The following is a 72,089-nucleotide window of genomic DNA, read 5'->3' as shown; positions in this document are numbered from 1 at the left end:
CAAAGACTGGGAAAAAGTCTGGAACATTATATATAAATGTCCACCCCTTAAGTAGTGCTGCAATTCAGAAACTTAAACGGACTGCAGTGGGTACAAGAATATATACGGAATGTTAGGTTAAACTGGCTTCGACTGGCTTGTGTTTGCACGGTGAGCACCACATGCTGTCAAAAATGGCTTTTGGATGTGAAAAATACATGTATTAAAATTGGGGCTTAGGTGCAAACACTTATTCTGCTATGAACCGCCATTTACTTATCTGGTCAAGTGGATAATATTATTATGCTTTGTTTTAATATAGGTATCTAAAAATATGGACCTTTTTGACCTCACTTGTGTATTTAATTTTTTATGATTTTTTTATACTAGGTCGCTGATTGCGGCATTAAATTTGTACATTAAAACTAGCCCCTGACCCCTTAATGCTGAGCGCCAAGCGAGGCAGCTGTTAGTACCATTTTTATAAGTCTTTGGTATGACTTGGCCGGTGAACTGGGACTTTTGATGAGACTAAAAGTAGTAGAAAAATTACAAAAACTGTTCCAAACGTTTGCGGAGACTGTGTATATTCCTAAAATAAACTTTAAAATGTTGCCTGGGCAAAAAGGATAGCAAAATTGCAAACGTGTAACGGACCTACGCAAAGACTGGGAAAAAGTCTGGAACATTATATATAAATATCCACCCCTTAAGTAGTGCTGCAATTCAGAAACTTAAACGGACTGCAGTGGGTACGAGCATATATACGGAATGTTAGGTTAAACTGGCTTCGACTAAACGTGATAGAATAATTAGGATGCTGTCTCAGAATTTAGAGGATACTGAAATAAACTAATTTGCCTCTGTTAAAGGAGACAAAATAATCCGAAAACAACGTTAACACTATGGCGAATTCTAATGATAATGCTCACATCCTTCAAATAATACGGAATTGGGTGGCGATTAAGCATACATACATTTAGCAATAACTGAAAAACGTCCTGACAACTTTGAAAATTGCATTTTGTTTTCAAATTGTAAATTATAAAAAAATGTGTTACAGTTTGTTTACACAACTTGTGAAACCTCTATACAAAAGGTAAACATTTATGCCGTTTCGAGTGATAAAAAACCCATTTAAGTATCCGATGTCAAGGCTAGGAACACACACACACACACACACACACACACAATGAGTCTCTCTCTCTCTCACTCTCTCTCTCGCTATCTCTCTCTCTCTCTCTCTCTCTCTCTCTCTCTCTCATGCACAGGCTATTTTCATTGACAAACTCATACACACTAATCAACAAATCGTGTTAAAATATTCACACACTACACGACGAGCACGCCATTTATAGTGACCAATACACACACTTCCCAACATACAGAAAATGTAGGAATACGCACATTTGATTGTAACAGTTTTGGTTAGAGACTTACAGCGATTCGTTTGAAAAATACACTCTCGAGAAGACTTTTAGGGAAATTCAATTCTATACGTTTTGAAATAAACGCAAAAATGCTGGTGATGTTTGTCAATAGAAAGGATATTGAACTCCAGACTATGCAGAACGTCAAATAAAATGAGTCTCAAAGACAGTTGGAAATAGAGACAAACGTAAAATTATCCGATATCATTGTCAAGAACAAAAAACATTGTTATACAAGTGTCACAAGGAAAAAGGAAAAGTAGGAAAAGTAGATTAAAATGAATATTCTGAAGAAGAAGAAGAAGAAGACGAAGAAGAACAAGAAGAAGAACAAGATGAAGATGAAGAAGAAGAAGATTGGTTGGCAAAAGCACTGTACGGCTCTATCGGGTTACCATAAAGATTATATGAAGAAGAAAAACATGTATGTATCAAAATGGGTCATTACCAAGGGTCGATAATAGTCCATAAACACAATATTAAGATACTTTGGATACTACATGCTGTTGTTGTTTTTGTTGTTGTTGTAGGGTTTAACGCCATTTTTCAGCACACGATAGGCTATACATGGCAGCCAATATTGATGGTGGAGGAAGAAATCGGGAAAACTCCGGAAAGAACCACCGACCCACGAGAAGTTACTGGCAAGCTTTCTCATATACCCACATTAGCCGAATTCGAGACTCCAACCCACGCAGACAGAGGTGAGATGGCAGTAATCCATAACGGAGAGTGCTTTAGACCACTAGGCCACTGGATACTATATGAAGGTACCCGATCATGGAGAGATGAATATGGTAAGCATAAATGGTGAATGTATAATATAAGCTAAATTAAGTGATTAACAGTACAGATGTTGGTTAATAATACTCCAAGTAAATATGGTTGTACAAAGGCTATAGTTTAGAATAAATGTTAACTTTATTCAAGAAACTAAAAATACAAAACGTTCCTTCATATTTTGAACATTGTAATAAGAATCGCATAGTCGTTGGAGATGGAAACAATTTATGATAAAGTGCTCCACGGTGAAAGGTTCATTGCAAGAATTTACATTCGGATGTTCCTTGATATGTAGGAGTGGATTATATAAGTACGGCCAATTCTAATTCTTGCAATGAATACCACTAGTGGTTCTGTAGGAACGAGACCATTAGCCGCATGGCGTTTGATACTTACAACACCATTCCAGGATGCCTGCTATTTACTGAACAAAATCAGTCTTTGCCATCTAAAATCAGATGGTTGTATATATATGGCTATTTGTAGATATACGGCTTTTTTAGCACCGGGATCCGCTTTTCAATACCTTTCATACCAACATGGCCATCTAACAAACACTATGTTATATTATGAAAATTGCAAATCACGGCATGTTTGTTGAGAATATTGGCTACTAATGCTTTTTTCTTCCCAATTTCCTATCGTGTAATGACTAAATTACTGGTAATGAATCGGAGAAGATGGTAGAGTTTAAAATATGTTTGGTTTTTATATATTACAGGGCAAAGGACAATTGGCTTGATTTCGTAGCACATATATACCACAAATTTTCCAGATGTGTCTCGTTATTTCATTAATACCTTTAGGCCAAAAAAAAACTTCCGGGATATTTTCAGTCTCCGCTAAAGTTCGTGACAGTTTCTTAAATATAATACTGCATGTAGTCTTAAAACTTATTTCTAATCATTTTTCTGGAATGTTATCAGTGTCCGCTAAAGTCTTGGAGAGTTATGAAATTCTTTTTCTACTACCTATCGTAAAATGTAAATTTAATCCAATGTTCCGGGTATTAGCTAGTCGCCGCTAAAGTCCGTAAAAAATTCGGATTTTTTTTTTTTGCTTGTATTCTCGGCCACCTTTTTTGAACGTTTAATCTGCGATTGTTTTAGCTTCCAAAAGTCTGATAAATTTCCGTAATTTCTCTACTACATTTAGCCTATGCCAATCGAATCTACTATTCCGCATATTTTCTACTCTCCGCTGAGTACGTTACAACTTCGGCATTTTAGGTCTACTTTTAATCTCTGGTCTTGCATTCGAAAAAGAAAAAAAAAGTGAATCAAATTCTTCTTATTCCTGAGTTTACTTAGCTTGCCTTCCTATATTTTCTGCATCACATGGGTTCATTTCATAAGCTAACTATAATATTACCCGTTCACTGTCGTATTAGTTTCCCATACGAGTATTTAGTTTCCTAGATAAAATATAATCGTATCTTTCCTGAAAATACCTGTATAAATTGCCATTTAACATCGGGATCAGATGCGTTGTTTATGATAATGGCTGCCTTCACTTTATCTCGCATTGAGCACATGGAAGACTACTATCTAACTGAAAATATCCTGGTGCCGAGTGATCCAAAGAAATAGGTGTATCATTTTACTGATTTAAAATATCATGATGCCGAGCGATCTAAACAAATAGGTGTTTCATTTTACTATCTGATTTAAAATATACTGGTGCCGAATGACGCAAACAAATAGGTGCATCATTTTACTTTCAAAAACACTGTTTATTAGCCGGTTGGAAGTGCAGAAAATTGTCAAGTCTGCATAATATGGGTGGGAAATTATTGGAGCGCCATATAAATTGTTTCTCCTCCGGATTTAGATTACGCCATATGTAAAAAAAATAAAAAAATAAAAAAATATTTTCTTGCCAATTTACATATAATATTCGTGGTCTTTGACTTTAAATTCACGGTACACCCTCACAACCCTAGTAGGATTGATAACTGTGTCATAATCCTAAAATTCCTTGTAAGTATTTCATCAGTAGTCTCCCTTATCTTTTCCAATCACTTAGGCATTCTATACTAGTTGTTCCACTTAACATGAACTGTTTATTATGAGTTCAAATTTAGAATCAAAGAGAATAGATTCCCAATACTACCTTTACTATTAACGTTGAGAATGTGTCCCTTTTCTATAGACAAGAAACATCTTTAATAGAGTACGTTTCATGCTGAATGCTTATACCTTTAAATCATCAATCCATATGAAAATCTTCCGCTTCCCTGTTATACCCTGTCCTTTAAAATGCAATATTCATATATTAATTATAGTTTGACCAGTTATGTTTGACAACCTATTAATTATGTGAAAAGAGCAGAAACCAGGCCAAAGGAGGTGAATGGAAGGAAAAAAAGGAACATTTTCAGTACAAGTAGAGGAAATAATATACACGTTACGCAAAAGCGAAGCATCGTCCTTTAGAGGGTATTAATTTAAGCATGGAAATCAAATTAATGTTGAAATTTGGTATTCATTCACCTGGATGATGGCTAGGTAGCTACCAATATAAGATGCGAAGACAGAGTTGTCAGAAAGACGTACCTATAAAGAGACTAGCAACGATGGCTATGGGAATATCATGGGCTTAACTAAAACGTTCCTGTCGATATAACCACGTAACTTTAAGGTGACAATTCACTGACCAATCATCACCAGCGAGAACCTCGGCAAGTCTCCATTGTGTCATTATGACCCCATTTTTCACACAGTAACGAACAGATGCTTGTCTTCTTTAGCTTCGCGGGGCCCCGAGTAGCCGAGTGGTCTGACGCGTTCTCCGTTACGGATCACTGCCATCTCACCTCTGTCTGCGTGGGTTCGAGTCTAGGATTCAGCCAATGTGGGTATGTGAGAAAGCTTGCCAGTAGCTTCTCGTGGGTCGGTGGTTCTTTCCGGGGTTTTCCCGGGTTCTTCCTCCACCATTAATACTGGCCGCCATGTATAGCCTATCGTGTGCTGAAAAATGGCGTTAAACCCTACAACAACAACAACAAAATCCTTTAAGCTTCGCTAATTGGCATCTGACACAGTAGGAGATCTCAGGATCTTATTCGCATTTCTCATAACCATGATTCATTGTATTGATCATTTTATTAGAATTTTGTGTCTTTTATTGTAACAATGGATTAGTTATGCAAATATTATAGTATTTTTGAGTACTAAATTCTTGACTAAGTTTTTTTCTAAAGATATTATACGCCAAAAATTGCAATTTGAGACTCACATTTATAGATATGGCAAATAGATCTCGCACGTTATGACACCATATTAGCATAACACCATTTTGTTTTAGTCTTAGCATCGTCTGAAGTTCTTGGTAAATTAATTTAGATGAATAAATTACTAATTAAAGTCCGGGTTTATTGAAATACTATATTACTTTAATATTGAATATATTACTTTCTCCATAATATGTGTTCAGGCAATTCAGAAGTAAAGCATTTTGTTGTAAGCATATCTTATCGTGGAATGTCACAAATAAGTAGGTTTTGACGCGCTATGAAATAGTGACGCCGAGAAACAGGTTACGGACATAGACCGCCTGATTTTTAGTTATATCCTGGTCTACTTTGTATTAGGCCTGACTTAAGCTGTAAAGCTATCCCAAAAATAAAACAAAACGGATAAAGAAACTCAAGTCAGATGTTATGTAATAATCAAAAGCAGACTAAAAGAAGGTACAGAACATATATAATATTCCTCCTAATACAATATAGTAATCACACTAGAATGAATATCTATTATAAATTAATATACCATGAAGAATACCATTAATACCTACAAGGTATAAGGAAAAAAAAAACACTTATTGGATTTCACCTAAGATGCAAAGGTATTTGAAGCTGATATTATTTAAATGAAATATATTTATCTAAGTTAGCTATCAGACATACATTGTTTCCAGTCCTAATATAGGCTCGAAATCATAATATTGATAACTGAGTTATATGGGCAAATCGCTCTAATCAGCATACATGTGAACCAAAGATTTAGGTTCAAATTAGTTTTCCGCCTAAACTTTTGTGCTTATACATAAATACTACCACACTGACCAATCATATCGACATAATAAAGCAGATAAGAAAACACTAAACGGCAAGCTTAAACAATTAAAAATAAATTGTAATGTTAAACGAAATAAACCGGATAAAGTATCAAAGTGCTGGTATTGAGCAAAGCACAAGAAACCAGAGCCTTGCAACACCATACAGATAAAAACAACTATATATGATTATTATCTTAAGATGGGTCTACGACAAGACCCGTGAAGTGTTTCCAGCGGCTCCCTCACTTCTTCTCATATACTATTTGAGATTAGACAATGATCATTTAGATCCCATGAGGTGATCTTCACCATAACAACAGGTCGATAGACGAATTTAGTCTCGATAACCATGTTATCGGGAAAAAACTGGTGAGAGGTCTTGGAAAACCTACGGATATGGTAAAAATTCCATAACCCACATTAGGATTTCGAATGTATTTTATCCTCGTTTAGACAACAATGATCGCGGATGATGGCAGATGATGTTACACAATACGTTTACGTAAATATGATGACAGATGATGGAAGATGACGCTACACAATAATTTTACACAATATGATGACATATGATGGCAGATGACGCTACACAATAATTTTACACAATATGATGGCATATGATGGCAGATGACGCTACACAGTAATTTTACACAAATATAATGACAGATGATGGCAGATAATACTAGCTTAGCTTATATAATTATTTTAAGCAAAAATGATAGCTAGCGTATAACAGTTACCTCCCTTGCCTTCATTTTATTGTGGGATAATAACGTGAAGTATTTCCCTCTCTATCATATTATTTTAATTAAATCCATTGCTTGCGTCCAACTTTTAGGCGTTCAAGCGTAACTTCCCTGGCCGCAATCGGCTTTTAGCAGAACAAAATATTGCTTATGCATATCTATAACTTTTGTAATATTTATTCATGACTAATTTTGAGTGATTATCTATAGCTTAATTTGGTGTACGCATAACTTCCTTTTTAAAGCAGAATTAATAAATATATGCTTACTTTACATGTTTAAGGTTAATACTAATTATAACAGCTGTAGTATGCATGTTGACAAAGTGTTATGCTGTTTAACATTTGACAGGTTTGTCAGCTAGGTTCATTAAATAGGTTAGTGCATGTGGATTCGTTTACGATATTGAAGATTTTGCCGTGCACGTTTACGTGCAAAATTAATGATTTACAAAATACACCTGTATATAAATGGCTATGCTTGGAGTATTCTTCTGCCTTATTTCGTATGTTCTTATTGTAACATTGGTCTTCGAACGTATTTAATGTTGTGTTTAGATATTTTTGAAGAGGAAACATATGTTTCGATAATTCATTGGAAGTATAAAGTCATATTTGGAATAAAATATTATTCTGTGACTATTATACATTATTTAGTGGAGTTTTTGACAGAGTTATATTGATACACCAGGACAGTTGGCAGACCAGTGCATTAGAGGATCTGAAATTCATTCGGAACATTCGATTCCTTTTGGACTTGAATATAATTGTTAGGATTATTTTGGTTTCACTTCATAATACTGTAAGTTCCTCTTACATTTTCATTGTCTAACATTGGTCATGAAATGATTTGCAAAGTTTACACAACCTGTTGGTTTGGCTTCTTTATGTTCCTTAGCATATGACAATAGAGTCGTACACATACATACATACATACATACATACATGCATACATACATACATGAATACATACATACATGCAACTTAATCTGGTTAAATCGCGTTAATTGTATTATTCCAAACAAATAAACGAAGACACAACATATATCATGTAAACAACAAGCTCAAATTAAAACAAAAATAAAGAATAAAATAACGCTTAATTTTAACAAATCAGATCGCTGTCTAGATCATGCAGGGTCTTGTGATAAATCACGTGACACATCTTAAATTCAGTTTTCCAGAGCCAGCTAAATCAGCACCCACTCACAGCACGATTTTGGGGTGATGGTGAAGCCAATTTCTATTTTATAAAGTTAATTGACGGTACACTTGTGCACGGGATCACATGATTGCTAGAAAAGGAAAGAGAGCGTTTCTTACAGAAGTCGATTCCTTTAAGAATGAAAGTTGTTTCCGTAGTGCATCTAACTATATTTACTGATGCATCTTGTATCGTAATTTTAAAGGGCTAGACGACAAAAAGTGTAACAATTTAGGCTTTGAAAAGGTCATTTCGAAATGTTCGTATTTCTGCAAAGAACATATCTTTGAAGATGGCACTTAGAGTGACATTTGTTTAGCTTAACCATAAAGACCATGCCGCTTTACGTTTATTCTACCGTCTATGAAGATTAAAAATAGGTATGCTGACATGTACGTCCTAAGCTTCGATGAGTCAAGCCAATATAAAAAGATACATGAAGAATCGAAGAATGCATAGCAACTGACAGCTGTTTTATCTGATGTAGGCTTAAATAAATATCCTGGCGAAGATCATTATGGTTGACCTATATTTAAAGTTAGCCAGCATGAGCCAATTTAATTAAAGTAGGATTCTTAACTGGGCGTCACGATTGACGTTACTAACATAAGGGTAACACATTAATCACGCACATATTCATCATTGAGAACTGGTGGTCCATGTCAAACGCTGAATCAGGTACAATATAAACATTTGATTATATTTATTAGTGTCTGTGGTTTTTGTCACATTAATCGTGACAGTCTATCCTTGATTAATGCGAATGCTTTACTAGGAACATAACCAATACCTTTATCACGAACAACGTCACTAACTTTCATTGATAATTGTTTTGCGATCGATATTACTTTTGGGTCTATCCTTCTGAATGGACCCTGAACAACATCACCGAGTACATCACTGTAGATTGCTTTGTATGTTGGTAATGGTGAATTTATCGCCCTGACTATTACACGTTGAGCATTATGTATGATCATTTTATTTTCTTGTCACTGATCTAATTGTATGCCTCAATCACTGTGATAATTTCCATCGATGAGGGACCAATAAATATTAATGTCTATGATACCGCCCTGTACAAAATGGTCGACAAATATCAGCTGCTTCATTAATAATTTCTGTGGAATTATTACCGGCGCGTTTTCTTCCAATGAGGATTTCTAATCTATAAACATCAGCAATAACGTTATTGGGATATGGAGTAATAAGACCACGCCCCCATGTATCTATACCATTGCCACTTCCAGTGGCATTGGGGGCAAAACTAGCATCTTCTTAAATTGTTATCTGGGCTGGTTGTTGTGGTCATTGTTGTTGTAACTGTAGTTGTCGTTATTGTAACAGTGTAAAATATTTATATATTCCATGGATAAATTCAATATATTTTGTATCATTTTTTCGGGCCTGATCAACTCCGTAGTGTAAGCGAAATATCCATTCGTACCAGTTATCACGACCGACAGTATCATTGACGTACTGGGGTTTCAAGACATTTTTTCTTTGATCAAAACTACGCACGGCATACGCAGATAATATTTCCACGCCGTCATTTTTTAATGTGGGTAATACTCTCTTCGGTAAATGTATAATTTATATCGATTTCGGCTTGTGCTTGTTCTGGTTCTGTTTCCGGTTCTGATTCTGGTATCGATACTTTATATCAGCTACTTCAGGACGAAGCTGGTCAATACCCTCAAGTATTTCTTGTGTTTTTGGTTGATAAGTTGCACCAGCTATTTCATCTGGAAGTTCTCTTAGAATCTTTTATGTTTTTTAGTTCTTTCTTTTATTTTTCCAATTGCTTTAGCGGTTTACTCATTTGCTTTAGCGGTTTGCTCCAACATGGGAATTAGACCCACGGAAGCTTTCGCAATCAGTTTGAAAACACCAGGACAAAGATAAAGTAACAAAATGAGCTAACCCAATTAGAGAAAATCTCGGTCGGTTAGAGGCTTCGGTTTGATGTTATTGACCTTATATTTTCATTTTTTCGGAGGAAGCTTCATTTTTAATGAAGACTTGCTCCAAACTTGGTATGTTCGCCCTGTCTGCTGCTGTTTCCAGTCATCAAAATAGGTTAAAAATAATATTATCGATTAGTAATCGATATATGTAAACCGCTCGAAGTGTAATATTATCGATAACTAATCGATATATGTAAACCGCTCGAAGTGTCATTATTGTAAACTAAACATTTAGGTTCGAAATGGTTTTCCACCTAGATTTTGTGTATATGCAATAAGTGCCTCCACGCTGGCTAACGACAGCCACATAAAAAGCAGATAAGCAAGCACTACACTTGAAGCCAACACAGTACAACATATATTGCCAGGTTATCGCTAAACGACATACAAATGCGCTGGAACTGTCCTGATTTTGAGCAAAGTACAATATATCATAACCTGGCAACAATATATATATATATATATATATATATATATATATATATATATATATATATATATATATATATATATATATATATATATATATATACATATATATATGAGGTAAGCGTCGCCATAATCAAAGGTCCAGAAACGAATTAGTCTGCATAACAATCTTGGCGGAAAATGGTCTTACGCAAATATCATCAGCGTTAGTATAAGTGTGCAATTAAACAGAGAGGCTCAACCCGGGATGAGTCCCGGGTTGTACAATAGGACCATAGCGTCCTCAATTTCTCTTTACGTATTTCTTTGTTCCTTGTATAACCCGAGTTGCACCTACAATCTAATTTTTTGCTATCCTTTTTCAATCTCTGAAGACCTTTTTTTTTTAGAAGGCTTTGGCTTCAAGGGGAAAACCAGGAGGTATCTTTATCTTTGTTTGCAGGTTATGCTATCAGTTTCTCCGTGCTACTTATAATGTGTCCCCTTTTAGGGATCCGTGGTGGGCGAGTGAGCACAGGTGATGAATATATAACAAAACACGATGAAAAATGAAAATAAAATCAGGTAAAGAAAACAAATCTTTCTCTTACGATGAATCGCGCAGCATGTAATCATTCTCACGCTTCATGGTCATTCCGGTGAAAAATGCTTCACTACCACTTGCCGTACTTTCCCCATTTCAAGTAAAAAGACAATAAATGGGTTTAAGGGTTAACACACCATACAAGCGTGGGAAAGTTAAAATCGGGTTGTTAGCTTGTGTGGTCTCAGCGACCAGGGACATTCGGAAAACGTCAAAGAAAATAATAAGACCTTTTTTGATATTTCAGATTCCATACCCACTGCGCTCACCTGATTCATATATGGGTGTGATTTGCTGTTGCAAATTGGCAAGATCAGCAACACTAACATCATTAAAGGACTGAAGAACCAATGGATCCTTACAATTCGTCAAATTCGTATCAAACTTGGAGTACATTTGCAGGACAGCAATACCATCATATTTTCCTTCAACAAACCAATATTACCTAAAGTATCAAATTTCGATTTTTACAGGTGAAAGTTGAGGAGTATATGCCAAATCCACTGCGATGTTTCAAGTGTCAAATATACGGTCTTCACGACGACAGATGATCATGGGGCCCAATGCATTGCCGATTCGACGACTCTTCTCATCTGACAGTAGAGTGCAAAGCCATTCCACATTGAGAAAACTGTGGCAAGAATCACAATGCTAACTTGAAAGATTGCAAAACCTGGGGACTAGAAAACGGAAATCAAAGCATCAACTAAACCTCAAGCATCCCATTTTTAGAGGCCAGAAAGATAGCAGAATCTAGGACCCATCGTCATTACCCAGCCTTCTCAACCGTATCAAAGATCAGCAACATTAGCAAGTGTTCCAAACTCTACACCTAAAATATAACAATCTACACACGTACAACATTCAATAAAGAATCAACACCAAAAGTAATTCAAACAAAGAAACAGAAACATATCAGGCAGCACAAGGGGTCTGATGATCCTATAAACCTGCATAATTGGTTTGCGAACACGGATGCAGGAGAAACTGCTCCATGCGCTCAAGATGGCTCCAGACTGAAGAACAAAACATTCAAGCTCTTACTTCTGTCGAATCAATGAGAGTATAGAAGATTTCCAGCGCTAACCTAATTTGTGCACCATCTCCACCTTTAATTCCTAAAGAACATCATGGTACAGTGGAACTGTTATTTGTCTTCTTTTACGTGAACAGTATCCTGCCGTGCTACGTCTGCAGGAGATCTCTATTAAAATACGGAAAACGATACTGTTAATCGTTACTCATTTTTTATCACACAGTCGACAAATATTAACAAGGCCATAGGAGGAACTGCCATTGTTGTGAACAATAAGGCTGATCATAGTTCAATTCCTTTAAATAGAAATGTAAAGCCTTTGCTGTAACTATCATTCTCCATCGATTCTTTTTGTATACCACCAACCAACAAATGACTATCAAATCAATTAGAGAATCTCGTTCAACTTTCTGCCAGCTCAATTTGTTCTACATAGGGGTTTAAATTCCAATAATATTGTATGACTAGTCCAAAGTACATAAATAACAGAGGCACAGAAGATTTCATTTTTAGACACGACTTGTGTCTATATATACATATCTCGGAACGGGTATATGTATGTGCATGGACCTGCATTTGTTCTCTTTCGTTGCTTTTGGATTATAATTGGAAGGTCGCTTATGACATTGACAGCAGTGATCACTTCCCAAGCTCTATAAAATAGGATCAACATCATCAAACAATGACCAAATTCCAGTCTGGTATTTAAAAAAAGTTTACTTGGCCAAGTGTGGAACATTTTAGTAAGCTAGACTTAACAGAGTTAGATTTTATTACCACAAATCGATGATGTTGATTATATTACCACCAATGATCATGTTGATTATATTACCACAAATGATCATGTTGATTATATTACCACCAATGATCATGTTGATCACATTACCACCAATGATCACGTTGATTATATTACCACAAATGATCATGTTGATCACATTACAACCAATGATCATGTTGATCACATTACCAAAAATGATCATGTTGATTACATTACAAGCAATGATCATGTCGATCACATTACCACCAATGACCCTGTTGATCACATTACCACCAATGATCCTGTTGATCACATTACTACCAATGATCCTGTTGATCACATTACCACCAATGCTCCTGTTGATCACATTACTACCAATGATCCTGTTGATCACACTACTACCAATGATCCTGTTGATCACATTACTACCAATGATCCTGTTGATCACATTACTACCAAGGATCCTGTTGATCACATTACTACCAATGATCCTGTTGATCACATTACCACCAAAGACCCTGCTGATCACATTACTACCAATGATCATGTTGATCACATTGCCAACAATGACCCTGTTGATCACATTACTACCAATGATCCTGTTGATCACATTACTACCGATGATCATGTTGATCAGATTGCCAACAATGACCCTGTTGATCACATTACTCCCAATGATCCTGTTGATCACATTGCCAACAATGATCATGTTGATCACATTACCACCAATGACCCTGTTGATCACATTGCCAACAATGACCCTGTTGATCACATTACTACCAATGATCCTGTTGATCACATTACATCTATTTCACTCCATAATGTAGACGTATCCATCATAAGTCCTCACTTAACCGCCAAATGAACCCCAAAGCCATGAAAGACCACAAGACTAGCATTGTAAAAAACCGTCCGACGACAGAAATATTAAGTAGGTACGGCATATTCAGGGCTTCCCGATATATCCAATGCATAAAGAGCCGCATAAAGCTGAGCAACACAAAAAGTCTTGAGTAAAAGTTATCATTGTGCAGAAACACGATCACCCAAATAGATGCAGTCTCTCTCCTGTGGGTAGGCTGTTTCTTTAAAATGATAATCCACATAGGGCAGGCTTAAATTGGTCAATTTCTAATAGGCATTTAATACTTATCTGCATTAATCGTATAGTTAATATGATTCATAAAGTGCTGAAATAATAAAACGGGGACATGACTGAGGGTGAGTGGGGATAGTTTCTTACCTATTTTCTCGGCTTTTATCCATTGCCATGTTGAAGACCAGTGGCATTGGGCTAACTAAACAAAAAGTTGAGAACTAGGGTATACTTTCCAAGTTAGATTCTTGGGTCAAATTTGTGCGAAAATATTTTGAATTTTACTTTTTAGTCAACGTTGTGCAAAATTAAAATAAAATTATTAAATAAATCCACTGAAAGGTAAACGAAATGCTTAAGGGAATTAATTGTTGGCCGGGGATTGGGTCAATAGTGTTTCAGAATTAAAATTGTTAGTTGTTTTGCCCAGGACGTAACGGTATTATATTACCTTTGTTATACACATTCCTGTCTGTAAACTGGAAGAAAACATTTCGAATCATTGAAGAGTGGAGGCAAAAAAGCAGGCACGGCCTTATGTAAACGGTCCTGTGCACGAGATAAACAGCCGGTAATACAGACACTTACAGAAGCAAGCATAACTGCTAACGTTGTCATATTTCATGGGTCTTGTCATTTGTTTTCATCCAGCAATGAACGAAAACACTAATATTCCATTTCGAATTATGCTCCCTCAAATCATTCAACTCCTCTCATTATTATTCTTCTCAATACAACAGGCGTCATTATTTCTATGTCAGGAAGGCTGTATCGTCAGCATTATTTAACTAATCCCGTTCGCAATTAATCAGCGTTCGCCACGTCTATTATCAGTTCTCTTAAGTGAGAAAGCTACTTATTGTATCTGTACTGAGAAAAATTTCGGACAATTGAATGATGAAGAAGAACCGATGTCTCTACGTGAAGCTGAAGACGAGATTAAAACAGAGTTCATGATATTACCGAGAAGGCTGATGTTTCGGGTGATAAATGTCAGTCTTGTGATAGAGAGTTGAAGGAATGAGAATTAATTCGGACTTTGGTATAATTTGATTTCTATCTTAATATAATCAAAGACAAATAGACAAAGAGGTATTGATGGCTATAATGAATTTCACTGTTATGGTCAACGCATTCCAAACTATATGAACAACGATTTAGATGTAGATAGATAGATAGATAGATAGATAGATAGATATTGGAAATAATTATTTTCATGGTATTGTTTGGTTAAAGTTTGTTAAGTTCCTTGGTTCTCGTAGAAAGATCTGTTTCTTGCTTATTTTGGCTCCATTGGTGACATGTGAATTATATACTTGATTATGATACTTCTTAGTTTTATACCTCGATGAAAATATTCAATTTATTTAGCAGGGCGATGTCTTAGTTACAGGCGATCTTCATAATCGAATAAGTCAGTGGGCCAGGCTTTATAGAAACGCATACTGGCGCTAATAATGAAGAAACAGACAATGAAGTTAATGTGACCATAAGAGCAATCACATAGGTCACAGCTCGTTTATTATGGGGTTGTTACAAGATAGATGAGAATGTAACCATGTTATATAGAGATTCTTTTATGACAATATGGATGATTTTATTATTTATGCCGCTTGTTACTTTGTTCCACCATACAGATACTTTTGAAATCTATCAGTGACTTTTCGGATCCTAACTAATTATCCTTTCATTAGTACTTGGTTCAGTTTTGTATCGCTGCAGCGTTATAATATGAACAGTATACTGTTGAAGCTAAGTCATTAATTAAGATTGTTTTAATTAAATTGACTTTCGTATTGATAAATTACTTTGGTTTATGCTAAAACTTTGATCGAAATAAGTTACATCAAAAATGCTTTTGCTTTAATTATTTGTTGGTAACGATCTGATATATTTAATACAGCATGACATCAATATTCAACAAGTTAGCAAGTTGTCAATATGAAATGGATTTAAACAGCATCATGCTAACGACATTTGCTAAATTTATTTTAGAATCGGAGGCCTGTTTCTGATTATATTAAAATCCTTTTTTAACAATTTCTTTCGTTTAGCTTTAACAATATTTCCGACCCAATGTCATTGAGAACTCGTCTTGTATCGGTCTCAGCCATAAAGACACACGAAAGAGGAAATTAATGTACTTATTTTATTATTCCTTTCTTTACGAGACGGTTATATTTTTTCTGACACAAAAATATGAAAAAGAAATTAGAAATTATTTGAAATTTGCAGCATTACACAGAAAAGTCGTATTACTTTCCAATAAAGATTTAATATATTTTCCAAACAAATGTCTTATCACGTTCAGTAAGGATTTAATATAATTTTAAGTTCATTAAAATCCTGCCTAATGGAGAATTAAGACTAATCAACGTTAAATCTTGGTTTAAATTCGTAGTGTTTATGGGATAGCAGGAATGCAATTTTCCATGACCAGATAAAGATTGGTAAGGACAGCTATTAGAACATATCAGAACGTGCTTTTACTGGACAAATTAAAGCCAAAGACGCGAGAGAAAATTTAAGCTCTAATGTTAAAACTATAATTACCTTTATTAATATCTCTTTGTGCTATGGTAAGTTTAGTTCATACATTACTGACATGGGGTATCAGCATTTAAAATGTCTATGATGGAGTGGGATGGGTGGGTTAAAATTTTGCTTAGAAGTGGGTAATTGTCGATAATTTCCACCTGAAGCTCTCTTCCTTTTTATCAACACGAGTTCTCACGAGGATAGTAAACGGAGCTTTGCCGTTGATGAACATATGCACTATAATCTTCATACTAAAAACAAAAGCTCAGTGGGGAAGGGTCTTCTATACTTGTGCCGGGGGACGTGCATTTCTTTTTAAAGACATACGGTGCATCATTATGCATCTCTTCCTATGAACTTATATTTACTGCGGTGTATATTGGGCTATCTTTTAAGGACCCTATGCTGCTGTACAAAAATGATATTGTTTAGGTAATTAGAGCAATGGTATATGACAGGATATATTGTATGCAGCCTGGGATGGGGGTGCTGTTCTTAACATCATAATGTTTAGGAAACCTCATATATTATTCATAACATGATTAAAACCTTGGACTGTGGTACATGACTGGATATATTTCAGGGACCCTTGGGAGTTGTATATGTTACGATCTATTTTAACGAACCTTTGCTGCTGTACATAACATTGTAGTGACCAAATGCAGTGGTAAATGTTAACCTTGTTTAGGGTGGTTGGATTGTTGCATGATACAGAATGTATGTATTTTAAGGAACCTGAGCTATTAGACATGGAAGGATATTTGTTGCAGACCATGGGTGCGGTACATATTACTATGTCATATACATCGCTATTGACCCTGGAATAAGCACCACTATCAAAATTACTACGGAATCTGGAATCATCAGACACAAGAAGATGACGGATACTGCAATTCTGTTACAAAAACATGCAGCGTGTCTCATTTAGAACGGTCACATTCATTAAACTATTTTAATCACTGAACGGTTTATTCAGCACGAAGACCACGGATTTTTTTTTGGTCCGTCAATTGTCACGAGGCGTTTGAGAAATTAAAGGACATATTTAAAAGTGCACCATTTCTTTCAGCTTCAGATTTGAACAATGGTTTATGACGAATGTTGATATAAGTGACGTAAGGGTTGGTAGCGCATTAATTCAAGAAGATAAAAATGGCGCGGATCTTCCAGTGTGCTACTATCAGACTATTTGAATAAGCACAAGAGAAATTATTCCACTATTGAGAAGTAGTGCTTGGGAATTATTTTTGGCCTTACACCATATTGAAGTGTGTTTTAAATCAGCTCCTCTGATTATTGTATTCAGTCATCACAATCGCCTTATTTTCATCCAAAAATTGAAAATTTTCAATCAAACTTTGCTGAGATAGAGTTGATGTTGGAAGAATTCAACAGTGACATTCAGCATATCGAGGAAAAATAAAATTTAACCGCAGATGCACTTACGTGTGTATTGGAGTTTCGTATTGCTTTGACTTTTTTAATACATTTTTGTACATTCATTATACGTCTTCCAGATTTGTTTCATGATGATTATCATTTGTGTGTTTTATTAATATGGTAATTAACAAAGTTTTATTACATATGTATTTCTTTTCCAGCAGAGCTGTTTATGTATATCTATATTTTTGTAACTCCTGGAACATGATTTTTTTCTAGGTTTTGCAAGTTTAAGTAATGACTGCATATTTTAGTATTATCCACGCAAGATTTGGCCTAGGTCATTGGGTCTATTATAATATATTAAAGAAAGTAGAATTGTATAGGATCTATAAATAAATGCTTTTGTACATCTTGACAGTTACTAATAATTAAACTATTAGTAAATATGTTTACTACATTCGCTTTTTTCAAATTGAACAGATCGATAGTTTGTATTTTAGAAGAATTGAGTTAATTTCCATTGGATGGGTTAGGTCAAGTAAAGAGGTATTTTGAAATATTAGTTTGAGTAGTAGGGTATGTCAAGCGGAGGATTTTAAAAGATTTAGTGCTAAAAGACTCTTGAATGTGTATATAAAGAGACAGCTGTTCAATCAGATTGATTTCTATGTTGGCGTAATTCTTATTTTTGTGTTCTTGTTGTAACATCAAGTCTGCAGACGTATTTTATGTTGTACTTATATATTTTTCAGAAGAAACAAACATTTGCTCTGATTGTTCAGTGGAAATAGAAACTGACGATACTATTATTCGGAACATTAGTAAATTATTCAAAGGAGTTCTGGACAACGCATTTTGACAAAGTCACGTTTCTTGGAGGACCAGTTAATTACGGTATTAAAGTTTATACAGAGCGTTTCTTTTGTTTGGTCCTTAATGGAACTTTTTCAGGATTTTACTGGATTCGCTTCTACAAGTTTCTCTTCCATTTTATAACTTGAAACATACAGTATTTGTTAAGTTCTACAAAATTAGTTGATTTTGCTCTTCCTTTTGCTTAAATTGTGACCATAGAGTCGTAACAATACATACATACATACAGATATACATGCATGTATGCATACATACATATGTATATACGTACATACATACAACCATACAACAATACATACCTATATAAATACGTGCAAGTCTGCTTACTTGTTAACTTACATAGAATATATATGGGCAGATGGAGAAAGAAAGAAATAGACACATGGAAAAAGAAGAAATAGATAAAAACAACGCCTTGTGAAAACATGGTTTGTTAAAACTGATTTTGTTATATTTTTATATATTAAGGGTCAAACCGTTACATAGAGTTGTTATGAAAAGATATAAAACAAAACTATTAGAGGATCACTTCCTATCTCTTTGGATGATTTATAATCAAACTCTCTTCCATTCTTTAATAACAGATATGTCAGATATTACATATAACACACCATGTGGTACTCTAAAACATCGTGATATCGATTTTAATAATCGACCTTAATATCAGCAGAATTCGAATACATTGGTCTTGTAAATACATTTGAACTTTGGACGAACACAAAGCAAGAAAAAAGCGTGGGGATGCAAAATAAAGTCCGCTCTCGACGCTTTTTTCACGCAGGTCATTGTGAGTAGAATTGGTGTGATGCTATTTTTCACTGGTTCACACCTCAAACTTAAAGAAATTGTTTTTCAAATTATTTCGTAAACCCATGTTTCCATGGCGACAGATATGGTCAATATACGCCTAAATATGGGCAATTATCATGTTCATGCGAGTAGAAATGTCGAAACCGAAAGTAGTTCCTCAAAATATACCTCAAAGTTTTGGGTGTGATAAAATGGACATCACCTACATAACAAACTCAAATGAGAACAGAAAGAAAGCAATACTGATATTTTCCTATGAATGGAGAAAAATTATCTTAAGACCACCTTGAGAGTCGTTACAAATCAGGCGATAACGTTACATGTACAATCCGCGTGATACATTCAGAAATTATATGACACATTTTACTCCTTGTCTTTCGAGGCTAGCTTAATCAATTCTTGCAAAATTTCAGACAGTGATGATTGACCGTCCATGTTGCTTTGTCCAGTTTGGAGGTTTCGCTGCTGGTTTTCACGCCTGTAACCACCGTTTGGAGGTCGTTTGCCAGGTGTCGGTGTCCATTTTGTAAAGTCTATGGATGGCACATTAGTGCAACGCACCAAGGGATTGCTTTAAAAAGAAAGAAAGTATTTATTAAAAAAGACGATTCCTTAAAGACTGAAAGTTGTTGTTTCTTTAGTGCATCGTACTGTCATTTATGTCATATATTATATGCATATTTAAATAAGCTAGTCCAAGGAACGACCAACAATTTCGACATCATTAGTGTCGCTGAAATGTTTATAGTTCCATAAAGATCGTATCTTTCAGGAAACGTACCTAGTTTGGCATTAGTTTAGATACCCATGAAGACCTTACAGTTTGACCTTTCATTAGAATCGTTTAAGGTTCTGTCTAGATGACAAATAGGTGCACTGGCATGCATGGCTTTAGCATGATTGTTATGGATAAGTTATGCATATGTTAATAACCGATCATGCAAAACGAAAATATATCCAATGATCCATATGTTATCTGTCATAAGTTCAAATGAATATTCTGGTGAAAGGACTAAATGTCAGATAATTATGGCTAACCTATACTCAGAATGAAATGAACAAGGATAAAATTAATTATCGTGGTTTGATGAACTGGCTGCCATGAATGGTATCTTACCTACATGTTTAAATTATATATGATATTATTGCAATTGATGATCTACATTCATCGTCTGATTTCTGCCAGAGCAAAGTTTTATAATTCAAAGTGGTTATCCCAGAACATAATTAAATACGTAAACATATACACTAGTTCATCAGAACAAATGTTTCTAGTGTTCGAAATGTAACTGTTTCAATCGCGAGTATAAATACACCGCAACAGCACTCAAACGTATTTTTCAAGAGTAAAAACCTAATGGCAAACAACATTGTTTCTCTTGCCTTCGCGCTGAAATGTATATCTCAGAGATATATAGGTAGGCAGGCGAGGAGGTAGGTAAGGTAAAATCACTAATGAACTAACCTGATTCCTGGTAGTCGGAAGGCATCACTTTGTATACGTGTCAAATCAAGGTTGGCACAAAGTACGGCTGATAGCGATGTTTTCCTAATCTCATTCAACTGCACTGTAATAAACAAACATTAGAAACCAAAACTAACTATAAACGAGGGCAATTTTCAATACTGTTAAGTCCAAAAAAAAATCTGCCATCGACGGACACCGTATATGGTTATATCCCGCTCCTTAACGTAGGTTCCTACCTCAAAGTATGATTGAAATGTGAAGTTTTACACCATATTTATTGTCCTTCAATTTCAACTGATTTTTAGAAACAACCAGAGTAACACTTTATATAGCGCTAGATCTATACGATATACGAACACATTTAAAACATTTCACCTTTTTATACATGTAGAAACCAATACTCCACCTGCTTGACCAATTTTTGTACTATAACTTACCTTCCAGGCCAACTAGTTTGTAATCCAAAGTAAACACAGCATAAAGAAAACAAAAGGGACGTTACATCATATGAGCATTACTATATTTTATTGTCTGACGAAGACTGACTATAGGATCAGGTTTGTTTGACTGATTAAAGCATTTTCATTAGGAAGTGAATCAAAGTCTGTCTCATTTTTTGTAGGTGAGTGGAGAGGTTAAACATTCTAAATTTGGACTTAGACAATGGGTAAGTTGATTTTATATAACGCTATTACAGCAGGTTAAAACAAAGAGTCTTTAAACGGGTTTCCTTGTAAAACTAAAGTAATTTAGGCAAACATCGGCAGGTCTAACAAAGATGCACGCATACAGTGTGTTACGAATCTAGTTCATAAAATACAAACAGAAAGAAGTGAAACCAACAATTTAAATAAAATCAACACGTTATTTATGTATCTAAAACAAAATTAAAACTCGATTTATCTTACAGCAGTGTGAATTAAATTCAGAATAAGCTTAAATGCTTTTGACAAGTCCTATAATAGATTGTTCCGAAAATATAGAACGTTTCCGAATAATTTCCAGTAGTCTTAAATGTCTCATAAACATAATGATGCTATCCAAAATGTTTTGGAATGAATTCACTATAACTCCCAAATAGTGTATACCAAATCTAAAAGGTGAATGAACGCTTTAGTAATTCGAGTTATTTTAAATAAATAATTCCTCTCGAGTTATACCTGACTGGTACAAATCAACTAGGATTCCCAGTCTGTTTTAAACCAGGAATGAATTATTTGTTTATCAAGAACCTTTGTATATTCAGTTTCACTTTACCTATAACGTAATAGAATGTGAAGCTTTGAAACGGAAAAGTCTAGTCTAACTGTAAACAAGATAGACAACTCTTGCTACCTAAACATGTTGTTTACAACTTATCGGCAGGGACAAACGTTAGCCATATAACATTTCTCTTAACTACTTACAAACATTGAGAAAAGTTCAGCACACAGTATATACATATACATAACAAATGGTGGCAAAATGTAGTATCAAAAGACGGTAGATTTTGTTCTGTTCCTTAACTTAAAGAGTAATGTCTTTCGCAACTTCATACAAGAAAGGTTTGCCATAACATCAGAATGTATCACATATTTTAAACTGGGAAAGGCCAAACGATCGCTGATCAAGTCGTATAGAATTATCGCTGAACAGGATGTTCACCACGAAGTGGACAACTATTGGCAAATGGTCAGGGGAGCACGTATACTTTTGTATATGCAGTCAACAAAATTTGTTGGGTGAATGAACAAAAGTAGGTCACAGGGACCAACTTCTCGAAGTGAAGTGAACACATGCACTCTTTGTGCATGGTCATTGGAGTTGTTGGGTGTGTTAACGTTTGACATCATCATAGGCAAAAAGATTATCTGTAAACAAAGGTGAATTATCAAGTTCATTGCATATTGACATATTTGCCAGGTGAAAATGAGGCAGAAGGTAAATTTATATATAAAGAACACAAGTGAACTTTCATACCTCGATTGAATGTGTGCATTATTTTTTTCTTCATATTCTCTATATTCTTATAACTAAGGCCATTTTGCATCATTAGGCATGAAACTTGGTGTGTACATTTACTTTGACCAATTTCGTTAGCACCCATGAAAAGTAAGTTTTTAAAGGGCACAATGTTCTTGCTAAACTGACTATGCTAAGTTTGTGGATTATGCACTGTACCAGAAAAGTTGGCCAGACAAAGCACAACATTTCCTGCAGGCACATTCTGGTTACATACGGTCAGATTTGCATCAACTTATAAGTTCAACGAAAAGAAATATCTTTCATGCTGCATTAATGGTAAAACACGATATAAATGGTCTTCCATGTTGTAATAGTGGAATAACACGATATAAATTGTCTTTCACGCAATTATTAACACGCATGTTCTCTTAGTACTTTCCCCGAAAGGCAATTTTATTCTTGTAACTACACTATCCTAAATTTACCTAGTGGAAATCCCTGAGGTTTTGGTCGTTCGTACCAATAGGAGTCCCCCTCCTTGAGATTCTGGAATTCCCTTCCCAGAATGCAACTTAGAGTAGGCCCAAGATTTGATCCGGGAATCGCTCTTTCCGTAAGCAGCCCCGTGAAAAGGTCAATGTCGCGAGGGTCACTAATAAAAATGTTTATCCATTAATCATGCTGTCTCAAATCACTTGCATACAAACTTATATCAAATAAAACCTGTTATTTGTTATTAAAAACACGTGCTACATATTTGACACATTTTACAGATTTTACAGATTATATACTCACACTTGTAAGAAATTTGGATGAAATCAGGTAACGGGAATATAAACTTGTACATGTTGGATAAAAGACGACAAAGGTACAGAAATGTGAAATTGCATATGATAAATAATAAATCTACAAAGACATCTGAGTAAATATATTTAAGACCTTTAAAAAGCTTAAAGATTAATGGGTAATGATTTATACATGGTCGGTAGTACATGTACTATATAGCTAGGCAACATTGCTATAATTTATACATGGTTAGAAGCACATGTGCTATTTACCTAGCTAATATAGCTATAATTATTACATAGCTAGCAGTACATGTATTATTTAGCTGGCCAACATCGCTATAATTATTACATCGTCAGCATTACATATACTATTTAGCAAGATAACATCGCTATAGTTATTTTATTGTTAGCAATACGTGTATTATTTAGCTAGCTAGCATCTCTAAAACTATTACATTGTTAGCAGTATATTTACTGTTTAGCTATATTACATCGCTTTAATTATTAAATTGTTAGCAACAAATGTACCATTTGCTATATAACATGGATATAATTTATAATGTAGACTTTCAAGACCTTGAATAAACCATTTTTACACTATTAACGAGAGCACGATAGAATGGTACATCTCGTTCACCTAATAAGAGATAAGGAAATTCAAATATGTAATAATTGTTTGACACAAAATCATGTAGATGTAAAATAACAATAATATGAAATGCATATGCAAATTTAAATATTCGATGTGCGAAATGTACCGCCCTCAGCGAAGTGTTCAAGTACGAACAAGAAACCGATGAATCGAAGCCTCTCATGACAATAAGATTAATATATATATATATATATATATATATATATATATATATATATATATATATATATATATATATATATATATATATTATAACAACTCTTTGAAAAATCAAGATACAAGAAGAAAAGAAGAAGAACAACAGTTACAACAACTATTGGTTGTCATCAGAATGCATTGTCAAAACAATATCCATATCATAATGTTACTGCTTATCATATTCATTAGTTTAAGAAGCCAATTAAAATTATACTGCAAACTTTGTATTTGGGTCCATCAAAATCAACGTGTTGGCGTGTATGAGTGTGGAGGATGAGGCTAAGGTAAGCGAAATTACGTAGACACCAATTCTCGAATAAGCATGATAACATAAAGTTCCGTGATATTTCTTTTTTTTCGAAATATCTAGCTATCAAGTCGACACACATGTATCGATCGTCCAGATGTGATTTTATTGTTGTGGTCGTTACCATGCTGTTTAAATTCAGCTTCATTTCTCAAACTGTTGCATGAATCTATTCTAGAGGAATCGTACTTAATGCTTAAGTAGGTCACTGTGTAATTTTATTTGAGCTCTATCTCCTTTCGTTATTTCATGTATAATCGATACTAACTGCTAAAGTCACGGTGACGTACATTTCACGCTCAGTGATAATTTAAGTATTTTTTATTTAAATATTTTTCTCTGACAATGTTGACTGGTTGTCACACCGAATGACTATATTTATTTCCCCGCCTTATGTTCACTCATTGAATAAGTTATTTTAACATACCTTCTCTAGTCCAAACCGCAATATTGTGGGGTTTTGAAGAATGCAGCACCGAGGCAGAAAAGACAGAATTATATATATATATATATATATATATATATATATATATATATATATATATATATATATATATATATATATATATATATATATATGTATATATATATATATATCTTACTCAAACATCTACTGTATAAATTAAATCTATAAAGTCGTCAACGGACCATAGTTCGAAAGATACTAACTCGTAAACTTGACGGAGCAGATTCACTTCTGCTGTTTTGTGATCAACAAGACTGTTCCAGTTACTAGTAAGAGCGGACAACCTACAGCTGACTCGATAGTCACCATATGGCGGCACACCGTGATCTCGTCCCCTGTTGATGTTTAATGCGACAAGGTCAAAGCTCGCCCTTGTAGAAGAATTCTCAAAAAGTCTATTTCTGACCGAATCTTCTACTAATCTGCAATGGAGTTATTATTGTTATTATTATTATTATTATTACGGCAAACCATTTAAGCAAGATAAGCACAACTGGCATTTTTGATTTTATCATGCATCTAATCTGAAGCATTTTTAATGTTATTTTGAGTCTTTCTAAACAAAACTTTATCGCGACACATTTAAAATATTAATTGTCCACGTGCTATTGGCGAGATATATTTATCCTGTTACGTGTTTAGGCTCTTTCAAACATTATCAAGAAAAGTGTGACGACAACAAGCTTTGTAAAATTTAACAAATAATTTATTTCCCAAGTAAAACAAGGTAAAAATGAGACAAATCTTACGGTTTTACGAATCAAATCCAAAAATAATTCAAGAATTATCCAAGAATTAAGAAATAGAAGTCCTAATAATAAAAAAGTCCTAATGAAACTGAGTTCGAATCCTGATGGAAGCCAAAATGGAAGGCGATGACGTATGCTGTGGTCAGTGTTGTACTGACGTGTCAACATTTCTCTGTTGAATCACAGAAAATAACATTCCAATTTGAATTCTTTATAAATTTCGATAACTGTCATTGTCCAAGAATTAATTTAGAACACAAGTATTTTCAGGGAAAACAATCTTGAAATCCAAATAATTTGAAGAAAATAAAATACATAGCCCTAAAACTGGTCACAACATAAAACACTTTAACTTCCCAAGGCTTAAAGCACTAACGACTATCCCATCCTATCTCAAAACATCAATACGGCAAGCTAAAACGCAAAACAGATGCCAGGATGTGGGTCGATACCCCGGGAAAAAACAGAGTTTGAAACAACTGCTACATGTTATTTGTAACGTACTCCAAGTATGGCATATAGTCCACTTCATGAATCTTACTCTGATAAAGAATTTTAAAAAAATTAAAAAATTGTTTACCACAACTCTTGCGCAAGAAGCTCATATCTGCTACTTTCAATGCTCATTTTACGTCGTTTGCATGGACTGTGCAAAACAGTAATGAAAATTATATTAATGATAAATTCTTAACCAGCAATCATAGCAAGATAATTACCTACATTTCATCTTTTTCACCACGAATGTTAAGCGTAAAGGGCAGAAATAACAACGCCAAAACTAGGCTGTCCGAGTCGTAGTACATTCTGATCTGTGTTTGCGCTACTCTGGCCATGGTTGCGGTCATGTAACGTTTGCTGTTGCAATCATATATTAATCTGGGTTACTCTCGATGTTGAACAAGTACACAAATCGTGGATAGGGAAACTCGCCATCACATAATCAATGTCATGAAAAAAAAGTTAACCGTTCAATAAATTAATACTTTTAATGAAATATTATTTTCTGGATAGAACAGAAACATACGAGTTTCAGGTAGAAATTAATTTGTGAAAATTGTATTCCTAAATACGTCGACCAAAGTTGTGTCCGCTCACCAAGAGGCTTACACTTCGGGTTATAAAAGTTCGGTCACATGAGATTCATTTTGAAAATACCGGCTATATGCAATGCTATTCAGGCAGTGCCGTTTGTTACCTACGTCACTGTGTTGCGGTTGATGTGAATTTAGACAGCACCTACCTGTCTGTTTCTGGGGAAGCTTCGCTTGTCATCCATTTTAGAAGTGCCGGACATCCCTTGTTCCCATTAAGAAATGTGAGATGTGGGTTAAAGAACGTCTTCACCAAATCAAAGGGACCCTTCTCAGGACCTGACAGTCTGGAATTGAGATCACTGTAGAGATCTTGATATGTTGGTATCCATGTATGTCCCATCCTGCGAAAAAAAAAAGAAAGATGAGTGCGACCTTATTTCTCGCCAAAAAAACAAACTTACTCTCAGAAAATTAACATCGCACAGTGAGAAATTCTCATTCCTTCTCTCTCTCTCTCTCGAGATCAGGGGAGTGCACGTGTAGTGAATAGAAAATGATAAGTAAGATATAAGATACTACGTGCAGTCGTAGGTTAAGCTGGGACCAAACGGTCAACTTTTATCCCGTTTTTGCTTGATGTTTCAGCGTTAGACTGACGCGCGTGCTTAGTTTGTCATCTGCTCGAACTTTACTTAATCAAAACCTAACTTCCCGTATTAGCTGCTATTGTTCGGAGTGCTAACGTTGTTGTAATGTCGCCTCCCTTTGATACCGTAGCAATGTTGCCAGCAGGTTTATAATAGTAAAAAAAAAAATTCCTTCTATTTTGTAGTAATTTCCTACCAACAAAGAGTGTGCTTAATTTATGTGAAAATCTTATTATATGTTCTCCGAATTCGACAACTGGTTCTTTCTTATTGTGTTTCAGAGCCAAAACTTTCGTTGAAATAAAACTGAATTTTTCGTTTGTTTTGTAAAGATGAAAGTTATAAAAGAAGTCAGCTCGATGAGTTTATATATATATATATATATATATATATATATATATATATATATATATATATATATATATCAACAAACCCAAATAAAAAAGCTATTTTGTAAAAACGGATGGAATGTGGTCAAAGTAAGCAAGCATTAGTAGCTGGAAATCTAAGTCTTGGAATGCCATGTAACCGAAAACACGGACAGGATTAATGTTAACATTGAGACCAGTTACCATTAGATTGGAATAGATTATTCAGATGAATGGTTGTACCAATAGCTAGGCAATTTAAAACACCAGCCTTTATTGTAAGACACGAACCGTCTTCAGTGAGTAGCGCATACAGTGATGTCCTATTGCCACAACAACAATTGACCATTATAAATAATTTGATGGACCGTCAAAATACAATCTACATGTTTATGACATGTGACATATTATTTTTCTTTACATATCCAGTATATAATTAGCGTCTTGTGACTTTCTCTTGGAGCATTTCTTTTGAGGATAAAGAGCCATCCGTTTTCTAAGACAAATCAAACTGCCTCTTTAGTAAACGATAAATCTCACGTCTAGTCCATCCAATCCCAAATACCAAACTTTTTTCGATCGTTGTACCATCGATTCGTAATTCTTTCCTACTTAGATGCATCTAAAACCAGTCTTATCGCTACTATTAAACTCCCTATTCCCAAATTACTACCTTAGTTGTTAAACCACATCCATTTATTATTATTTGCTCGTTGACATTATAAAAATCCAAGAGATTTCAGAATAGGGTCCCTAAAATCATACAGCCCTATCTCGAAGACCGCTCCGGTGGCCTATTGGTTCGAGGGTACGCGGCAGATGCGGGAGGTCGTGGATTCGTACCACGGCTTGTAAAAATGGCACTAACAAGTGCCTCGCTAGGCGCTCAGCATTAGGAGGTTTGCGTTAGGACTAGTCGGCCTGGTGTCAGGGTAATGTGACTGGGTAGGACATCATGCTACATGTCTGCGGCGTAACACCCAGTGCTAGACATCGCTATAAACTATCACACTGCAGAGATCTTAGCGATTTGAGTGCAAAATTGTTAAGCTACGTTAAAATCCAAATCACACATATACAGTCCTATCGTGCCTGTTTATTCCATTTTACAGACAGTTCCAAGGATCAAAACAAAGGTTGTTGCTATCTTTTAACACCCCACAGCAACATTTCTATCCGGTTGCATGATCAATTCTCCAGTTTCACGGCAGACATTATACCCATGCTCGTGTTATTTAACTACATTCAAGCTTCTCAAAAAGCACATGTTAATTTCACCGACCTTAAGAGCGATGATTACTCATAAATCACGGAAAGGTAATATGTACCGTTATCTGCCTTATCTAACGGTACTAAGGACAATGAAATGGAATAAAGTAGCCAAAGCTGCTCTACCGACACCAGTTTCCGAATGGATTCCAGATAGAGAGGGGTCCCGAGTGGCCGAGTGGTCTAAACCGCTTTCCGTCACGGATCACTGCCATCTCACCTCTGTCTGCGTAGGTTCGAGTCTCGGGCTCGGTCAATGTGGATATGTGAGAAAGCTTGCCGGTAGCTTCTTGTGGATCGGTGGTTCTTTCCGGGTGTTTTCCGGGTTCTTCCTCCACCATTAATACTGGCCGCCATGTATAGCCTATCTTGTGCTGAAAAATGGCGTTAAACCCTACAACAACAACAACAACCAGATAGAGACTTCACATTTTACACAAATCGACACGTACACTTGACATAGTAAAATAAGGTAACGAAAAATAGTCAAGCTTTGGACCCTCAAAACCAATATCGGAAAATGCCATCAGGCAAACAAAACATATTGCAAATGTGAGATGGGATAATACAGTCTAACCTGTGACGCAGATGTTAGTTTGCGTGAAGTCGCATAAGACGCTATCCAAAGATGTCCCACCAAAGAATTTTTCAACGAAGGTGGTTTATGTATTAACTTTTTAACGGACACTGTAGGGATTTATTTTTTCCCTTTATTCTTAGTTTTGTGCCTTTTAATCAAATATAAAGTGGTAATTGGTACCTTTTATTATTTTATGTCGATGTGGTACATATATATATATATATATATATATATATATATATATATATATATATATATATATATATATATATATATGTGTGTGTGTGTGTGTGTGTGTGTGTGTGCGTGTGTGTGAGGAAAGATTTGCCTTCCTAATTTATTTTGCAACTTATTACCCTCCTGGGAACTTAACTTTAACTCGGGACCGTATATTTTTATTTGTGCTGACGTGCCGTTACACTACATGCACACCCATATATGTGCACTTCTGACAATAAACAATTAGTTGGTGCCGTTTAGCCTCAACCCACTTCTGGCCGCACACTGCTAAATATAACGCAAACACCTGCTTCGTATATCAAGATATGTTCTCTTTGATACCATGGTGCTCAAGATTATCATTCAATTATACTTTGTTCTGATATTTTAAATATTTACAACAGTTCAGAGTTCCTATTCCTAATATCTATGTTTTGATGATACTTAATCATTTGCATCTACTTCTGACACCAAATTGTTCTACACATCAACTTCTGACACCAACGTTTCAAAGACAATGTCTTATACATACTTATTTGTAAAACCAAAGTGCTTGAATTATAGTCAGACGTAACTAGTATTTTCACTCCAATATGTCCGCATGATAAGTGAAATATCACTTAAGTCAGTAATAGTTTAAAAACGATTTTCCACTTTTAAATACTGAAGTCTTTCATTTAAAAGAGACTAAGTTTAACAAAACAATAAATGGCATATAGTAACCATTTTAGAGCGATCCAGCCCTAAAAAGTAATCTCTTCCAACACGAAAAGTTTCAAGAGCAGTAGCAACTCTGGGCATCAATTTTTTTTAAAACTTGATCACCATTTCACGGCAATAGTTGACAAATAAGAAAGAAACCGAAGTTGTACTAATTACTTTCTCCACATGCCGGGAATGGATAGCGAATCCGCTGCTGCAGAGATAGGAGACATGAACAAACCTGTAGGCTATTCCAAATTCATTTGAGACAGTGGCATCTCGCTTCTGGTCATAACTGAAACTGTAACCATTGTTGAGGCTAAGCAGGTTGTAGGTTGTCATAGTGTCCTGAGACAGAAAGGCGTTTAGGAATCCATTGTACACGATGTGTTGTATCTCAGCGATGTTGATCTTTCTCGCCTCCTGGAACAGCTTTTCCACAGTCCAGCCGAGATTTAAGGCCTTAAGTGCGTTCACGATTCGGTTGTGTTCCATCACGAATAGTGTATGGTAAGAAGCGAGCGAGGGCAATGCATCCACTCTCGCTTCACCTGTGGAAAGAAATCAAACTTCACTGTTTGCTAACTTTATTTAAAGATCGGATATCCTTTGTGCATTACCCAAACGTCTTTATCCTCAGATCTGATATACTTGACTCAGCTGGTGTGTGTGTGAGTATGAGTGTGTGTGTGTCTGTCTGTCTGTCTTGAGAGGGGTGAGTGTTATGATGCATTCACGTGGAAAAAATCACAATGGGGTTCCACAAGGGATGTTGGACCTTTGCTGCGTTCCAGTCAGGTTTTGACACCCCATTACAGATTGACACATTCAGTTAAAATGCCAATAACTCGTGAAAAGATTGTTAAAACAGCAGTCAAATCTATAGGAATGATAACAGAGAAATTAATGTTTTCGCCTTAATTGTCTTACCTCGTATTGTCTCATCTCTTTCATCTCCGGTTCCAATATATCGTGTGAAAAGATGTTCTTCTATTAATTTTTGCACAGATACAGAGAAAGGAATTCTTATCCAACATCTTTTTTTGTGGGTAAAATAAAGCAATGTTGCAGACAGATCTTGAACTTCTAGTCCTGACTGTCTGAACATACATACGACCACTGATATCGTTATATCAGTGAGTGATCCACCCCATCAACAGCAGAATGGTTTGAAAGCGGCAGCAAAGGCAGGCTATTTCTAGATATGATTCCGGAAAAGATAGTTGGCCCATCTGCTGCGGCTGGAATCTGACAGTCAGACACTCTATAACAAATTTATATTGGACCTCCAACAACTTTAATCACGAGCTGAATGTGAATAATTTCCTATTTGCATTTTTATGGTAATATTTTAGTGGCTAAGAGAAGAAGGCAAATACAGGATTTACAATAAAACGTACACAATTTCAAATTTGAACAATATGGTCAGAACATACCTATTAATGTCAAACAATGAACATTTTTTTCAAAAATGAAACAAGAAAACACCACTATGTTTACAGGAAAAGATATGATAACGAGAAGGTACAGTATTGTACTTTTCTTAATGCGGAAGGTCTATTTAGCAGTGAAGTTGGCCATCAGAGCAAGGCACGATACATAGGTTTTTGGGTGTCCATTTCCACAAAACAAATAATAGTTGTTAACAATGTAAGTGTGTTTGCGCTCATTTGCAGGTAAATTACTATTTTCTGCATGTGTACTATTTGAATCACGGTATTATAACACAATAAGTATACAAGGTAATATATATATATATATATATATATATATATATATATATATATATATATATATATATATATATAAGGCATTTTTTCCTTTGCAAGGATAGACATGTAGTTAGATTGATGGATGGATAAAATACACGCATATCTACATACGTGCACACGGTAAGTATTATATATAGTTCTGAATACTAGCGCGCTGTACAATAAAGTTCTTTATAAGTGAACAGTACGTCAGAAAATCCCCTCAAAGTACCATCCATGCCCCTCTACACACTTAACCATTTCTTAAAGGCCAGTTTGTGTTCGCTTACTGGTATGCTGTTCATACGCTGAAAAAATTAATATCCAACCACATGGCGGCGTTTAACCTTTCTCCACTACCACGTCTTTGATAAAGTGATGCGGCCAAAAATCACTTAGAGCTACATCAGGACAATATGGGAGATGTGAAAACGTTTTGATGCTGTGCTTCTTCAGGCAGTCCGTCAAGACGGCTTTCGTTATTGAGCGTTATTTTGTCTATTGATCGGCGTTCAGTTAATTCATAGGTTCAGTGAACCCAAAAGGGCATAATAAAATACTCAGAACATCTCAAATACCACCCATAAATAGATATAAACTTGCACATACATACATATATACAGACAAACATAAATACGTACAAACATACATACATTCGTCGTCTGATAAACACATACGATTCTGAAAGTCCGCAAAGGGCAAATTTAGGACGACTTTTCCAATAATCCGATAAACCCCGAGTACGTCATCTTGTTAATCTAAAACTTTGTTTATCTGTGTTATCGGTTACCGTGAACAATATGGTTTCACACACATCGCATTGACTTTGTACAAGTCAAACTGGTTCATCAGTTTTTTGCGAAAGGCTTTTAGTATGTCCACTGAGGTAATCAATATTAACGAGATTCCACTTTTACAATACAACAACTGTACCTGCAAGATGACAGAATTCTCCATCGTGATCAATGTTACAGCGACCGTTGGGATTTGGGGGCAAGTTGTTTCCACGGCTCGTCTTCATGTACTCTAAAATGTTAGAATAATAGATAAAACACATACATATTTAGAGAGACAAATTAAGAGCGACAGGGCGGAAAACTATCCATATACATGTAAGCGAATATATATATACAAATCATTTGACGAGTTACAGTCCTTTGAAGTGCACTGGATTCAGCATTGGGTCACGTGTGTCAGTGAATAAATGCAATAAACTGACAACGAACAGTGCAAAAGTAGTTTCTATTTAACCTGAGAATAGTTTCGTATTTTAACACCTCCCTAATTTTTAAGGTAGGAGGCATAAGCCTAATTATCATAAGCTTAGAGTTTATAAATACATTCTAAATCTGTAATGTGGTTTACATTTACTTTGAGTTAGGCTTGAAAATGCGTTGACTCATTTGGTGACTGCCTGTCAACGTTCGACTAGCATTGGAGATCTAATGCTAATTTGGGCTGCAAATGAAAAGCCGAATTGGCTTACGTAATCACGTATGTCTGATACAGAAGTAAATATGTAAAAATTGAGATGGCTGAGGGGTGATGAAAGGCATCCTAATTTGTTACTTTTCTAGTGAACTTTAACCATGCACCCGGCAGATACCGATTCCTTTCGCCTGCTTGTCACAGGAAAATATTCAAAACGGTTCATTGTTGTAAAACACTTAACGTAAACAAGAGGGGTTGGTGGCAGTGTCGGTTCAATAACAAAGTCACCAGTTGTGTAAGGAAGTTACCTCAATACCTCGGGCAAAATTTCACAAACATACAAAAATCATTAGTTAGTTTTTAATTGTATCTTTAATGTAGAACTATTCTCGTTTTTCTGTCATAGGTCATTGTCGGATGAAAATTCAAACAAAAAAATAAAATAAAAAACACAGAAAAACAGGGAAAAACAACAACAACAACAACAACAACAACAAAAATCTAGTGAGATCGGAGAGTTTTCGACTCTAAATAAATCGTTTTCAAAGACAAATACAAAACTAAGACAAGACATCATGCAGAAAAAATTCTGAGGTTACAAAACATTACATGAATATTTCTACAGTAATAAAATCATGATTTTTTTTTATTTCAACTAGTTTACTTCAACTTGATGCTGATGCTAAACACTTTTTTATATTGACAAAGAAATGGATGAGCTATATCGCCATCTCTTATTTTTTGTACATTTATTGAACTGCAAATTATATCCCGGACATTTCATTGTTATGGTAGTAATTTCAGGTTATTATGTGAGTAATAAGCTAATTAAAAAAATTATTTAAAAGAAAATGTGCCGGTTGCATAAAGATTGTATTTGTGCCGGCTGTATATATTTGGCACTGTAATAGTCAAGAAGGTACGAATGAATGATTTATATATTAAATATTATAATTTAAGTAGAAGCTATTTTAGGAATCAACTGCATTCTTGCCTACATTTGCATCAAAGCCAATATTGTGTGTCCCTAGATGGCAGATCGCAAAGTGTACTTTTGAATTTCTAGACTGGTTGTTTGACGGATAATACTTTACTGACAATCAATCGGTTTAAAACAGGGAATCTCAAGGTCAATATTTAATAGACACCATCTGAAGGTTTGATAATTTAGTGTGTTAGATTTTCCAGGTATCCCTACCGCCATCTCTCAATGCCGTCAACTCATTGTCGGTCGAGCCATACACACTGGAGCCGTCGATATAGGAAGTGAGACGGTTCAGCTGCTGACGGAATCCTGAATAATAATAATAATAATAATAATAATTATAAACATATTTGACTGATAAAATATGCTGTTTTATTCGAATATATCTGATAACATAAGCATTCATTAAAGTATAGAGACGGACGGACGGGCAGCATGAATGAGGATCACACAAGCAGAAGGAAGAAAGCACTAACAAACGAACGCTCAAACATCTATCCAATCGTACTTGCATCACTTGGAGCGGTTTGTTCTAACCATTTGAATCTTTTCATGTTTATACTGCTACCGATTCAACGGTGAGTACATCTTTTGAAACCTTTGCTCCAAACCATGGCCATAATAGAACTTGAAACTGATATGCAGGTAAATATGTAAATATTAAAGTCGAATGCTCGGCACTTAATGATGGAAACATTTATGGTTTTAAAGAAATCCATTCTCGTTTAGCAATGTAGTATTTTACAGTAAAATGAGCAAGCGCAATGAACTCTGGGAGTGTTTTTTTGTGTTCCTCTATGTGACAGAAAGGATTAAAGACGTCCCCATTGTATATGACATCCAGCAAATAATATTTTTTATCGTCATTAAATTATTTTACGGGCAGAGAAACAATGAGGCTGGTACCTGGTGTGCAGTCGGGATTTGCAGCTGCCGATCGAATAACAGGCAAGCAAGTCCCGTCGGTAAAATAAGAGTCTCCTGCAGGGATTTTGATTGAAATGCATTTTGGCCTGTGGAAATACAAAATTACCAATATAGAAACAATAATACACAAAATAGTTAACGTTCGTTTTCATCAATTAAATATCGAATATAAGCATGGTCTTCCCAGGGGTTAATATTTTAATTGTGCTAAGTGCTTAGGACTGACGATCTCTCTCTCTCTCTCTCTCTCATTAATATTTATTTATTTATTTAGTTATTTATAATACCTACCGAGTCTTATCTTCGCAGGTTCTTTTGCATCCACCTTCAACTGAATCCAAAAAATGTTAAACTGCAGTTATTTGTAACGAAGCTATAGTTGACGAAATGTTTGTAGTGACAGGAATATTTGATTTCTTTGACAAGTTTCATAACGTTATTAACATGAGTTGGATGAAAGTATAGACAGTAATGAGCACGTGTTGCAATGTGCCAATAATGAGCACGCGTTGTAATGTGCCAATAATGTGGCATTATGGTAACAAAAAGATATGTCAATTACGTCGAGAAATTCAATGCATGTACAAGTTTAACACTAATAAGCATATGCAAAGAATTGTTTCGTTTATTTTCCTCCTCCTCACTCTTCTTCTTCTTCTTTTTCAAATGCATGAACGTTCGTTCTCGAAAGCTAATCTCTCAAATACACATTTGGTAAACTGAGTTATGGATTTTTTTCCCCTTCTTTTTCTTCAATCGTGTGCATTACTTTCCACGAAAACTAAAGATAGAATTCATCGATTCGTAATACTCATTACACCAATAAGAAATGTGTTTGCAAACTACTGTATTCACTAAGAAAATCATATATTTTTTTACATCGTTTTCTTCAAGAGATTTTCCAAATTTTGAAGAATGTTACTTTCTTTCAATGGAAAGCAGACTTAAGGCGTAACCATCTCAGGGGTCATTAATCCGGTTCCTGAAAGGTCACTTACACTTAACTTCTCTGAATGTACTGGCTGAACTTTCCACAAGAGGGATTGTATCTAAATTTTACTATTTTCTCTTTAATTCTTTCTTTCGCTTGTTCCCTTGTGATATTTTATAAATATCATCCGTTGAAGAAAACTAACGTTGGAAACGAAATAGAAAACTTTGTCAGATATATTAATCTATTTTCGAAGAAAATATCCAGACTTTCAACCTGTCTTTGCGTGCACTTGTTTGCTAGTGTCTACGTGTGGTAATTATACCGTGCTATCCCTTCTGCACTGCTTAATCTTTGAAATTTATCTAACATGGCCGAGATAGTTTCTCGTACCTGTTTCAGTAGGTGTAAAGATGATATCGTGGTCAAGAAATTGGCCCATTTGGAACGTGTGTAGAGAGATGGTACCGTTGGTCGTAACACCATTTTTATTGCTATGGACGACATTGCTGACCGTTCGTGGGTTGGGTAACGGCCTACCAGTAACACCAGTAACACGCGGCCCTCCAACAGTACCTGTAATAATAATAATAGTAATAATAATAATACTAATAATAACCGAACCCTGTCATGACTATGTGTCAAATCCGAGTAAATATTTTAGTTGTCCAATCTTTCAAATGAGTGTAGTCCTAATTAATGTCTATTGTGAACATTCCCTTATCCACCCCGACATGTAAACGCACCAAAACGATGACAATTTTTGAAATTTTGAAATATTACTGAAACGAGAAAGTTACCTTAGTAATCTTTTCGTTTGCGTTACTGACCTTTTTCGTAGGCAGGGCCGATAACTCTTCGCTGGGCCACGAAGCATTTCCCCCATTCGGGATAGTCAAGGTTGTTACATGATCCATCGATCGTTCTGTACGGAGTTGATGCGTTACATCTGTATATGGTGGGCGATTTACATACTCCTCTTAAAACGAGGGCATCTTTTATCGCGGATGCCACGGAGTCACTTGTTACTTTTTCAATGGTAAATCCTCTGAGAAAAAAAGAGAGAAACTAATGAAAATAAATTTAAAGAAAAACGATGTTATTAACTCAATGGAAAAATACGAAAGAAACTAATATGAAAAGGAAAGCTAAAAGAAAGAACGGAAGGATTAAAAAAAAGAAAGAAGAAAGGAAGGGATGAGGGAGAATGCGTACAGAATGTAGGGGAGTAGGATTAAAAATAATGTCACAATATAAAGGAAAAAAATATTCATAGATGAATTAATAACTCGTTTATTCGTATATATATGTATTCATGCGTCCTATACTTCTGTTAAGCCATGAAAGCAGACGAAGCAGCAGATAAAGAAGTTCAAGACTTGAGCCGAGGACTTTTCATACCGAAACTACTTTTACTTCTGTTAAATCGAGACGCACATAATTCGATTTCCATCGACACTTAACACATATAAATCTGCCAAGCTAACCTTTGAGGACCTTAATCGATCATACTTTACTTTATTATTGTAACAGAATCAAGTGGGGTGAACTCAAATGCATAATATATATATATATATATATATATATATATATATATATATATATATATATATATATATATATATATATATATAATCTGACACAAAAAAATCAGTTACCGAGCATGATTGGCAAGATACAGATTTATCCAGATACTTAGTTAACAGTTGATATCATCAAAACACTTATTCAAAACGGTAAAAGGTTTCATGTTAAATATACATCCTTCTGTCTCAGCTTCTTAGTATCCTTATTTGCAGGGTTATTATTATGAAATCGAGACATCGTAGCGCTCATTTTGAAACAGAGCTCGACTTTTGTTCCGTGTGTCATTGTATTGAGCACTTAAATTAATTTAACGACAGGACTTGTGTCGTCAAAATTTTTCCCGAGTAAAGTCCAGATAAACGGTACCTGTTGATGAACCCTTCTGTGTACTTAAAATCCTTATTCGAAAAACAAAATATATGATACACCAGGATTAAAAGTAATCCCACTTGAAACGGATAATAATTCATTTACATTAAGAGACTGAGTGTTGGAAATCTTACTCCTCCAAAAGTCGTTGCGTCATGTATAATATTTGGTTTGCACTATTGCTTATTTCTTGAGTCTCGGGTATGTAGCCGTAACTCTTTTGTAACAGATTTTCATATCTACGTCCTGAAAGTCCTCTTGCATCTGAAATAAATAAATAAATAATAAATAGATAAATAAATAAGGTTTTGTGTCGATAACTTCGCGAGGTAGCGTGACTGTGCTGATTTCACTTAAGTCAATGGTTAAGGAATGAACTAAAATGGATTATTCATCAGACATAGAATAAATGCAGATTTCCCAGGCAAACTGAGGTATTGAGGTATTGCTATGTTTAAATGAGCGTACGACGTCATATTATCATTATTTGTTAAACCAACACTAATTGAACAGACCCGCTTACCCTAGGTTAATCCCGCTCAGGTTTCTTTAAATTTTTCGTTCAAGCAAATGATAGCTTGACTGCAGTCGTTGGTGGCAGTAACCTTGCAAGAATAACAAGGGCGCCTTCTGGAAATTTTACAAGCGAATTTTAATATCAGGTTCTAATCGGCTGGAAGCTGTTACAGACATATGGATTTTTTTTTAGTACGTATTGATAAAATTATAGCACATTAATAAACTTATCGATTACCATCTTCTTTTACTGTAGGCTGCACGTCTTGTTCCTCAGCTAGGTCTCTGCCTTCACCCCATAAGGCATCATATTTATAAGGTGGGGGACTCAGAGCCGTAACACCACATATGACCAACACCGCCACCAACAGGAGCTCAAAAGATGGCAACGCCATCTATAATAATAATGATAATAATAATAATGTGAAAGGATTAAATGTACAAAATCAAGTGGTCTCATAATTGTGCAGAATCAACACAACTCTGTGTTTTCTAAAAGACGCGTTTTGATGTCAAATGGACCGGACGCACCTGAGTTGGGATTATAATCTGTGAATGTACGATATAACTTCTGCCCGGAACAACCCAGATTAACACCTGCTTTACATTACAAAAGGTCGCAAGATCCTTTGCACAACAAGGGCTTCAGTTTTAAACAAACTGCTTTACGAAGTTTGCAATCTCGACTCTAACATATTATTTATATCCTAAAATGGCAAATTCATACAAGATTGAACAATGTCAAGGCCATATAAGACCAATTACCGAGAACAGCTACATCATCTTATAATCAGGTTAATTTATGTATACATTCCCACCCCTCACGTACTCCTTGTATTTACATTACGAAACTACCATACATAAACATGCCGGTCGAATGCGATACCGGGCGTGCCGTCTTAGTACAACCTAATTCTGTATGTGTGTGTGTGTGTGTGTGTGTGTATGCTACTTAAAATCTTCTTTCAACTTTGTAAAATTCCTTTAAATTGTCAACATGTAGAATTTGCTAATCAACAACTATTACAGCTAGTATAATAACATCTAACTATGACCTTACTAACTCATCTCTCACTGACAAAGATCTTATATTCTTTGCTGATGTGATTTTAGTCCATTTTTCGGACTTCTTTGCATTTAAACATTTACCAGTTATCTCTTTATATATCCTGCCTGCTACACCTAATTTAACTCTTTTTCGTATTTTGTTTTCAAGGGATGTATTTTTTATCTTTTGTATCTGCTATTTTTATCTTCCTTGAAATCTAATTCTCTTTCAAGTTCTTATAATCACTTTAAACAGTGTACAGTTGCAGACGGTCAAAAAGTCATCTTTACTTTGTTGATGACGTCGATGAACATGTTTTAAATTCAATGATTGAAATTGCTCAAGTGATAATTATTTGTACAATGAGGGATTTACAGCTTCTATTACAACAACCTTAGAAGGTGAATTCACATAATCATGGAGACAGGTTTCTAATATAGATGGCGCAATATTAATTAATCAAGATTCACCTAAACAGTATTGTGAAATATTGTATTGCAATGAAGACAACGGAAATTCACACAAATTTCTAAACATTATAATCCAAATTATATATTAACACCTACCTCTACATGTGTCAGTAACGTGTTGACGGATCTTAACAACAGCTGTCAAAACACGCTTTGAAGCAAAAGTAGATAATAAGAGTTCGCAATGAAACAGGCATGCAAACGCTCACCACAAATGACACTAAACAACTCACAAGTTAGAGAAGTAGTAAGTATATATACGAAGAACATAACATGCTTTGTGCACACGAACCGGAATTGAAAAGTATGTTTTATTGGTCAAATGGGAACAATATACTGATTTTCTTGTTTGCAGCCAATGGCATTCAAGCAAAATCCCCCACACATTCCAAGCAATTGTTCGTGTCCAAAAAACGCGAAATGTATATCCCATTTCACCATGACACAAAATGAGAACTATGTAAAATTCCTTGGAGAAGATAGAGATGGTCAACTCAAGTGGAAGAATACGCCACTAAAATTGGCTTTTAATGATTTTAATAGGTCATAGGGCAAGCAAAATAAACACCCGTGCTCTAGATATTAGTGTAGTAAGATGTATGACATTTGTGTGATACGTAAGACTATGTTGTAACGTTTGAAAATGTGTATTTTCTTCCTATATACAGTTTTATCGTCTTTTAATCTAATGTTGTCGTTTGCATTGTGCATGCTTTGAAAATATAATTGCTGTATTTATAACTTAACGTTTTAAATGTAATCTTTCCGGTGATGTGTCATGTATGCTTCACCTTTTCTAAAATTTTGTATGTTGTATACTACTGTATTATTTTTGAATCTATTGTTATCACGGTCAAGTTTTTTTTATAGATGTGTATTGTCTCATTATAGATATCTACTGTCTGTGTACTTGTCCGTTCAATCGTATATATGAATGTATATATGCATCCAACAAAATAAGATACTTTCGTTATGTTATATCGGTAAAATAGCTGGTCTGGAGGTACGTTAGGTAAACTTGCTTATATTCTGTATCTTGTGAGCCCTTGATAATGAGCATTTTTTTTTTTTTGATTTGCCGACTCGGCTTTTTTCATGAAATAAGATCATGGCGCCGTAACTTGAATCAATGAGGAAAAGCTATAATTAACCACGTAAATACAATCATAAAGAATTACAACATTTGTCATGATAGGGCAGAGGTCAAACCTAGCTTAAATGTTCTCAGCTTTCGTGGAAGAAAAAATCAATACTGAACCCACTGTTATTGCGAGTACATGAAAGTAAACGTTGCTCATAAACTACTCACGGCCTGAATCTGGTCGAGTGCAAACGTTGAGAAGTATGGTTGCGTGAAGCCAAAGTTTCCTTGCCTCGAGATGCAAGGCACCGTATTTTTCTGCCCTGATTACAACGAGAAAATTCGAAGAGAAGAACTTGCACCTGCACAGCATGGACCAGTTACTCCAAAAAATGAAAGAGAATAAAGAGAGGTTGGGTCAATGAAGTAACAGTTGTCAATTGAAAAGTATAACATATTAAGTCTAACATTGTAACACATAGAAAAGTAAAATAAAAATATATCATCGAAGAAACAGATGTAACACATAATATTTGCAAACAGTTGAAAAGAAACAAAATAGCCATGATAGTTGGAAACGATCGATCTGGAATGGAAGTTTAGAGGCAGAACTTAAAACGTTGTGAAATAGTTAAACAATGGCAAGAGAAGAGTGGGTATGACGGTAAATTTTGCGTTTTCGATTTGGAGAGCGCGTTCTTCATATGCAGCTCAATAGCTGTCGGTGCAAGGGCAGTCTAAACAACAGCGAAAGCCTGAGGATCCGATGGTACAACAATCACTGAATGTGCTTGCAGCAACTACCCTGACCCCTATCACATGGACTTGTAGTTTTTATTGCAATTGTGGTTAAAAACAAAAATTTGTTAATCGCTAAACTCTGGTGCAAGATGTCCACGCTATCATAAGCCAAGGAACTCAAAATCTTTCGCCATTGTGCAGAACTTGACGGACTTAATGTTGGGTATTCGATGATTGGCCACCCGTTGTTAAAAATGAAACCGCACTACCGTAACCGTGTAGATTTCGACCACGAAGCAAAGGTACTGCCCATATAGAATCAGGACAAACTAATTAAACAAGGTATCAAATCCAGCTAGTGTCATCAGGCCAGTCCAATGACCTTTCTTGTTCTCTTCATCGGTGAGGTACTTGTTAATGTCTTAGCATTCACTGTTTCAAAACATTCCTCTTCTCTGTACTAAGACCAAAAGATGCAAAACATGTACGCATCCGCAACGACACGGATCTGAAAAAAAAAACGCAATTGGACATTAATAAATACATGTTTGGAAGCACATTGTTTCATTCCTTCATCTGTTTTTAAAATAATGGCAGTCATTTAAAAAGTGTATCACTGCATATTAAGCTTGCAAAGAAACAATGTTTTAAAGGAATAGATTTTTTGAAGGAATAACTCTCATACAGAATTTGCAACAATGCTAAATACACTTGACGTATTTATTCTTATCTTTCTTTGTGTCTCGTTTTATCTGTATATTTTTGTATTTATCTTTTTATTTAGCTAAGTGTTTCATTTGTATTCATCATTCCAGAAATTGTCTTTTGTATCGATTCCAACCATTATTACGACTTCCGTATTTTGGATACCTCGGATGTTATACTATAATTCACATTATGGATGCAAGTGAATAAACTCAAAGCAAATGCTCTTTATAGCATGAAATGTTTTTATTGTTGAATAGATATTATGAAAGAAGTTTTGAAGATGAATTATGCAAATCCAGGTTCAAAGGAATATGACGATTTAACTAACATAGTAAATTTACTCTTTTAGTGTGCACTAGGCTTGTGTAAAATATATCCTGACATTTGTGATGTTTCGTTTACTTTGCTCTTTTAGCAGAGTTCAAAAGATCGGAGAGCATTACGCCCGAGACCCATTTAAATGTAAATCGGGTCCCTCCGATATTCTAAATGAGCTGACAGTCTGGCCCGCACAAAATAAACTTGTCTAATTTGCGCAGTAGAAACTTAGAGTCAGCTGACAGATTTTACATCCGGGCAATTCGTTCTTGGCCTGTGCACAAAAAAAATACTTTGAGTACTGTAAGCATAACTTAGCATGTTGGTTAATTTTTCAAACATTCGTTGGTTTATCCCCATCTCTAATAATAGATAACAACAACGTCGAACCCAGTAGATCCTTAACACCCATGATACCCAACTTAACACATAATTAAAAGAAATAAATGATGAGAGGTGCCATTTATGCTGAAGGTTTTTTCCCCCCACAAAATGAGACGCAAAGAAGGTACAAGAACCATGCGTATTATGACAGTCTCCAGAGCAGGGGGTATGAGAGTAGTGAAGTGGGGCACTATAGGGCAAATGAGAACAAAAGAAGGAAAACACCCTGGTTACGTTTAGGGCAAAGATTTATAGGGCATATGAGAACAAAGAAAGAAAAAATCCCTGGGTACGTTTAGGGCAAAGATTTATAGGGCATATGAGAACAAAGAAGGAAAAACACCCTGGATACGTTTAGGGCAAAGATTTACAGGATACATGAGAACAAAGAAGGAGAAACACCCTGGAATTGTTTAGAGCAATGATTTATAGGGCAAAGGAGAACAAAGAAGGAAAAACATCTTGGGCCTGTATAGGGCACAAGGGGAATTGAACATGGGAGATATTGGGTCTGTTTACGGACAAGGGAAAGTGGAGTCTCATTAGCGTCTGACGTCACGGTATGGGAGATTGGTAACAATTTTGCAACAATGGTAGGAACAGGTATGCACCGGACTGACCTCAGTCGGGAAGATAGAGGGGACTTAGATTTATATAACACATACAGTAGCCAACATACAGTTACAAACACTTATACAACACTGAACATTCTTTTTTGAGACAAGAAAACAATTCTTTTCAATGCATATGTGTGGCCCTGAACAGTGCCTTTGGGTTTATGTTAACATTATTCCGTTAAAATAGAGGGCATCGCATAGGTCTTCTTCTCTTCCTCAAACTTCTTCTCACTTCTGGGCCGTAAATCAGAACTCTCTTCAAGCAGCCTTGTCTCTCCACATAAATTCTTCTTTTCCAAGTGCTCGTGTCCGTGATCCTAATAATTGTCATTGATGAGTTCACATACATTGGTACGTCCGTACGGAACAGCACTGACGATACGAGAGTAGATGATTCTACTATGTTGACACCTCTTAGTCTCATCCCATCACATTTAATTGGTTAAGACTTAGAAGTGACACCCTGGTTTTCTAATGATTTTTTTTGCTTTGTGTATCCCTGTCCACCCATAATGTGTTACAAGTCTGTTTGTCTCCAAGACAAATAAAGATACAAATTTGGTCAGGGTTAGTCTAAGTTTTGTTCATCATATGATAGAGTTTAAATTATCCCAATAAAGTTTGGTCGGTTGTACTCCCTTCCCTATACCTGGACTGGCATTGGGCCTGGTTTCTATCCTTCCTTACTTCGAACATAGGGGAGTACTATCCACCCTGCGGACTATTTAAGTCCCGGGGTAGTTTTCCTTCCCTTTCCCCTGTTTTAATATTGAGTAGTGACTCTGCCAGAGTCATTTTAGTCCAATGTGATGTGTGCTTATGTGTGTTCTGTTGTATTATGTCCCCTTTTTCGTGTATGGACGGCTGTATCTTGGTCAAATCTTCTATGGTTTATTTTCTTTTCTAATCCTGTCTGTGTATAATGTTGAATCGTATCCAAAAATATGTGTTAAAAATAATAAAGTGTCTATATGCATATTATCTTTGTACCATGAGTGTATGAGTTGCATTTTGTTATTTGTATCTAGTTTTTCTATATACCGTAGCATATTGTTGTCCAATTATTTTTGTACTGTTGCACCTTAGTACCTGAAAGAGGATTGAAATCTTCCATCAAGCGGACGTGATGGAAAACATTGTTTTGTGCTTTAAGCTTTTACTTGAAAATGCCTTAGCACCTGATGTAAGGGATTGAAGTTTTCTGTGTTAGTCCTACATTTATCTCTAATAATTTCTCTTTAGAGTGCACGTTTATGATTGCATACTTATCAAGAGAGAGTTATTATTTTGTTAGTTACAATTACGATTTAGTACAATTATCAGGAGAGAGTTATTCTTTTGTTAGTTACAATTATGATTTAGTAAAGTTGTATAATTTTCTGGTGTATGTTTCAAGTCATTTCATAGTTACTTTTGAAATACCTTGGCATCCCAAAGCGGATCGAAAATCTCTATCACACGGACGTGATAGAAAACATGTAGGTAGTATGTTGAAGTCCTTAGTTCTGTTGTGGAAGTACCTAAGCACTTATGTAGGGATTGAAAATCAATATCACGCGAGCGTGATTTAAACATCATATTTTATTCCGATTTGTATCATTGCATTTTGTCATTGAATAATATCATATCTATATATGAGGTTATATAAAGAGGATTATTAATTTTATTGGGAAGATGAGCTGCATTCAATGCTGTTATGTGTAGAGATGATTTTACGTTGGTCCACATCTTGTGACGAGAATAGGTGAAGGGAATGCAATGAACTGCGGTTATTTATAGGGGAAGAGAGGATCGAAACGGATTGAGTTTATTCACCAATCCAAACAAGCGTTACAAAACTACGTTACAACACAGAGTCAGTCTTCCAATCCGAAGAGAGCGGACTGTGACGTCACATTCCCTATATAGATGCGCTAGCGTCTGTGCATAGTCAATCCATGCGACACAGTTTTCAGTCATGACGGAACCTAAGAAGACAATGAATTTGGTGTACCGGCTGTGGAGAAGACAAGTGATGGTATAGCAGCGGCTACTCAAGTTAACACAAGTCTGCTTTAAGAAGAGGTTGATTTTAATTGGGATTTTGTCGATTTTCTTTCTTCTTCGCAAGAATTTGTTCCGGTACCAGTACCTTCGCCACTTTCTCCTTCATTACCACACGTGGATTATTTTAAACAGCGACTGAAAGAAGAATTGGAGAAATTTGTACAGCAGCAAAAGGAAGCAGAACAAACTTTACTTCTTCAACAACAGCGATAAGAAGAAGCAAGAAGGAAACAACATGAAGAAGAAGCAGAAAAAGCAAGGTCTAATAGAGAAGGATAATAATGAAAGTCAAACGGCCACGGTACTCTAATACATTTTAGCAGAGTTAAGGAGTCTGAAACAAATGTATTAGACTTCTTTATTATGACCGAATAGAAAAAGACCCTCCCGAGCTAAACAACCCAACCCTGTTACTACGCCTGCCATACCACCCTTAGTTATTTCTATCTAATCATCACCGACAGGAGTCAGTTCAGAAGTAGGCTCGGTAGTGGCAAAGGCGTAAGACAGTTAAAGTTGATTACGTCCCATTCCTGAGTTGTTTTTTAGCAAACAAATACACAAAGGTCCTTTTCAGGGCCTCCCACTTCACTCGAAAAGAGATAGTATATCAATTGCCAAAATCATTTAAAACTCAAAAGAGCCATATTTTATCCATCATGTACGTACGTGAATGTTTGAGTGAGTGCGTGAGTGTAGGTTCTTATTCTAAAAATCAAAATCAAGAGACAATTACGTTTCATGTCTGGTCTACTTTAGTACGAATTTTACAATCCATTTCACAACACATTCAAATGTTCATAGGCTTCTTCTGTCTCTGTCTTCACTCTCTCTGTTTTTTTAAAAATACTTTCTTCACTTTCACAAGTTTTACCTCCACATTTTCCTCACTTTCTCCGCGTCTTCCTTTCTTCTCATGTGTAACTTTCTGCACATATATGGGTACTTCCTTTGGGGAGGGTACGTCGTCTTCTTCTTCCTATTTCGGAACCCCTCTCCTCTTGCTCTTGTTGTTTCTTAGGGCATTCTGAAGACCAATATCCTTTTTCTTGACAATGATAACAGGTATCATGACTTTTGTCTTTTTTAGCACCTGATTTGCTCTTTTGACGTCTGGACACTGAAGGCCAATAACTTTCTTCTTACAGTATCCTGACACATCTCGAAAGGAGGATGAGTAGTCCGTCGGCTTGTCTAAAGAACATTTTCTTATGACACCTCGCAAAGCTCTGATCATAGGTTCGGACTGAGTGGGCTGTTCCATCGTTCTTCTCGGTTTGAGATGACATGAATATTGGAAGAGAAGTCACACACCCTTTATATATACGCTGGTCTGCCATGAATTTACGGTAACCCATGGTGTTTAAAATGTAGTCATTTGACCTTTCCACTGTCAAGATGAAACAATCGCACCAATTAGTGAAGAAAGATGAAGAAAGTAAGAGATAGAAACGTAATTTATCCCCTCGTACAGTGCTGAAGTCTTGGCACAATTAATGCCAGTGATTTTTGAAGATGACATGAGTAAACTAGAATCAAGACTCAGCGATTATACACCCAGTCAATGTTAAACCACCATTAGTAAACCCTGAAAATTACTATTACATTCGAGAGACGGAAAAGCGCTCCTCTAGAAAACTTAGAAATACGGCTTACACGTACACAGTGACGCTTAAAGATTTCAAGTCCAACGTACCGCTGAAGAAAGCAGAGGGCTTCATCACCGAGGTGTTGGATTTTTTGTTAACCACTCTGAAACGCCAATCTGAAGCCAAAGAAAACGATCGCTTGAGAGTTTTTATTCATCACGAAAGTCTGAAATCCCCCGTTTGGATCGAGTTTAGCAGCTCAGCAGAATTGACACCTTCCAAAGTCATCGACAAGATTCAAGACGTGCAACAATCCAACGACAAATTTCACATCATCGATGGAAAAGCCACACTGTTCATGACCCACCTCTCTCCCCAAAGGGACTGGACGCAAGGTGTGATTAGTTGACCACCTTCGTAGCACCAAAAAGAGTCTCGTCCAAATTAACAATCCTCAAGACCAGATGTGTTTAGCCAAGGCTATCGTGGTGGGACGAACGTATGCCAAAAAGAACGACACAGTAGAATGGAAAAGAGACTGAGAGAACATCCGGAAATCGAACCAAACCAAACAGAGAATTGAAGTTTAACTCCTGTTACAGCAAGCAGGGCTATCCAAAGACACACCCTGTGGCATTCCTGAAATGTAAAAATTGCAAGATGTTTTGGCTCCACGTTCCACCGTGAAAATGTACCCTCAAGAAATGAGCGGAGCTTTGTTGTTTCGAGGCAATGATTTCCAAGACGGAAATATATTCATGTCTATCATCAGGATGAACATTTCGATGTCATTACCAGTATCACTGCACTTATGGGATACATCTATAATTGCGAGAAATATGACTATGGATATAACAATCGAGAGCAACACAAACATTGTTGATCAAAATGCTTAGGATGTTTGGCTTCTCAGCCCTGTTTGTCAGCGCACTTTTGTCAGTCCAACCTGTTACCAACAAAATCTGAAGACGCAAGGTTTAAAGTGCTTGTCAACTGCTTAGATTGTGCCCTACTTGTGGACAAGCCATACATGCCAATGATTCCAAGGCACACGTATATTCAGGAAAGAAACGATGTCACATTTGTCACCAAATCGTGGACTTGGAACACCAATGCTATATTCAAAAATATCAACCACAACAAGAGAAAGATGATGCCCACAAGATAAAAGGGAATTTCATCTTTTTCGATTTCGAATGCATGCAAGAGACTGGCATTCACATTTCTAATTTCTGCATAGCTCATCGAGGAGTGTGCGAGAAGTTCATCCAAAAACCTATCTTTAGTCATTGTCCTCACTGCAGCAAGATTTCAGGAAGAGGTGAAAAATTTATTCGGGGACCGAACACGTTGGCCGATTCCGTCCAATGGATCCTAGACCCCATCGACGAGACGTGGAGCCTAGAGTACATCGAACGTTACGGTGATTGTCATCGCCATGCCACAGAGATGGCTCACAATTTCTCGGTATACGATGGACAGTTTCTTTTAAGATACCACACTGAACAAGGCAACGAACGTCATAAAGTAATTTTGCACGGAGCCAAAATCTTTTCCGTGCAAGTGGGACACGTACATTTTAAAGATTTGATGAGCTATTTAGCCATGCCTTTGAGTGGAATGCCTAAAACGTTTGGAATGACAGAAATGGCTAAAGGGTATTTTCCTCATTTTTTCAATACCCGAGCCAGTCAACACGCCGTTCTACCCCATTTGCCTGCGCTCACGACTACGACCCCGATAACATGCGTAGCGAACAACGAGTAGCTTTCTACGATTTGTTGCAGGCTCGCGCCTCAGACCCCTTCGACTTTCAGGAAGAAATGTTAAAGTAGTGTGGTTCTGACGTAGATATTTTACGGCGTTGCTGTGGAAAATTTCGAGAACTATTCACGAAACACGGAGGGGTCGATCCTTTGAAAGAAGCCTGTACCATTGCCAAAGCCTGTTCCTTAGTGTACCGCCAACGATTCATGCACGAAAACACACTGGCTGTCATAAGTCAACAAACAACTAACTTTGTCATACGTCAATAATCGGTAAAAGCCCTACACTGGTTACATTACTTGTGCGACTAGGAAGACAAATGGATTCAGCACGCCCGCAACGGAGGGGGCGTAAAGACCATCGGAACGTATTCGGTAGATGGCTGAGACTTAGAAAACACCAAGATAGTGTACGAGTTTAACGGTTGCTTATTTCACAGATGAACGTGGCACTAAACATCAGTTTTTACAACGAACCATGGAAGACTTGTATCAGGCCACTTGTCAGCGACGCGTGAAGTTAGAACAGTAAGGATACCAAGAGGTGGAAATGTGGGAACACGAATACGATCACCGTCTGAAAACCGATCCCGAGTTTAAACGCATCATATAAAGTTTCAAGTTGGACCCCCTGAACCCGAGAGATAGTTTGTACGGAGGACGGACAAATGCCACCTGTTTGCTGTACCACGCTAATGAAGAGAAAGGAGAAAAAATCAAATACTTGGACGTGTGTTCACATATTGTCGCTTTCCTACTGGGCACCAGGAATTGCTGATGGAGCACATCGATCTGGACCAAATTCGACAATACAAAAGCTTCATCAGCGGCAAAGTCTTGCCTCCCACCCACTTGTACCATACCGTGTTACCTCACCATTGCCAAGGAAAACTGATGTTTCCCTTGTGCCGTACTTGTGCCGAAATATGCAACCAAGACCAACCTTGTCAGCACACCCAGGAAGAACGCGAATTGACGGGAACTTGGGTCAGCGTGGAATTGTTCAATTGTCTGGACCTGCTATACCAACTGTTAGAAGTATACGAGATTTACCACTTTCCAAGGACACAGAAATAGCACAAGGGTGACCAAACTCAGAAAGGCATTTTTGCAAACTGCGTGGATGCCTTTGTGAAACTGAAACAAGAAGCCTGGATCGATCCTTCCTGGTGTCACACTCCTGAAGACCAAAAGACATTCAAAGAGATATACCGGTAGCAAGAGGGTATCACTTTATACCACATTGAGAAAAACAAATGCAGGCGATTGGTTGCCAAAGTGATATTAAATTGCTTGTGAAGTAAAATGGCACAACGATCGTGTTTACCTAAGACGGAATATTTGACAGAACCTTCTCGGTACTTCCAGATGGTTCACGACAAAACCAAATACATGAAATACGTGGACGTCGTTCGTGAGGATTTGATCTTAGTCAGTTACTATGTACAAGCCGACGAATTTGGAAATGTCATCATTGCGGCTTACGTCACAGCCCATGATCGCGTCAAACTGTACGCAGCTTTAGAACTGTTAAGGGATCGCGTCCTGTACTTTGACATGGACAGCTGCATCTACATCGATCGCCCGGTTCAACGTTACCGTGACATCGAAGGAGACCATTTAGGAGTCTGGACAGACGAACACCCCGACAAGAAGATTTTACGTTTTTCTAGTGGCGGTCCTAAAATTTACGGCTACGAATACCGAGACAAACAAGGAGAAGTGTACGCCGAGTGCAGAGTGAAAGGATTGACTCTCAATTATCGCACCGGTCGAGAGTTAAACTTTGGAGTATTGAAAGAAGCCTTGTAGTCTGGAGAGAATGGAATCTTTAAAGTGACCACCTACCAACCGAGCAAGATTGTACGTTTACCCACTCACCAAATCGTCAGTTGACCCTTGGAAAAAGTATATCAAGTCGTGTACCAGAAGCGAGTGGGTCTTACCAATCACTTCACTTTGCCGTATCGGCATGTTGGTTTAACGAATTGGTTGTAAGAGGATAACCACCAACAAGAATGATGACTTCACCACAGTGAGAATCGAATGAGAAACCCAATGAGAACTCCAGGTTCAAACCCTACCATTTTCCGGTCTTCTTGCCTGACTATTGCGATTGTGCCCGTCGATTGGAAACGTTTCAAAATTTGCCCACGGATAGGGAATGATTGCCTGCTTCGAATGTACCTACTACTTCGGCCACAAAGGTAAACGAGGCTATTGGCCACGAACCAGTGATTCTAAAAGGAGTATATACTTATGGATGCTTTAAAAGAGGACATTTTGGGCTTGTCTGAGGAGTTGAGAGAACCGTTTTACCGAGAACTGGTCAAAATTCAAGTGAAACGTAAATAACAATTGCATCCGTTCCGTCACCGATGTTTAAACCACTGGTACCTGAATGATATAAAAGGACATATTCAGATGAAAGTGTTCCAGTGGTCAGACATTGTTAAACTACACGTGGTCGAGAAGGATTGGTTTGTTACTCCTGTTTGTATGTACTACAAGGTACACTTACTGCAACGAATTTCAGAGGAAGAGTTAGAGAGTTACCAAAATATTATACACAACGTCAATTTAGTGGAAGAGGAGACTTCTGAACGGTGTCTTTTGATGTGCAAATTAGTGACTTAACTATTTAGATTCGCTACTGGAGTAAAATCATCTCTGTGCACTTTTTATTGCTTCAGACGAAAAGAGGTATTGAAACACACTACCATGCCACAAATTTTATCAGAAGGGATTCAACAGATTTCGTGGAAGGAAATCAATGATACTATTCAGACAGTGGAAGATTACGAACACTTATTACGATAAGTATGTGTGTGTGTGTGCTTATGAGCTCACGTACGTTTGTGTGGATCCTAAAATATTGGGGTTTGTAAGCGCTTACGTACGTTTGTGTGGATAGTAGAGTGTGTGGTTGTTTAACTTTCCTTCTGTGTGGATAGTATACTTGTCGTTTTGTTTGGCTTCTTCGCATATGTGGATAGTATATTGTGGTTATGTTTTGCTTCTTCCCGTGTGTGGATAGTAGATTGTGGTTATGTTTTTGCTTCTTCGCGTGTGTGGATAGTAGATTTTGGGTTTAAGTTTGCTTCTTTCGCGTGTGTGGATAGTATATTTTGGTTAAAGAGAGAAAGGAATGAGACAATAAAAAAAAGAAGGGTTTGAGAGGCTAAACTGAATGAAAGTCTATGAAAAATTCAGTCATTGGCCATCCTGACTGGATGCCAGAAAATGAAGAAAAGAAGAAGATAGGAATATTTGTAAAGATTAGAAGATGGTGGAACAACTGGAGGAAGTAGAAGAAGAAGAAGAAGCAAAAGAAGTCAAAGACACTTTTCAGGGCCATTCACATGTCTCGAATAGAGTTGCTTTCTTGTCTCCCATTTTTTTAAAAATATTGTTTAAGTGTTTGTCTCTTGTCTGTGTTATCTCTGTACATCCGCTCTTTGCTCAGTACTGTGACGTTACCTCCCCTACTTGCAGCGTTGTTACCAATCTACCCTACCGTGACGTCAGACGCTACAATACCCCACTTTCCTTTGTCCCTGTACAAACCCAATAGTCCCATGTTCAATTTCTCTTTGTCGCTATAGTGGCCTAGGGTATACTAAAATGTGCTTATCGCTAAACAGGCCCAATGGGTCTTGTAATGCTAATTCACACTGTGGCTATAACTCTTTCGCTAGGCCCGGGGGTGGGTGGTCTGTAATGTATTTTTCCATTGTCGCTGAATCGTCCCACTTCACTACTCATACCTGTTCCTACCATTGTTGCAACAGTGTTACCAATCTCCCATACTGTGACGTCAGACGCTATACAGACTCCACTTTCCTTTGTCTGTAAACAGACCCAATATTTCACATTCCGAGTGGCCGAGTGGTCTAAAGCTCTCTCCGTTATGGATCACTGCCATCTTACTTCTGTCTGCGTGGGTTCGAGTCTCGGATTCAGCCAATGTGGGTATGTGAGAAAGCTAATTTGCCAGTAGCTTCTCGTGGGTCGGTGGTTCTTTCCGGGGTTTTCCAGGGTTATTCCTCCACCAGTTATACTGGTCGCCATGTATAGCCTATCTTGTGCTGAAAATGGCGTTACACCCTAGAACAACAACCACATTTTCAATTCCCCTTGTGCCACATACATGCCTAGGGTGGTTTTCCTTCTTGTTCTTATTTGCCTTATAAATCTTTGAACTAAACAAGCCCAGGGTGTTTGTCCTTTGTTCTCATATGCCCTATAAATATTTGCCCTAAACGTACCCAGGGTTTTTCCTTCTTTGTTCTCATTTGCCCTATTGGACCCTACTTCACTACGTATGAGACATGTTCATCCAGGGCGCGGGCCAGATACATTATACTGATTTGTACCATGTAAGTTAGCAGATAAAACCAGGCGCATTGCCCGCTTAGCCCACTCCTGCTCTACAGTGATTAACGTTGAGAAGCCGTAAACTGTGCCAAATCAAGTGTATCTCAAAACAATTAATTGCCAGAGTTTCTGTTTGCTCATGTATAAATGTATTCTTCAGGGATGTTCGAAACTGAATGAAATGCATTGATTTGATTTCCATTCAATTTTCACATTCTCTGATATAGCAAGCAGTTTTCGCATTCTATCTAAATTGTGAAAGTTTTGGATGACTTTGCATAAATTCAATTTAAATATGATACCTGTAACTAATTCCATACAACATCCTGTAATGAATTTTATGCCACAATGAACTGGCGCTGTCATAAATTAAAGCGTCGAAGTTTGCTCTATTCCTTCCTTATTTATATCTTTTAATCAGATGACAGCTGTGTCATCTCTCTCGACACTACACCTGCCTCTCCGTTACCGCTCTACCTCTCAATGATCGTCACTCTACCAGTAATACTATAATAGCAAAGAATTTATCAGTAGAACCCAGACATTCAGTTTCTAAGGTTTTTATATATTCTTTTATGAGAGTGTCGCCTTGGACATCGTACAAATTAATCAGTATAGTGTTCATGCATATATCACAATCAATGACGCTAACTTTTCACATGGATTTTGAATAATATATTTTGCTAAATTAAATAATACGGAATCGAAAGCTCATGATACTGACTGTTACATTGTTTTATTTTTGAAAGCATTTTCCGATACACTGACTTCACTTCTTTTTCTCTTCATAGCTAAAGTTGAACAAATCTTTTATGATATACATAAAGGCCTGCCTACCGCCTAAATTATGTAATTTGAGTTCACATTCTTCTTCGTTTCCTTTGTGCAGGACGGTATTCATAACAAATATGTTTTAAAATCCCTGTCACTATGTTTCTATAGCTTACGGCTACATTTAGAGATCATATACACAATTACACCTCTTCTTCCCCGCCTCCATATAACCGTGCAACTTCAGTAATCTTTCCTGGTCTTAGCAAACGTTGAAAAATTCGATTATGTTATGCTATACATACTTGGCGCACCTGCCACCTGACGTATAAGATTTTCAGTTCACATTCTTCATGATCATTGTTGCAGGGAAGTACTCATATCAATTATGTTAATTTTAATTAAAAAAATGCTGTTGTGTTTTCAAAGCTTAGAACGAAATTTGGAGATCATATATCTAATTACACCTCCTCTTTTCCGCCTAGGTATAACCATACAGCATACTGTACAAATGGATGTACCCAAATTAACCTGATTTAAATACTGGAAATGTGCAACCGCTTGCCTTCCTTTAAAGCCGACCTCCAAATATTCACATCATGGTGTTTACTTTAATTCGTATCTTTAACTTGTCAGACACATGCCTTCTTAAAACGATCGACTAAATGTAATTGCTTTTTCCTAGTTCATACTGCATGAGTAAGAAATTGAAACGTAAAAAATGATAATTAGGAAAGACTCCAAACACTTTAAATTAAAAGATATATATATATATATATATATATATATATATATATATATATATATATATATATATATTATAGAAGCTAAAACAGTTATGTGCTAAGTTATCATTCATTGTTTTCGCAAAGAAGCACACTTTATTTTTTGAAATAGAATATGGTTAATTCTCCAACTGCAATATTGATATTTTAGTCCATTATGGAAAAAAAAAAAAAATATATATATATATATATATATATATATATATATATATATATATATATATATATATATATATATATATATATATATATATATAGATATATATATATATAGATATATATATATATATATATATATATATATATATATATATATATATATATATATATATATATATATATATATATATTAGAGTCAGATTATTTGTTAAAGACGATTGACCAAATATCGTGTTGACTAAGTAATCCTCAACGCAAAATTCGGATAACAAGATATACAAACACCTGACAAGATAAAACGACAACGGAACGCATTCAAATAGAGCATTTTAGAAAAGTGACAAATCATTAGAACTAATTTACGTGTGACCAAGCAACGCATGATGAAATATTTAGTTTGGAATATGTCATTGTCATTATAAGTTTTAAAAATGTAAACTTCTTTTGAAAATTAAGTATTTAAAATGATTGATTAAATACATCCATTCATTTAAAAACGGAACACAGCAATAGGACTGATTCCGTTTCGGCTGTTAAGAAAAGGATGAATAATTTGTCAAGTAAATAACATTGATATAAAAAGTTAAGGCACAATAATAAAGCAAGGATGTAGGTCAGTCACCACTCTAAAACATTCTTAGCTGTCAACAAGTTTAGGAATCTCCTAGTGAAATCCCATTATCCTACATTAAGATAGAAGTATACATGTTTACCTCCATTAATAATGATCTTAATATTTAATCTAACATCATAGGCGAATAATAGCTATGAATTATTTTGTTTACAAAAAAAATGCGACTGGTCAGGTACACCATTACCTTGATTATGGAAAGGTCAGTTAAAATATACAGATATACATGACATATAATCATTGAAGAAAGCCAACAAGCAATATAAAATACATATACATAACATTTATATAAGGAAACAGTTTCGAATTTTGTTATGAGATGGCTTGGATACTTCTTTATAAATTATCGCTTATGGGGAGGGACATATTAGTACTAGTGTAACTAGTATATAGCGATTAAGCAGTGATTTGTGCAGACATTGATAGGAGCAGAGAGACACCAGTGTTACCAAACTGTAACGTGACATTTCTTAAAGGACTTTAGAACTTGCACTTTCCTTATTGTTCCACTCAACCAGATATGTTATTAATATGAAGTAATAAATTATTATGCAAGGGTGAAAACAATAACGGTTCTCTTATTATTTTATCAGTCGTTAGATCACCTGGCCGTATGCGCATGCGGGATCATCATATGAACATATATTCATCGTTTGTCTCACGTTATGCTTCCGTTCATCTGCAATTGCGTGTTACCATTCTGGAGTCGAAATACTGGTCCTTGAAATATGGGTATCTCATAAACGAGGTCATTCTAATGAGGTGATCTGCATGTAATCGGCCCGTAGAAATAATATTTCTGATCTGTTTTTTATCAGCTAGGAATATATGCTTGCATCGATAAGTTTTAATAATGGATACAATTCATACATAATAATGAGATAACAATGCATCTGACGGGTTATCACTCTAGAGGTCACATTTCTAATTAGATCTTGATGAAAATTCAGAATATATGCTCCGACGAGTTTCATAATGAGCGAACGTTAAGGTGATCTTGCTTCTGATTGGCTCACCTGCTTGCGCCTCAAGAAGCCATATCTCTGCGATACGTTTATCAAACTTTAGATACGGGTTTGTATTATTACGATCATGCCTCGGTTTGATAATATTAATGAGATGACCTAACATTCTGGTGGTCAGATTTCTGATCCAGTTTTAATCACATATTAAATATACATTTATGTCACGAAGATCTCAAACCAGCTCAACGAGATCTATGCATATTAATGAGGTGATCGAGCATATGAATAACTGACAGTGTAGCCATTCTGGAGGCCAGCATTCTGATCCTCTTTGCAATATTTACATACGTCAACACGATCTCAGAATAGTACGGCGAGGTCTATGTATATTAACGAGACGATATTGTCTCTGATTGCCAGAGCTTTATACCAATATGGGAACCATATTTACTTCTGGTCTTATTTTGGTCATACTTGAAATGTATGCTTATATCAAGATGTTTGACGAGTTCGACAATGAGCGAGATCCGCGCATAGTAATTGTGTAAACATTGATCTAAGTTGCTTAACTTGTTACTCCTCTGGAAGATATATTTGTGATCACAGTTTGGCCAGAACTTTGATATTGTGCTTATGTCAGCAAGATCTTGGACTTTATAATTATCAGGTAATTTCACATGCGACTTTTATCAGCCTGAAGCCCATGAATTTAATCCGAATTTGATGAACATTTGAATATAGACGTATATAGCAAGCTCTTGCACTGTTTTTAAAGCAGGTGGGATCCACATGTATCAGTGAGATTACTTTGCATGTGATTGACTGATCGTGTTACCAAGCTTTGTCTAGCAGATTTATTCTTACCAAAATCTGGACGACTTCGATTGTGTTCAAGGAAATGGGCGTATTAATTATGCATTCTTTTTTGGACATTACCTGTCAGGATAAAGTAAAATAGGCAAACAAAATATGATAGAAGATTTGGAATAGTTCACATGGGATGTTTTGCTGCATAGGTCTGCTTTGTGAAATGATTAGTAACTTATGTACTTCCAGTGATGTTGTCAACAGCACCCATGGTAAGGCTAATCCAACTTTAAGAATTGTTTACCTCCCGTTCACTCACGATGTCTGCATTGCACCATCACGGAACCTATCCCGAACCTCGAAAGAGGAAATATGATCACAATGACATACTTTTTTTGGTGAACATGAGCGAATAGCCAAAAATGCATTGTATAAATTTATTGATGAAACTAGATCAGAGGTTCGTTGTCAAAACTGTCATCGCCATCCATGGAAGATAAATAACACCTATTTGTTGTCTTCAGTTTAACATGGATGCTAATGTTTATATTTTCCTGGAATAACCTTACAGTTGAAGGCATTGTGCTTCATGAAACCGGCATAGGTGTCCGTTGAAAAATTATAAACCTTGAACTTTAGCATACATTACGGTGACCTATTTTCAAGTATATTTATTACTTTATTTTTCAACGATTATCATTAGTGTTAGGTAGTGTATGTTCGCTTGCATAATTTAAGGCTTTGGCCTTGTAGATTTAATCCAAGTGTTCTTAGCATGATTATCAAAACGCAAATGGAAGGACACTAACTCTTACCACTATTTTTACACTAATTGCAATACTGCTAACATGTTAAACTGAACAGTCGTGTAAGTATTCTCAAATAACTTCACCTATAGACAAGTCAACTTTCTGGAACTTGGTGAGAGTGTTTTTAGGGTCAAACTTAAGTTCCTGGCACTAGCTCATTTAGACTTGCAATTAACTAGTTTTCGCTCATTCCAAGTATTATACAAAACAATATTAAAATACATTTCAGACATCAGACTCAACTAGTAAAATTTGTTTTTGTTTATTTTCTGCAAAACTTTGAAAATGTAGAAACTATTTTATCTGATCAATGGCATTATTTTAGGTTCTTTTTATACCTACATTTTAAGAATTTGGCGGCAGTCGTTTTAAATCAACGTTACCAGTGTTTTATATTTCTGTCAGTTTGCACACAGTGCGAATCAGCTTGAAACTATAATTGCACCACCACCACCACCACCATCGCTCATGATGTTCATAAGCGTAATCAGTCTTTACCTGATGAGAAAATGGAAGGTGAATTATTAAATCTAACAAGACATAATGCCCCATGATGATTAAAATGTAACTCATTACATAATATGTTCCGAAAACATGGCAAAATGATGAATATGCAGTTTATGTATAGTACAATTACTGATCTGTATGTGTGTGTGTGTCTGTCTCTCTGTGTATATGTCTGTCTGTCTCTTTATATATATATATATATATATATATATATATATGGTATTGTGTTTTGGATGTTATTCATTTATGGTTTAATGCTATGTACATTTACTTTTTCTATTGTGATTGACCTTTGATTAGATTTTAAATACATTATTACTTGAAGGAAAACATGATTGCTTGAATCTGAGTTCGGGATATTGGTTATTTCTCCTGGGAAAATCTTTTAAATCTAATAATTTGCATGCTCTTGACTAAATTTCGGCCCAGTTTACAACACCGAATTTTCTGGAAATGAATTTGACGGGACAATCGTCATGGTTTATTAGTTGTGTCTTTGTTTTTGCATACAAAGGTAGTGATGAATATAATTAGTCATTCCTATCTGTGGCGTGCGGGTGTATTTTTTATTACATTTTAATGGTTTGTGATCGATGACAAAGTGATGATCGACATCCGTATTATAGCCTGGACCGAGCGAATACAAAACATATTAGAGCAGAGATCTGAACAGAGATATATAATAAAACAACACGTACCCCCGTATACAAAATATAACAATTTATTCATTTAGGTAAACAACATAAAATTGTACAAACCATCTTTGAGATTGGCATCAACTAGATAATACATTAATTCATTATATTAAACTGCAATTTAGTTTTGTTTACTTAGATACGGAAAAGTTTCAACACGAAACAGTGAGCGTTTCGAACTAATTGTCCAGTATGTATACATATTCTGATCCGGCTACTAACCACTCTCCAGATTCAACGAAGCTTGTCGGTTACAGTCGACTTGTACAGCATCACCTGTTCCTTTTGGACTTTGCTCTTCGTTGAGATTCTTTATTCCGCCAGGGTGCTTTACTATTTAATGTAGAAACTTTCCATTCGAAGTTCTGAAGTGGAATTTCTTACATGCGAACGTTTTGATGTGGAGTATATTTTTCTGGTCCATTTTTCTGATATATACAATACGCACGCTAAATTTCTATTTGGCATAACCACCCGAATGAATACATCTCTCTCTCTCTTTGTCTCTCTCTCTCTCTCTCTCTGGCTTACTAGTTAACTTCAGAGTTAGACATGTCGTACTTCAAAACAGACACTAACTAATAATACGGTTTCAGATCACAACCTGATATCGTATTTGCCTACATTCACGAGCAAAGTGTTTTTGTTTTCTTCTAATAGACAGAGTAACATATAACAGGGAAATTAAAGTATTTATTTAACAGTTGTATTTGCCATCACTAATTGATCATTATCATAGACTGTTTTCACCTAATAACGACTTACGTCCTTGCAGTGGGAACTATTGAAGACAATTAAATTCATGTAATTATTTTAATACTCATATAAACATAATGTATGAAATTAAGACAAATAAATTCCAGCAATTAATTTCAGACTCATGTCAAAGACAAATTGAATGAAATTAAGACCTTGTGCTTCTGTGATTCTCTTTCTTCCCACTTTAGAAGAGCCGTCTCTTTACTGATTCCTCTGTGTCTCTCTCGGACTTCTAGCTACACTTTCCTTGGAATAATTAGTACTACTTTCTACCTTCGGAGCCAAGATCCTTAATTTCTTGCAAAGCTTTGACTAATATTGCGGTGTGGGATCTTTGCAAAACATGCGACTTCGCAAGGATGGAAACTTCCACAATGCGTCAACTTATCCCGTCGAAATATAGGTATATCAAACGCCATTATGACATAGGTTTGGTAAATTAAACAATCTTCCCCTCTTTCCTTAATACTCTGCAAATTTTCATCTTATGACAAATATTGCAGCAAGTGCAAACGCTGTTTCTGCAATATTTAAACCGTATATACCTTTGACGAATACAACCATTTCACCCTCTCGTGATCAGTGTCCTGACACGGTTATGAAACAGGACTCTGATACCAATCCATCATAACCCCACCAGAGAAATTAGTGTACCCTACGCCATATATTTAATTTTGTGTCAAATCGAATACAGTAATTTGTGTATATGTGTGTGTGCGGTGTTTATTTTAAACGTAAATTTAACAATTTAAGTCATATCGCAAGGATGTCTACATTGTGGCAGTTTATAGTGATGTCTAGCACCGGTGCGTCATGCCGAAAACATGTTCATCATGTCCCGCCGAGTCACATTATCCTGACACGGCGAGTCCTATCACTAACATCTAAATGATGAGTGCCAAACGTTGCAGCTGTTAGTGCCATTTATATAAATCTTTGGTATGAGTTGGCCGTGGTCCGAACTCACAACCTCCCACACCAGAGGCGGACGCTCTAACCACTGCGACCACCGGAGCGGTTAATACATTCATTTAAAATTGCCATGTGCACCATGACAATTGCACATTTACAGCCATCTGGAATATTCATACTCTTACACTATCCACCATCAATATGTACACGAATCGATTTTTGCTGCTTTCAGTTTTAATATGAAATTTTTTTTAATTTAAATTATTAATTGGAACTACAAAGTGCTCCTTAATACTTTCCTACAAAGTGACTAATTTCGGAGTATTCTGAACTCAATAAAGGACATTCTGGAATATATGATTGTGATACAGCAATAATTTTAACACATGGCCACATTCCAGGCTACTGGAACATTAGCTCATTTAAATTGGATTTTAATCGGAACACCAATGTGAGTAGTGAATGGGGACACCCTACGGACTAGGGGACTTCCATGTTAAAAAGGGTATATCCACTCTGGGGACTATGTACAATTTAACATAGGAGAAAAAAATATCTATTCTAGGGACAAGGGGAATTTAACATGGGAATAGAGTTTGGGCCTGTCTAGGGACAAGGGGAATGGAACATGAGAATACTGTGTGGGCCTATCTAGGGACAAGGGGAAATGGATGGAACAGGGTCGGGACCCTATTTTAATACGGTCCCGACCTGATGGGTCTATGGAAAGGGAATAGGCAAAAAATTGAAACAGGGAGGGGGTCTCTATTTTTTTAAAATAAAAAATAAAAAAAATAAAAATACAAAATGGGCTAGGCAATTGAAAGTCAAGATCTTTTCGAGACCTATGAGTGGTCCTGAAAAGGGCCTTTGGGTTTATGTTAATATGCCCTTAACATAAAGGGCATCTGCGACATCTTCTTCGTCTTAGGCTTCGTCTAATGGTAGGTCCATAGACTAAAACTCTTTTGAGGCATCCTTGCCTCTCCACGTAAATCCTACGTATCCATAGGCTGGTGTCGGTCCTATGGACAACTGTCCACTTGGATCGGGCATACATCGGTATGTCCGTCCTGAACATCATCGAGGACACAAGCGTAGAAGATTGAACGTCGGTCCACATGTTGAGGCGCCGAGAACAGGTGAATCAATGCAGTGAACTGCGCTTATTTATAGGTAGAGGAAGGATCGAAACGGATTGAGTTCATTCACCAATCCAAACACGCGTTACAAAATTCAGTCAGCCCACGTCCAATCGGAAGAGAGCAGTCTGTGACGTCACGTGGCCTATACAGATTCGCTAGCGCCTGTGTGTAGTCAATCCATGTGACAGTTTTTCAACATGACGGAAACTCAGAAAACGATCAATTGGGGTGCACCAGCAGTGGAGACCGCCCAAGGGAACCCGGACTTACTTTCAGAAGAGGTGAACTGGGATTTTGTGGATTTTCTTGCCTCGCAAGAATTTGTTCCGAAACCTTCGTCTCCTTCATTACCGCACGTGGAGAAATTTAGACAGAGACAGAAAGAAGAATTGGAGAAATTTATACAACAGCAAAAGGAAGCGGAACAAGCTTTTCTCATACAGCAACAACAGCAAGAAGAAAAGGTAAGAAAAAAACAAGAAGAAGCAGCAGCAGCAAAGAAACAAGGGTGTGAAAATCAAACGGTCACGGTACTGTTAGACATTTTAGCGGAGTTAAGAAGTCTGAAACAAATGTATCAGACTTCTTTATTACGACCGAAGAGAATACGACCTTCCCGAGCTAAACACGCCAACCCTGTGACTAAGCCTACCGTGCCACCCTTAGTGATTTCAACCAAATCATCATCATCATCAACAGTACGCAGTCCAGAAGTAGGCCTTGGTCGTGGCAAAGGCTTAAGACAGTTAAAGTTGATTGCTTAAACTCACCCCTACACCAAAAAAGGCCCTTTTCAGGACCACCCACGTCTCTCCAAAAGAGATAGACTTTCAATTGCCAACATCGAATCAAACTAAAAACTAAGAAAAAAAAAGAGAATTTTTTTTTTTACCCCTATAGTACCTGTTTATGAGTGTGTGAGTGTAAGTTCTTATTTTAAAATCAAAACCCAAAGACACTTACCTTATATAATTAATTTATTCTTTTATGAATATTTACAATCCAATTCACAATTCACAACATAGCACTTCAAAAAGTTCATAGACTTCTTCTCTTTCCTTGTTTACTCTCTCTGTTTTTTCAATGTCTTCACCGTCACAGTCTTTTCCTCCTCTTCATCCTCACTTTTTTCCCTTCTTCTTTTCTTCTCCTGTTTCTTTTTCTTCACCTGTCTACTTTCTTCCTCTTCTTCTTCCTCTCCAGAATCTCTCACTTCTTGCTCCTCTTGTTTCTCAGGGCAATCTGAAAAACAATGTCCTTTTTCTTGACAATAATAACAGGTATCTTGACTTTTGTCTTTTCTAACCCCTTTTTTTCTTTTTTGACGGTCTGGACACTCTGAAGACCAATGCCCTTTCTTCTGACATGTATTGCAATCATCTTCACTTTTATCTCGAAAGGAAGGAGAGTAGTCCGTCGGCTGGTCTGAAGAAAATTTTCTAATGACCCCTCGCAACGCTCTGATGAAACGTTCGATCTGGGTAGTCTCTTCCATCGTTGTGCTCGGTTTGAGAGTGAAATGAATAGTGAAAGGACAAGACACATACCCTTTATATACGCTGGTCTGCCATGACTATAAACTAGTCCATGGTGTTTAAATTTTAGTCATTTGACTTTTTGCTATCAAGATGAAACGATCCAATTCATTTGAGAAGAAAGAAGAAAGTAAGAGGCAGAAACGTGATCTATCGCCTCGTACCAGAGCTGAAGTCTTGGCACAAATTCATGCCAGTGATTTTGAAGAGGACATGAGTGAACCAGAATCCGAACCCTCTAAACAAAGTTCACCACCCTTAGTTAACCCTGAAAAATACTATTCCATTCGAGAGACATAAAAGCGCTTCTCTAGAAAATTTAGAACCACGGCTTACAAATACACGGTGAAGTTTAAAGATTTCAAGTCCGAGGTACCCTTAGAGAAAGCAGAAGGGTTCATCACCGGGGTGTGGGATTCTTTGCTTACCACACTCAAGCGACAATGTCAACCCAAAGAAGACGATCGCTTGAGACTTTCCATACAACACGACGGTTTGAAATCCCCTGTTTGGATCGAGTTTAGCAGCCCTGCAGAATTGACCGCTTTCAAAGTCATGGACATGATTCAACACGTACAACAATCCAATGACTAGTTTGACATCACCGATGGAAAAGCCACACTGGACATGACCCACGTCTCTCCTCCTCAAGGGACTGGCCGCAAAAAGGTCTTATTGATGGATGGCCTTTGTAACACCAAAACAAGCCTCGTCCGAATTAACAACCCTCAAGACCAGGGCTATCGTGGTGGGACGAACCTATGCCAACAAGAACGACACGGTGGAATGGAAAAGAGACTGGGAGAACATTCGAAAATCGAACCGAGCCAAACAACGAAACGAAGCAGAACTTCTGTTGGAACAAACAGGCCTTCCAAAGACTCACCCTGTGGCATTCCTGAGATGCAAAAGTTGCAAGATGCCCTAGCTCCACGATACACCTTGAAAGTGCACCCTCAAGAACTGCGCGGACCTCTGTTGTTTCGATGCCAAGACTTTAAGGACGGAAAATACATTCACCTCTATCATCACGATGACCATTTCGATACCATTGCCAGTATCACCGGATTAGTGGGATACAAATATTACTGTGAGAAATGTGACCATGGTTATAATAATCGAGAGCAACACAAACATTGCGGATCGAAATGCTCAGGATGTTTGGCCTCTCAACCCTGTCTGAGCGAAGGGCAAGAACCAGTGCATTGTCCTGCTTGTCTGCGTACGTTTGTCAGCCCTGCCTGTTACCAACAACATTTGAAGACGCAAGGTTCACAGAAGAAATGTGCTTGTCAACTGCTGAGATTGTGCCCTACGTGTGGACAAGGCATACGTACCAATAGTGCCAAGGCACACGTATGTTCAGGAAAGAAAAAATCTTACATTTGTCACCACATCGTGGACCTGGAACACCAATGTTGCGTGCAAAAATACCAACCCCAACCAGAGAAAGAGGACGGTCACAAGAAGAAAGACAATTTCATCTTTTTCGATTTCGAATGCATGCAAGAGACCGGTATTTACATTCCTAATTTCTGCGTGGCTCATCGAGCGTGCGAGAAGTGCATTCAAGAACCTATCTTGAGTCATTGCCCTCATTGCAGCAAGATTCCTGGAGGGCGTGAAAAAATCTTTCGAGGACCGAACACGCTAGCCGATTTCGCCCGATGGGTCTTAGACCCCATCGACAAGACGTGGAGCCAAGAGGACATCGAACGTTACGGAGATTGTCATCGTCATGCCACGGTGATGGCTCACAATTACTCCGGATACGATGGACAGTTTCTTCTCAGATACTATACGGAACATGGTACCGAGCGTCCTAAAGTGACTTTGAACGGAGCCAAAATCATTTTCATGCAAGTGGGACAAGTACAGTTTAAAGATTCGATGAGCTACTTGGCCATGCCTTTGAGCCGAATGCCTAAAACATTTGGAATGACAGAAATGGCTAAAGGGTATTTTCCTCACTTTTTCAATACGGAAGCCAATCAACACGCCGTTCTATTACATTTGCCTGAGGCTCACTATTACAACCCCGACAACATGCGTACCGAGCAACGAGAAGCTTTCTTTGCTTGGTACCAGGCTCACGCCTCGGATCCTTTCGACTTTCAGGAAGAAATGCTAAAATATTGTCGTTCCGACGTGGACATTTTACGGCGTTGCTGTGGAAAATTTCGAGAACTGTTCATGGAACACGGAGGGGTCGATCCTTTGAAAGAAGCTTGCACCATTGCCAAAGCGTGTTCCTTAGTGTACCGGCAACGATTCATGCCTGAAAACACCGTGGCTGTCATCAATCCTCAAACGACCAACTATGTCAAACGTCAATACTCGGTCAAAGCCCTACGTTGGTTACATTACTTGTGTGACAAGGAAGACAAATGGATTCAGCATGCCCTCAACGGAGGGGGCGAAAAGACCATCGGAAAGCATTCGGTCGATGGCTGGGACTTAGAAAACCCCAAGATCGTGTACGAGTTTAACGGTTGCTAATTTCACGGATGCCCCGTCTGTTACCCTGACCGTGGCACTAAAGATCAGTTTTTACAACGAACCATGGAAGACTTGTACCATGCCACTTGTCAGCGACGCCTTAAGTTAGAACAGGAAGGATACGAAGTGGTGGAAATGTGGGAACACGAATACGATCACCGTTTGAAAACCGATCCCGAATTTAAACGCCTCGTGGAAAGTTACCAGTTCATGGACCCCCTGAACCCATGGGATAGTTTGTACGGAGGAACGACCAATGCCACCTGTTTGCTGTACCAAGCCGACGAAGAGAAAGGAGAAGAAATGAAATACTTGGACGTGTGTTCGCTGTATCCCTACGTGTGCAAATATTGTCGCTTTCCTGCAGGGCACCCACAATTGTTGACGGAACACATCGACCTGAAAAACATTCGACAATACGAAGGTTTGATCAAGTGCAAAGTTTTGCCTCCCACCGACTTGTACCATCCCGTGTTACCTCACCATTGTCAAGGCAAATTGATGCTTCCTTTGTGCCGTACTTGTGCCGAAACGTGCAACCAAGACCAACCTTGTCAGCACACCCAGGAAGAACGCGCCTTGACGGGGACGTGGGTCAGAGTAGAATTGTTCAAAGCTCTGGACATGGGATACCAACTGTTAGAAGTGTACGAAATTTGCCACTTTCCCAAGACACAACAATACCACAAGGGTGACCCCACGCAGAAAGGCATTTTCGCAGACTACGTGGATACCTTTTTGAAACTGAAGCAAGAAACCAGTAGCTATCCTTCCTGGTGTCACATTCCCGAAGACCAAAAGGCATTCAAAGAGAAATACTGGGCACAAGAAGGCATCACTTTAGATCACATGAAGAAAAACGAAGGCAGGCGATCGTTTGCCAAAGTGATGTTAAATTGCTTGTTGGGTAAAATGGCACAACGCCCGTGTTTACCCAAGACGGAATATTTGACAGAACCTTCCCGCTACTTCCAGATGATTCACGACAAAACCAAATTCATCAAACACGTGGACATCGTTCGCGAGAATTTGATCTTGGTCAATTACGAAGAAGATCTGGAATTTGTACAAGACGACTCCTTTGGAAATGTCATCATTGCGGCTTACGTGACAGCTCATGCCCGTTTAAAATTGTACGAAGCTTTAGAACTGTTAGCTGAACGCGTCCTGTACTTTGACACGGACAGTTGCATCTACATCCATCACCCGAGTCAACAGCACCCTGACATCGAAGGAGACCGTTTAGGAGCCTGGACAGACGAGCACCCCGACGACAAGATTCTAAGTTTCGCCACTGGCGGTCCTAAAAATTACGGCTACGAATACCGGGCAAACAAGGAGAAGTGCACACGACGTGTAAAGTGAAAGGATTGACTCTGAATTATCGTACCAGTCGAGTGGTGAACTTTGATGTATTGAAAGAAGCCTTGCAGTCTGGAAAAGATCAACACTTTAAAGTGACCACCTATCAACCCAACAAGAATGTACGTTGACCGACTCACCACATCGTCAGTCGACCCTTGGAAAAAGTCTATCAAATCGTGTATCAGAAGCGATTGCGACTTCCCAACCACTTTACTTTGCCGTATGGACACGTTGGTATAAAACATTGGTTGTAAGTGGATAGTCACCCACCAGAAGCATGACTTCGCCACAGCAAGAATCGAGTGAGAAACCCGTTGAGAACTCCAAGTTCAAACCCTACCCTTTTCCAGTCTTCTTATCTGACTATTGTGATTGTGCCCGTCGATTGGACACGTTTCAGAAATGGCCTACGGATAGGGAAGGATTGCCTACTTCGCATGTTTTAGCTAGAACAGGATTTGTCAACTTGGGACCTGAGTCAGGATTGGGATACGAAGTACAGTGTTTCGCTTGCGGACTGAAGTTACGAATGGATCTATGTATCTACAAAGATTCAGCTATTCTGGAACATACTCGATGGTCTCCGCACTGTCCTTACCTTTCTATGGCCTTTCCACCCATGACACTACGGTACAATTATGACGGCACCTTAGAGACGGTACCTTCCAAAACTAGAGATAAAAAACATAAAAAAGGAACGATGTACAAGCTTGAGACTGCATTGCGACTAGTATAAAAAGGGGCTATGGTCAAGATCGATAGTTCATTGTGACTACCAAGACCAAGCGAACAAGATGAATACTTTCAGAGAAACTCAAAACAAGTTCAGACAGGCGCACTTCAAGTGTGGGGCTTCTGAAGTAGAATGCGATTGTGAGCCTTGCGATGGGAACGATGCTGTACGCTGTGACCTTAGCGATGCCGTAAAGCATCATGGGAACTTTGTTTTCACTACCCCTATCATGGAAAGTGATGCTGTGCGTGTCAAACCTGAGGGATGCGAAAGCGATGCCCTCGTTCTCTTGGACACTTTACTGGGTTTCATTTTAAAGGTGGATGTCAACCTTCACGTTTACCCCCCTACGGATGTCATCCAGCCCTGAGCAAACTCCTGTCCATGTCACCCAACACTCATCGAAACGAAGCTGTGAAAGACGAATATTCGTTTCCTGTGCGTTTGTCGGAATACTGCGACTTTGAAAATCGTCTTCAATCGTTCAAAGGAAAATGGCCTAAGTATCTTGGAGGACCGACCCCCGAAGAATTAGCCAGAGCCGGATTGTTCTACTTGGGCGAAGGGGATAAAGTCAAGTGCTTCAGTTGCGGTGTGTCACTTCACCACTGGGAACCACAAGATTCAGCCTACGTAGAACATGCTCGATGGTCACCGAATTGTCATTACTTACCCTTAGTGGGACCGAGACATTGAAGTAACTTACCATGGTGTTGAAGAAGAAGAAACCAGATTGGTTAGGAATCAAATGTTGGAGATCACCGAGACCAGTATTTAAAGTCCATTTCAAAAACGATATTGAATCATTACCTAAAGAACTGCAAGAGAAGATTTACAAGGAAGTTTGGCAGGGACTTGCCAGAGTGAAATCTCAATGGGTAACTGTAGAACTTTTATGCCGAGAAATTCACAAGAGGAAAGTGAAAAAATTAATCAATGTGTTAGATTTCTCTGGGTCAAGTGTGCATTCGTCCTATTATATCATTCTAGACCGTTTACATCAAAAGAGTTCAGTGAGATTCTTGGACGTTACCCAGAATGGCAGGGGTCAGAAATTACTTACTATGTGGATTACTTTTGCTCTAGGAGAAGATTGTGAATTGTACGGACTGACCTGTTTATGGATACTTTACAAGAGAACATTCGTGCTTTGCCTGTGGAGTTGAGAGAAAGGATTTACCGAGAGCTGGTCAAAATACAAGTGAAACGTAAAGAACAGTTGCATCCGTTACGTCACCAGATTTTTAACCACTGGTACCTTAATGGTATAAAAGAACTGATTCGTTACAAATTGTTTCAGTGGTCAGACCTTGTTCAACACTTTGAGTTAGTGAATGAACGAAATGTTCATCATTTGGGTTACTTCGAGATTCACCTAGAGCAACGCATTGAGGAAGACAAGTTAAAGTATTACCAACATATTTTACGTGGAATCTGCTTAGCGGAAGAGGAAACATCTAAACAAACTCTGAAGTGTAGGTTACAGTATGCAATATTTGAAGAATGAAGATGTCTAGTTAGAAAGTATCTTTATTGCTTCCGAAATAAAGAGAGTATAAAAACAGGAATCCATGCCACGACTTATGCCACATGTGATTGAACAGATGCCGTGGAAGGAACTCAATGACCATATTCAAACCGTGGATCATTACCATCGATTATTACAAGAACTGTATCCATTCAATTTGGGTCGACAAGTGGTGTGTGTCTTAGTGACTTGTTTTCTAGGATTTCGTTTACCAGCCGATTCCTTGTGGACTCTTTACGATCAGTAATTACCACCCAATGGCCTTAAATGGTCACGAAAGACTCCTTTTGCTCAAAGCCTTGTGTTTTCATCTGGATACTTCTCGACCTCTACGGGAAAGAAAGATTCGTCAACTTTTAGCTACCCAAGACGTGTTTGACGATGTGTGTGTAGCTTGTGACTTACACCCCCATTGGACAGATGTCCGTGCCTGGAAAGAATGGGATTTTGAGGCTTGGACCCAAGAAGTGGCCCAGTATGCACGAGAGTTGTTCAAGGAAAAAAGTCACTTTTCAACCTGTGTTAGTGACGGTGCCAGAAGAAGAACTCGTCACCCAGGACAGGACTGTTGTGGACATGCCTGAAAGACCCTTTCGGGAGGACACTTGTGTGACCTTACCCCCTATAGAACTGGTCAGAACCTTACCCAAAACATGTTGTACAGACACTTGTTTCTATTCCACATTGATAATTTCGATGTGCTTTTTATCGTTGTACTTAAGCCTTTGGCATTTATGTATTTTTGTCTTTCGTATTCATGTTTAAAACATTCAATAAACGTATCC

General features: G+C 37.0%; 1 protein-coding gene across 1 annotated transcript; it reads right to left on the bottom strand.

Annotated features, from left to right (window-relative positions):
* Positions 1-19,285: 19,285 nt before the first annotated feature.
* Positions 19,286-41,298, bottom strand: LOC149790283 (salivary peroxidase/catechol oxidase-like). The gene is made up of 15 exons (XM_089972325.1): positions 41,169-41,298; positions 39,793-39,949; positions 39,173-39,302; positions 37,913-38,130; positions 37,476-37,658; positions 36,443-36,482; positions 36,131-36,237; positions 35,438-35,533; positions 33,742-33,834; positions 31,299-31,608; positions 27,479-27,673; positions 25,693-25,911; positions 23,564-23,730; positions 21,132-21,234; positions 19,286-20,237 (listed from the first exon to the last, which is right to left on the bottom strand). Exons 2-15 carry the CDS (start codon positions 39,947-39,949, stop codon positions 20,030-20,032), a joined length of 2,226 nt encoding a protein of 741 aa, XP_089828451.1. The 5' UTR covers positions 41,169-41,298; the 3' UTR covers positions 19,286-20,029.
* Between the last annotated feature and the right edge of the window lie 30,791 nt (positions 41,299-72,089).

The sequence above is a fragment of the Sinohyriopsis cumingii genome, chromosome 10 (genome assembly GCF_028554795.1).
Source record: "Sinohyriopsis cumingii isolate HCF-2022 chromosome 10, ASM2855479v2, whole genome shotgun sequence".
Lineage (NCBI taxonomy): Eukaryota > Metazoa > Mollusca > Bivalvia > Unionida > Unionidae > Sinohyriopsis > Sinohyriopsis cumingii.
Note: the sequence above shows the minus strand (reverse complement) of the source record. Positions and strands in the feature narration are given on the sequence as shown.

Bases quoted from the DNA above. Each gene is read 5' to 3' on its own strand.
- LOC149790283 (XM_089972325.1), bottom strand. From the start codon at position 39,949: ATGGCGTTGCCATCTTTTGAGCTCCTGTTGGTGGCGGTGTTGGTCATA. The intron at 35,534-36,130 runs GTACCAGCCTCA...ATTATTATTCAG, and splicing joins AAATCCCGACTGCACACCAG to GATTCCGTCAGCAGCTGAAC. The intron at 27,674-31,298 runs GTTTGTTCATGT...TTTTTTTCGCAG, and splicing joins GAATTTGGAATAGCCTACAG to GATGGGACATACATGGATAC.